A 72,089-nucleotide genomic window follows, 5' to 3' on the forward strand; every position below is an offset into this window, starting at 1 on the left:
AAATGGTATATTCGTTTGTCGTTTTCCGAGTCCGAATAGTTAAGTTACAATCGAAACTAGAAATAAGGGGGAAATTACAAGTATGCCCCTCAGTTTATTATAAAAAGGGATCTGATTTCTTTTATTTCATTTTCCTCTTCTTCTCTAAGAAACCCCAAACGACAGCCACTTCTCCACCCTAGGGTTTCGACCCATTTCCGTCAAGTTTGTGCGCGAACGAAGCCGAGTTGAACCTCGACGAAGAAGGCAAAGTTGTCGGCCACAACGAGGGCTACAACTTCACCACCTTTGGGTTGTTCATTCTTGTTCGTTTTCTCCATCCTCCATCAAAACCAGCCGGGTAGCTCGAGTAAACCTCCACATCTTCCGTCCGAGGGCTTCATCAAGTTAGGAGATAGGTCTATGCTTCATTTTAGAGGAGAAGGAAAACGTCATTGTCGGATACCTTGCAAACCCTCGCTCGTTTCGCATCCAAGTCAGCCCAACCTCGACTCTTGAGCCATCCAACCTTGAGTTGTAGTGTTAGCTTGTACCCGTGGCGTTCACAAACAAGTAAGGGACTTCCAATTCTTATTGGTAGCTTTAGATTTCTCAATGTGCATTTAGGGTTTTGAAACAAAACTTATTGTTTGCATTTAAATCGTAGAAATTGGTGTTTGATTTTAAATTCATGGTAGAAGTAGGTGTTTTGTTTATATTTTATCGAATTTTGATAACAAAATCGTGGGTGGGTCGAATGGTTCGAAGAGGAAGAAGAAATCGAAAAAGAGATTGAAAAAATCCAAAAATCGCGAGTGAGGTTCAGGCTGTAGGTGGGAAGGGTCGGTGCCACCGGCACCTACCGAAGGCATTCTGTCGGTCCCACCGACAGAATGAAGCTTCTGGCACCGACGAAGTTAAACAGCGCGAGAAATTTTACACTGTCGGCAGGACCGTCGGTCCCACCGACACCTGCCGATGTGTATTATGTCGGTTCCACCGACAGAATTCTGGTTCTGCCACCGACAGACACAGTTTTAATCAGAACAGTGTTCTGACTCTTGGCTTGACCTCCTCACACCTTATACACTATTTTCCACCCTTTATTTCATTAAAAACATTTAAGTCTTTAATGTCCTCTTTAATTTTTACTTTCCATTTACTTTAAGTTCTTTAATGAAATTAAGGTTTTACCCCCCATTTCGGAACAATGGGAATGGTTTTAAGATCCAAATCTCAAAGGATCAAAATCCGAATTTTGGTTTCAAGAACAAAACGTAATTTTCGACGTTTTCGACAAGTTTTCAAAATGAAATAACTTTCGCGTTCCTTTGAATTAGATTACAAAAACTATATGATGTCGAATCTCATGATCGAGACTTTCATTTCGAAAAACCCGTTTTTAATTTCGAGAACTTTGAAAAATTGAGTTTCCAACACTTAGCCAAATTTTCCACCCTTGTTTTTGAATAAACTTCGATGGTTTTCAATGGAAAGACCAAAAGAATGACTTTGAAAGATTGAAAATGATTGGTTGATTTGAAAGGATGAAAAATGAGAATGTTGAGAGAATGGGAAAAGGGAATGAACGGTAAAATGTCAGAATCACACCCGAGGGGTGATGTCTGCCTTTTACATTGTATGTTGTGTGTAGGTTGGTGAAAGGATATCCAGGTTATTAATGAAAGGGTTGCATGTTTATTTCCGATTATGTTAGTGCTTTGCGCTGAGTACTGTTATTTATTTTAGGCCGATTGGCCACGATTGCATGGTAGGAACTGGATATCCGTTCTCAACCCTGTTCTGTTAATTTCTTTTTGTTTTAAATGAAAAATCATATATGTACGTAGCTATTTTGTGAGCTGTTAAAGGGTTTGTGAATGCCTGAAGGGATAGTGTGTCACATCATCCGGAGGGGTACACTATCCTGGGATGTACGGTAGGGACCACCAAACTCATACGTGGTATGGGACGCGTATGAGAGTGGAGTCACAACTGGAATCCGGGTCCATTCCTTTCTTATCTTTACCAGTGAACGTGTTTTGTAAAGGTGGTCGTATACGAGTGGAGTGTCATTTGGGAATCACATGCACGCCTGATAGGCATAGACGAAGATGATTAGTCAGTGATCACTAACAATCTAGTAGTAGTCGAACGTTCTGACACATCGAAAAGAGACCCATTGCTTACGGTCACGTCAAACGGCCAGCCTGAGCCGGATAAATGGTCACCAGTGTGGTAAGCGCAGCGACCGGCCACAAAATCAGGAACTAAAAGCCAGAGAGAAATTGTAACATCATGTCCCGACTGGGAGCGATCCAGTCGTGAATCCCAACTCTTTAATTCCAATACTCCACCATTTGTATTATGTATCTGTTGTTATATTTCGAATTACAAACTGAGAAGCATGTCTATTATTTTAATGTTGTCAACATTATTTGCATAAAATGGAAAATGTATAATGAGTATGGATAATTGATGTTATGTGTAATTTTTAAAACTGTTTAGTTGCTCATCCCTGGCTATATGTACCAGTTGATCGTATTTTATCTTGTAAAACCTTGCATGTATTAAAATGTTCAGTATGCTTTATTCGATCATGCTTAGGAAGGGTTATTAGTAGGAATTGGCTGTGGACTTACTGGGTAACCATTGTTACTCACCCTTTCCTTCCTATTTTTTAGTTTCAGCAGCACTTGCAGCTGTCGAGGCAGGCGAGGTAGAGCAGTAATTGAGGAGTATCTGGTCGATCAGATCGACGATCAGATTTTATTGCCTGGGTGAGCACTAGGGCTACATCCCTTAGTGTTGTCAGTTTCATCCAGGATGTATGTAGTTTTTGGATTGAGAGTTTAGGCCTATGTTAGAGTGAGAGTGTTTTGGTAAGCTTGTATATTGATAAATCTTCCGCACTCTGATCTACTTACATGTTAGATGTAATTAGTCTTCCGCTGTTATTTTTTCCTGTATCTACATTTTTATATACAGGTTTTGTTATAAATTTGTTTATCAGGTTTGAGTTCCGTAAAACGCTAACATAAATAGAGGAGACCATGCCGAAATTTCGAGGTGCCACCTAGTACCTTGGGATTTGGCTTTGGGATTTGTGTTAGCGTTTGGCGGGGCGTCACAAGAGCCAAAGTTTTGTCTTATATGACTAAAAGTTTCGGAATGGACTATTTTTTTTTTTTTTGTGAAGATGATCGCTATGGTGAGGAGATCATCCTTACAAATAATCAGCCCATTCTGAAACTTCTAGTCCCATCAAAAGTGATTTATTAATTAACATTAGAAATTGACAATCTATGATTCTTCAACTTGTAAACTGGGTTTAAAAGATTTAGAATGTGTTGATTTTGTGTGAAGATGATCTCCTCACCATAGAGACCATCCTCACAAAAAATCATCTTATTCTGAAACTTTTAATCCATATAAGACAAAACACTTTGACTATCTTATTGGTTCTTAAACCCAACCTCATAAATTATATATATTGACAATCAAATTCTATTAGTAACCCCTCAAAAAAGGTTCTATAAGTATGAAAAACATTTACTCTTTGATTAGTGTCAATCAAAATGAACACTAATCTTATGCATTTGATCATTGTTTTGATTGTTTTTATTTTTTATTTTTATATAATTTGTTAAAAATGTGAGATCAATTTTAGTATATGACCATTCTGATCATCAATTTGTTTCGTTGATCTGGATGTTGATTATTTTATTATATTTATTAGAATGTGGCATGTGCAAACACATGTTTAAAAATGAGTTAACTATAACTTGAAACATTAACGAAGGGCTTTTTAAATATTTCATAGTAAAAATGATTTTTTTTTGTAATTTTAAAAACTAATTAACGTGATTTTTGGGATGTGTATTTTTAATTTTGTTGATTTTTAATTGAAATGACTTTGATTATATTAAACTTAAATGTTAAGGAATGTGGTATTTTTGAATCCAAATCTTGGTGTTCAACCACTTCTACTTCGCCTTATTGCATTATAATAAAGATTAATTTTAAATATAAAATATTATTTTTTTTAACATTAATTTGCGAATAAAGATTCGCACCTAAAACATAAATTATTACTTTATTTACATATAAGGTATAGCTATGTGATTTTCAAGTCTGAATATCACCATTACGTGAATTTGGAGTCGTTACCATTCTTTTTAGAAAATGGTGTGAATGGTCACCCAAAAATTAATTTTGAAAAAATTGATTTTTTGGCATCATAGTAACTTTCGTACATATTCAGCATCAATCTACCTAAGATCTAGATAAATGATTCGATTAAAGATCGAAGAAAGTATTAGACACCTATTTTTCTATCAAAATGTGGTGATCTTAGAAATATAATCATATTTTAGATAAATAAAAGAAAATAAAAAATTTGAATAAACGACGATTTTGTGTCCTTAAATGTTAGGGACTTTCATGTCGACTCAGACCATGAGGATTACCTCATTGAAAAAGATAATTATTACACATGTCTTGCCTTGAAAACACAATTTTGAAAAGTATTGACTTTTGATTATGGGTTCACTCTCATAGAATGAAGAGGGCCTAACTTATTCTAGTAAATAAAATGAGAGCCCTCATCATTCTAGTAAATAGAACAAGGGCCCTCCCCATTCTATGAGAGTGGGCCTAACTATCAATGGCCTCAAAATAGTTTGAGTGATATGTGCAAGTTGTAAGTAAGGATTAAAGGTGATAAAATTTGATTTTAAAAAGGGATTTAACCCCTACACCTTCGATAGGGCTGAAGTTTGATCTATTAGAGGTAGGGGAGTGTGTTCATTATATCCTAAGGAGTTTCTAAACCAAAATTAAAAAAGAGAGGGGAGGGGTAAAAAAGAAAAATGGAGAAGGGAGAGAAGGGGAATTACTTAATTTTAAAATCTTATCTTACACCCACCTTGAAACTTTGGCCTCTTTTTTTTTTTTTTTTTTTTTAAGTCCTTAGTGAAATGTATTAGGTTAGTCATTTTTAAGAGAAGGAAGGGAGAGAGAGAGAGAGAGGAAGTAGAGAGCTGAATAATGATTTGATTATAGTTTTTAGGCTTTAAGCGAGATTTTTTAAATATGAGATTTTTTAGAGGGAGATATTTTTTATTTATAGGTGTTAAGGGTTATTTTTAGGTTAGAATGGTCAAAATTAGAAAACAAGAAAAAAATTCATGAAATTTATACATGAAGTATTTGAAATTTTGATGTTAAGGAAGGGTAAATATGGTAAAAGGGGGTAAGAAAATTGCTTTTGATCCCAAACCCATGGATAAAATCTAAATGGATTGATTAGGCAACTCATGCTTAGATTAAATGATAGTAAAGTTAGGGGGTGTAGGTATGGTTGTAATACCCAAGCTTTGATTCATATCTCTAGAAAAATCAAATAGTAGAATTTTTTAGAAAATTTTAAAAATAGGACTTAAAATAAAAATTTTAGATTTTTTTATTCATTTTTAATGAAATCTGACCTCACCATTAGATTCAAAATGGTCGAAAAACATAATTTAGCCTGTAAGCACGCTTAAATTCGAGTTCGAAAAAAAATTGTAAAATCCTCAATTTTTTGGTCAAACTAGATTAAAAAATAAATTTTTGTTAGAGTAAGAATTTTTAAAATTTGATTACACTATTGGGTTCACAATGAAAAATTATAGAAAATTGAGTATTTACTCGTTATTTTTTGAGTCAAAAAAGTTAAATTATAGTAAAAAACGGAAACAACGTCGATTTTTGAATTGAAGTAGGCTGAAAAAGTAAATTTTTGATAGAACAAGAATTTGTAGAATCTTATCGCGTTGTTAGATCCACAATGAAACATTATAGAAAATGAAGTATTCATTCGTCATTCAAGGAGTCTGAAAAATCAGTTATCATCAAGTGAAACAACTTCAAAAATGTCAATTTCGTCTCACGAACTTTATATAAAGAATTTTTAATCCTTGGTTACTATTCATTATCTCCTAAATTCATCAAAATCAAACCAGATATTTTTTAAAAATCATTGGTTTCAACCAACTTTAAACTTAAGATCCATCGCGATCGGGTCTTCGTCGACATTTGAAGAAGAAGGGAAAAATGTCAATAACATCGAACTCTATAAATTCTGCTCATTTTTTTTATTTTTATTTTCTCTTTCTTCGTATTTCATCAAAATTAATTAATATATAATACGGGGATTTCGACTTTTTAACTTTCGATTTCATCCGCTTAGAGTCCAACTTGTTTTTCATTGTAGAAGGGAAAAATGACAATGTCGTTAAGATCTTCGAAACTATCAAGGTCGATTAAAAAATCAGCTATCTCCATGTCAGATTTGTCTTGATTTTAGCATTGATCACCTCAATTTTCGGATACATTCTTCAATTTTAACGCATAGTGAGTGGTATGGGCTTATGATTCTTATTGGTATTTGTAGATTTCGAAAAATGCATTTAGAATTTTTATAAATCTTTTGATTTAATTTCAAACGTAGAATTTTTGTTATTTATTTTAAATTCACATGAAATAAATGTGTTTGATTTATTTAATTGTGTTTTGTAACAAATTATACGTGGGTGGGACATTTCACCGGATTCTTTCCACCAGTTTGGTCATGTACATTGCTCGGACCCCGTTTTGATAAATTTTTTATAATTTTTCAATTAAAATGATAAAAATAAATTTTAAAATTTTAAAAATGATTTAATATTCAATGAATTTATATTGAGTGGATGAATATCAAAAAATGAATGTTATGTTCAAAAAATGAATGTTATATTTAAAAAATTGAAAAATACAAAAACGAAAAAAATAGGAAAAGATGATGAAATGGTAAAATTTTAAAATCATACCTGATAAGTAATGTCTGCATTTTACATTATGTTCATCAACATGAACATATATCCAGGGTTAATTTCTTTTTGTTGTCATGAGGTGATTTGCATGTTTATTTACGATTATAGGTTGTGTACTGTTATTTATTTTAGTTCGTTAGGTTACAATTGCATGATAGGAAACTGGATATTCATTATATATATAACTATTTTGTGAACTGTTAAAGAATTTGTAAATACCTGAAGGGATAATCTATCATATCATCTGGAGTGATATATTATCTTAGATGTACGGTAAGGACAACCAAGCTCATACGTGGTATGAGACATGTGTGAAAGTGAAGTCAAAATTGGAATACATGTTTATTTATTTATATATTTATTAGTGAATTTATAATGTAAAAATGGTCGTACATGAATGAGGCTGTATAATGGGAATCACATGCACGCTTAATAGGCATAGACGGAAATGATTAGTTAGTGATTATTAACAATTTAGAGTAGTTGAACGTTTTGATACATCGAAAAGAGACCCATTGCTTATGGTCATGTCAACTGACTAGCATGAATCAGATAAATTATCAATTAAGTATGGTACATTGTATCGATCGATCACAAAATCAGGAACTAAAAGTCAGTAAAATATTGTAACATCATATCCCGATTAAGAACGATTTAATCGTGAATTCTAACTCTTTAGCTTTACTATTCCACCATTGTGTATTATGTATCTGTTGTCTTATGTTGAATTATAAAATAAAAAACATGTTTACTATTTTAATTTTGTTAATTAGATTTGTATAAGAAAATGTTATAGTGAGTATTAGTAATTGATGTAATGTGAGTTTTAAAAAGTTTAGTTGCTCATCCCTAGGGATATGTACCAGTTAATTGCAGATTATTCTATAAAACTTTGCATGCATTGAAATGATTCAAAATGTTTACTCATTCGTGTTAGGAGAGGTTATTAGTAGGAATTGTTTATTATCTACAGGGTAACCATTGTTATTCACCATTTATTTCTCATTTTTTTAATTTCAGGTTCTACTTGACGAGGCCACTGTAGAGTAGTGTTAACAAATAAGGATTACCTGATTGGTTATATAGATGACCATAGCTCATTACCTGGTGAGCACTAGGGTTATACCCCCTAATACATCAGTTTATCTAGGTGGTATTATAGATTTTAGGTTGAGTGTTAAGATTTTTGTTAGAGTAGGGAGTTTTAGTAGAATCCTATATATTGTTTATCCTTTCGCATTTTGATATATTTTACGTAGCTAGATGTATATAGATTTTTACTATTATTCTATTTTGTATGTATATACAAGATATTATGTATATTTATTATCAGGTGAAGCAAGTTAAGTGCTTTGAAATGCCAAGATAATAGAAGAAATCATGCCAAAATTTATAGGTACTACTTAGTACCTCAAGATTTGACATAGGACTTTGTGTTAATGTTTCGGGATGCCACATTGGTTGAGAGAATGAATAATGCAAGATATTAGGTAGGCAGATTTTAAGAGGATGAATTCGGTGATGACATGTGGCAAATGATATGAAAATAAATGGGTTAAGCGAGCTGATTAAGGATAATGGGTGTAGGGATGACTTATAATGAAAATTAAAAAAAAAATAATGGTGTTTGGTAATGACATGTGGTGTATGATGATATATGTAGTGTGTAATTTTTGAGGGTAATGTTGAAGTTGGATTTGGGAGGTTAATTGTGGTGGTGATATGTGTCAAAATAATTTTTTTGAACACGAGCTTTTGAGGGTTTATGGACTTTGACCTAGTCAATGAACCTTGATTGGACTATTATGATAGTGTTAGACTTAGGGTTAGGTAAAAACTTGATTTAAGATAAGGTTAAAAGAAGGTTGAAAGTAGCCTAGGAGTGGTGGATTCTATATGGGCTTAGGACTTGATTTTAAGTTTAAAGTTAGAATGATGATGGGTTGAGGGGATGATCGGGTTTAGATGATAAATAAGTTTTATTATGAGTCCATTGGATTATTAGAAGTCCTATGGTCTTTATTTGAATACAAAAATTGAATTTTTGAATATTTGGACTTTAAACCTGTTGACGTTTTTATTTATTTATAAAAATAAACTTTTTGTAGATCTTTATCAAGTGAGGGCGATTAAAATCGGGATGTCTACATAAGGCATTCACATCATTTTATAAAAAATTTAAGAATTTTATAATAAACAATGATACTACCCGACTCAACAATTTTTTCCAAGAATGATTGACAAACGATAATTTCCTATTGAGTCATGCCTGCGACTGTGTTACACACTGCGCTATCAAGGACGTGCGCACAGAACTGCTTTTTAGCTTCTATCTCGAGGAAAAGCATCTACAATTCTACGCATTCTTCCACGTCAGCATAGTGTAAAAACCAGTCAAATACCACGTCGTCAGTGGATGTGCAAGGTCGTCACTCCAGCATTTCCTTTTCCCAGTCGCAGCTTCTCACTCGCAGAATCCAAACTTTTCCCAATCACAGTTTTTCATTGGTAGAAAACTGCAGCCTTATCAAACAGACCCTTAAAAAAAAAACTCAAACCCAGGATCGAAACTCAAAACCATCAAACCTCCTCTCTCTCTCTCTCTCTCTCTTTCTGCTTCATCTCTAACTCCAAGGCATGCTCTCTTTATTTCTGAAATCTGAACAAATACGAGACAATTAAATCGATCTCGATGTCTTCTTCTTTAGTTTCTTAGAAACCCTAGGGTTTCAGAACACAATCTTTTTTGATTTCCACTCTCAGATGGAAGATAAAACCCTCAAACATTTTGAACCGATTTAGATTTCGATTTCGATTTCGATTTTGAGGAGAGACTAACACCATTGCAACTTTGAATTTTTCGATCTGAGAATGGATTCGCGAGATTCAACGTCATCCACGGCTTCAAGTAGAGATGGTTCTTCTGGGGACGAAGATGGGATTCTGTCTGTCACAGCTGGGCTTGCTAAGAACGCTGCTTTGCTGTTTCAATCGCGAAGATCCTCTGAATGTGTCGATGTGTTGAATCAGCTGTTGCAGAAGAAAGAAGATGATCCAAAGGTAAGGTTTTTGTTCTTTTAATCTTTCTTATTTTTCTTTATTCGCCAAATCACTTGTATGTTTTTGAATTTGTTGATGTTGGGCGGATCCAGTTCTGATCGATCTGTGCATGAAGGAACCGAACTTATAATTTTGATGGATTGGTTCATAATCAGTTTTGAATTTTGAATTTTGAATTTTGACTGCACTCGACTAAATACCTAATTTTGGTGCATAATTGGTTTTGAACTTTTTTTTTTTTTAAAGAGGACAAGGAGTCCTCAAAGAAGAGTACAAGCAAACTTATCAAAAATAACAAAGGCATGCATGCATAGAAAGCTCCTTCCCTTGTAAGATATACTCATTCCTCTCCTTCCAAAGAGCCCAACAAATGTCTGTAGGTAAGAGCCTCTAGGTAAGAGCCTCCAAATAATTCTTTCTCTTCCTTGAAAAGAAGTGGTCTGTCAATTTTCAAGCAACAACCTAACCGAAAGAGGGGAGCACTACGAGAAATTAAAGAAGGAAAGGAAATGAGACCACACAAAATGGGCCACCTCTCAATGAATGAGGAGATGGTCCACAAATTCCTCACTCAACTTACAAAGAAAGCAGTGACTCTTGACCACCACTCCCCTCTCCTTGACATGATCAACAGTTAACAACTTATCTAAGGCGGCTAGCCACAAGAAGAAAGACACTTTTGAAGGTAAAGAGGGGAACCAATTAACCAAACCCCAAGGACCAAAGGAGCATCTCCGGTAGAAGAATCAAGGAAGGAAAAGAAAGAACTCATTCTAAAGACGCCATCCCTATTACCCGCCCAAGCCCAAGCATCTTCTAAGAGAGAGGAAGAAGGGACTTATCAAAGAAAAGAGAGAGGAAGGGGCAAACGAAGACACTTAATCAATCAAAAAGGTAGCCAGTGGAATCTCCCAATCATTAAATCTTATTTTGAATCCAAAGTCCCAGCACACCTCCTGGCCCGAACTACTCAGAAAGGAAGAGATAGACATCCTTTTCTTAAGGGACAACTCAAAGAGGGTAGGGAAGCTATCCTTAAGGGGCAAATTACCGCACCAAGTATCCTTCCAAAAACGAATCTTATATCCTCTCTCCCACCACAAATCTAATATTTTTCATAAACTCCTATTCCAACTTTTGAATCCCTTTCCAAACACCACACCAATAAGACTTAGTGCTCAACAAGCTTCTCCATCTTGATTGAGCCTCCCCATTCTTGGCTTTTATGATCCTCCTCCAAAGAGCTTCCTTTTCTTTTCCGAATCTCCACTACGACTTCCCCAACAACGCTTGATTTGTAACCTTAACCCTTCTAATACCTAACCACCTAACTTTTTAGGACGACAAACACACTTCTACTTGACAATATGTAACTTTTTGCCTCCATTATGCCCATTCCAAAGAAAGTCTCTTATCAACTTGTCTAATAGCAACTCGACCTTAATCGGGGCTCTAAACATCGGAAGAAAATAAATTGGAACACTGGAGAGAGTGCTTGTAGATGACAAACCCACTTCCACTTCATATCTTGTTTTCCAAGAACCCAAACTCTTACGAACTTGCTCCACTATGGGATCCCAAATGCTAGACGACCTATATGAAGCACTTAGAGGTAACCTCAATTGGTTTTGAACTTTTGATCGTTTGTTAGACCTTTTGATATACCAATCAAGCAATGGCGTTATATGACATGAAAAGGTAATTGGAATCTGTCTTTCTTAAACAAACTGTTTTTAGATATGCACCTAATGAATTTTTTAGGTCTTAGTTTGTTTAGTTCATAGTTTTAATCAAGGGAATTGTGCAAAATCATATGTAAAGAAAAATGTGGATTAATAGATAATCTAACTATCTTTTTCTTCTTTGTTCCTCTATCTCTCATGGTTGAGGTATCAAATTCAATCAAATATATGTAGATCAACAAGCAATATGAAAAATAGAAAGAATTATGGAAAGAAATTGAGGTATTTTTACCTAATGCTTGCCATACCTTCGGGTGTGTAACAACTTTTCTTCTCCTCCATACGTATACAGGTCTCCTATGTGTAAGATCCTGAAAAGTTGGTTGACATACTATAATTCAACTTTGAGTTCTTAGGTTCGTGTCCAAACTTTACCCAAGGAAAAAAAGAAGAAATTTATACCCTTATCAAGAGAATTGGAACCATTTGGTGCATTATCAAAAGGGTGGCAAGTAAAACCTCAACCCAAAAAATGGTTGCGTTTATGCAAATCCCAAAGTGGCTTCTTGATTGAACCTATTCCTTTTATTGAAGATGAGTAATTATATATTTTTTTATGTGCAAATTTCATTCGAAAGGTAGAGATAATGCAAAAAGAGGATATAGAATATTGAAGAAGATAAGACACTCTCCCTGCAAGTCCAGGAGACCTACTGAGGCAAGACTCAACACACTAGGGAAAAAAGAACCAAATAAAATACACCTAGAGAGCTACAAAATGGTGCAAGTGGGGGCACACATGTCCATTCTCTTCAAAACAATGAGGATCCTCACTTCAATAGAAAACCTCAAATAAAATCCATTTGGATTGTTGGTATAACTTGGACCACAAGAAGATGTTAGCTTTGATCACTAAGATTATATCTTTTAAACTCTCTTTGGATCCTTAAAAGGTTTTTTTTGTTCCTTTACTTCCTAAAACTCCAACATATGGCAGAAAGTAAGCAACCTCCAAAGAATATTTGATGGGGACATCAAATATTGAAGAGTAAGTTTTAGTTTTCTATTTTAGGGCTTTACTTTTATGTTTTTTGGGCTTATTTTGATGTTTTATTAGCCCATGGTCTTAGTATAATATTTAAGGGCAGTTTAGTAACTTTAATTTGTCTTTTATTTAGGTTTATTAGGGTTTGAAAATTAGGAGAGAGAAAGTTACAAAAATAAGGTTATTTATTTTGTATTTTAGTTTGACTAGGATTCTTGATTTATTTTCTTTATATAGGTTGTATTAGAGTTTTTTTTTTTTATAATGAACAACGAAGATTTTTATGAATAAAGAATGTGTTTCTTTTCTGGAGTGAAGTGAGTTCTCCACCATTCTTGGTGTGATTCCAAGGTTTTATCTTTCTATTCGTTTCTCTTGTTTCTTTTAATCTTTAATTTTCTTTTATATTCTTTTGCTTTTTCTTGATTTTCTTTTATTTCCTTATTCTTTATTTTCTTGATTCTTGATTCTTGAAACTTATAAGCCTCAACTCTTAATCCTTTCCCCATTTTCTTTAACTCTTATTTAATTGATCTCTTTTCCAAATCTTTAACCCTTAATCCTTTCCTTACCCTACAAATCTTTAACCCTTTTCATCTGTCCTATTGAAATTGTCGTAATTGCGAAAAAAATATATTTTACTTTTGAGTTTGCCCAATCCTAACCCAAATCCATATTTTCCCCGTCCTACATCAATATTGTTCTCTATAAACCAGGGAAAAATACGACTTACCACTAAGCAATACCAAGATTGCTAGGGGTGAGTCCAACATAAGTTGAAAAGAGAGAAAAAAATGAGATCAAACGGCGGAGTTTGTTTTGTAATAAACGAAGATGTGATGGTCTTTTAACCATTAGCTGTACACATGACAAAAAATCCATAATGATTTGCCTTAGGAGCAATTAAATGATCATCTATTAAGATTTTGTCTAAAGTTGCAGACCAACAAAGAAAGCCATTGTTGATGGGATTTTTGATTCCCTAGATGAGGATCTTGGGAATCTAGGGTTGTTGGAGTGGTTTAGCATGGCATAAAGGGTCCTGACTAAGAAGACACCATCTTCACTCATCCTCTACTCTTGATTACCTTATTCCTAGGTGAATAGAGGATCATCTGAAATGGATTCCAGCAGTCTCATTGAGGTCTGCACTACGTAGTCATTCATATTTATTTTGAAGCCAATGCTCCAACATAGGACATGGCATGACTAAAATATAAAGTTCTAAACTACGTGATTTTCCCTTTAGATAATAGGAATACGAATATAAAAAAGTCATCTCCTATCCATAGGGCCTCTCAAAATTGAGCTCTGTATATGGCTAACACCTCAAACTCTGAGTTCTTTAGGTCCATTCTGGATACCTCTTTAGACTCCTCACCTACTCTCATCGAAATCTCCCACTCCCAAAATTTCCAATAATAAGTCTCCTCTAAAAGATTTCCTGAAAGTCATGTAACAAGAAGGGCTCTGTTCATCACTTGAAGCCTGTTTATGCATAATCCATCTTTTGATTTGGGAGCACAAACCTTTTTTATTTCATGAGTTGATATTTGTAGGACTCCTTGCTATCTTCCCACATAACCAAAAGCAAAATAAAAATCCTAAAGAGCTTTTTAGTACTTTTCCCCATGGATGTTGGTGAGGAAACCAATGATACGAAGTGAGCCGTGATGCTCGCAATACAATATTTCAAAATAATCAACTTACCCTTTTAAACAATATCTAGTCTTCTTAGAAGAAAGAATTGTATTACCTTTTCAAAAACTGAGTCCCAAATGAGTTTAGTTCTTGTATCATCCACTTAAGGTAGATCACCATCACTTGGTTGCTTTATTGGAAGCAACTTCAACACTTCGACTACAAGATTTGAAGTTCAAGTCATGGTATCAACCTTCTCAACTAATAATGAAGCACTTCAATGAAACTTAAACTATATGTTCTCATTTAGGTTTAGCCTTCATATTAAAGGTTGTTTCAAAACAACTTAAGAGACTATGCAAGAAAAAGAGCTAATTATAGGAGGCATCCAATTATATTAAAGTATCATCAACTGTTTGAAGATGAGAGAACTTTGATCTGCCATACCGCACTATAAACCCTCTGTTTGCTAGATAAACCGTTGTTGCTAGATAAACCGTTGTGGATATCATTATTTCAAGGGCTCCCTTCACAATTAGGTAAAAGAATGGGCAGAGAGTAGTTCTTTGTTTTACACCACTAGATCTTACACCATAGTGGGAGCCAACACTCATCTTCTAATCACGAGAGGGAATAACTTCCATAATAGTTTGCTCATTCTCTTTCAATGACTTGTATCAAGAGCCAAGGTGTTCTCTCCTATGGAAGGATACTATATATCCTCATTTATTGAGCACTCATTTTTGGATTGCATTTATGAATCTCAAGATAGAGTGACCACGTGACACTTTCCCGTTGGGGGTTTTTTTCTTTCTGGTTGAGTTAAAATCCTTTTGTACAACTTTTGGGAAAAAAGATTTGTTAAACCTTCTTTATCATATTTGAGTTACATGTGTCACTCCGTGGTCAAATTTAGGGTTTTAAGAACCCTTTTTAAGCTTCAAAATAAAAAAGGGATGCTCACAAGAACCTTTGGTTTAGGCCTAGAGCCAAACATTGAAGTCAACATCCAATGGGCCTTATTTTGTATGATGACATTATCTCTTGATCTGGGGTGTGTACCCCATTCCATTATGGAATGGTCTTTTCATGGACTCCCTTCTTTTCTTAGAGATGGATATCTTTCTAATTAGATCTCCCTTTTCTTTTTCTTTTATGTAAAAGACTACATAATTATTTTATAGCTCAATCACTAGGTTGGTCACCATCCAGTGTAAGAGATTGGGATTGCCCCCACTTTTATACACATACATATAGAAAAGGGTGTACCACATGATGGGGTGCACCCCTTCAAGGGGTTACTGTGTACGTTTGGTGCTTCGATTTTTAGTGCACACCCCACATATTTGTTCATGGTTATTTTTTGTGGTTTTCATAGTGGGACCCATCATGTTATGGGGTACCACACTAATACAAGTGACATTCATTTTTTGGGTCAATTTTCACAAGCGGGTCCACTTCCCATTTTAGTTATTTAGTTAGAACAATGGTTCAGTGTTCACTAGTAACTTGCAAATTGATAATAATGAATTTTTACTCTATTGATATGCAAACCTAGCGGTGACTCTGTCAACCATGTCCTTCATTGCAACATAGCTTGGGAGATTCAAGGCACATTTTTCTTCCAATTTGAGATTTATCGAACTAAACCAAGCTTTGTTGGAGGCCTTTAGTAGTTGGACCACAATGGATCTATCTTCTAGGAGGACTTTTCGGAGATCCTATTCACGATCATTTGGAGTATTTTGAAGGAAATGAACAAATGGTTGTTTGTGGATAAATAAGAATGTTATTCATGATATTATTGTTGGTGTTAAAAGGATTTCCACGTGGTCTTATGTTCTTAGAGAGATTAACAGGCTAGATTTTGAGGATTTTATGTTTAGATGCGACCTTGATATTGCTAGAGTGGATGATGCTCATATTTTTTTCTCTTCATCCTTTGTTAGTAGGCCACCTCGACATATAAGGATGCTCTTTTAGACAACTTCTCAATTAGACTTGTAAGAAAACACAATTATGTTCTCTATTTCACATTAGAGTACTGATTTTCTAACTAGAAAGTCTTCACTCGGTCAATACTCGGCTGACGTGGCTCGGGCACCGAATCGTAGATCTTTTCCTCAGAATACACAATTGCACATCCCCATAAAAGACGTGCAGTTGTGTATCTCAAGGAAAATGATCTATGGTTCTGTATCCACGCCATGTCAACTGAGTATTGACCGAGTGAAGACTTTCTAGTTAGAAAATAATTATTGTTCACATTATCATGGAGGTAGCCAATCTTTATTTTTTTCCTTTATTTATTTATTTATTTTGAAAATGTTAGTTATGAGTCACTTTTGTTGGAATTGATAATTTTTACTAATCCGGAAAGGGAAAAAATTATCGTTAGTTTTGGCATGTTAGATTAACATCCTTTATAATGGTGTATATATTTATTGTAAGAATAGTAGTTATGGAAAAAATATATATATATATATATATATTTTTGATAGATAAGATAGAAAGATACGAAAATAGGCCGGTCGAGATAACCCACCCCAAGCAAAACAAGAATGGAGAAAGAAAAAGAAACAACTAAGTACAATCAATATTGCAAATGATATCCCAACGGATCAAAACGTCCTCAAAGGAAAACCCTTTGAACTTTTTGAAAATTTTGCTCCAAAAGAATAACAGCCCAATGATCGAAATAATCAACACTTGAGTTGTTTGCAATTTCCCTTGAAAGGTGCTAGCATTTCTATCTTTCCAAATACCCCATAAGACCGCAAACGGTGTTAAACTCTAAATCAACTTCTTCGTGTGCCGAAAACTCAAACCCAAGTGAAGCCATTCCCCAATGACGCTTTTAACTGAATACGGGGTACACCAAACCACCCCAAACAGAGATAAAAAAGGAGCACACCTCCTTTGCAACCTCACAATGCATGGGCAAATGGTTAGTAGATTCCTCGTTTGCCAAACACATGCAACACCCATTCAGCCCACAAAAACCTCTTTTCCTTGGAAGATCTTGAGTCTGAATCCTTTCCCACACAACTGTCCAAATGAAAAAAGCTACCTTTGAAGGCACCCTTGGGCCCCAAGCCGCTATATGAGGAAAAAATGGGTCCCCCCTTCTGTTGAAGTCTTTATAGAAATCTCTAACCGAGAATAGTCCTTTGCTATTAGGGGCCCAGGATCTTGCATCTTCCTCATGTATACCACTCGACACACTCTCAAGATAGCCCATCAGCTCCGAGACCTCCGTCAACTCCTAATCGTTCAACGCCCTTCTTAGACCCAAGTCCCAAGATGCATCACTCGAAAGCTTGCCACAAGAAGGTTCTTCTTAAAAGATAACACATATAACACTTGAAATATCTCCTTCAAAGAGCTTCCCTTGCCCCAAGTGTCTTCCCAAAACTTAACTCTATCCCCCTTTCCTACCTAGAAAGTGACCATTTTTTTGAATTGAGGCAAAACTTTTAAAATACTATTCCACACCCCGCAATTATACGGATTTTTGGCTTCACCACTAACCCAACCCATCGGATCCTTCCCAAATTTAGCCGCAATTACCTTTTGCCACAACACTTCCGGTTCCACTCCGAATCTCTAAAGCCACTTCCCTAGCAAAACCCCATTAAGATTTCCTAGTTCCTTGAAGCCAAGCCCCTCCCAAACTTGTGACAGAACAAATGTTCTTCCAACTAACCAAGTGAAGCTTGCTTTTCCCTTTCTTATCTTGCCACAAGAAATCTCTAAACAACTTGTCCAACCTCAACTCCACACTTTTGGAATAGAAAATAAAGAAAGGTATACATTGGGATGCTTGACAACACACTCTTTATCAAGGTTAACTTTCCACCCTTGGATAGATAATTCACTTGCCATGAACTCAATCTTCTATAGTTCTTCTTTATCACCGACTCCCAAATATTCTTACTCTTGTAATGAGCTCCCAAGGGTAAACCTAAGTAAGAGTAGGGAAGAACCCCTGCTTGACACCCTAAAGTTTCCGCCATGGAGTCCACATCTATCACTTGGCCCACCGGAAAGACTTTACTCTTACAAAGGTTTATTGGCATACTAGTAACAACCTCAAAACAACAAAGCCAGTCATCAAGAAACCTCACCTGCGCCACATCCGCATAAAAAAGAAAAAATTCAATGTGTCATCTGCAAATTGCAATTAGGTCACAAGCGGGCCCTCTGCATTAGGACGGAAACCCCTTAAATCTCTATTCACCACAGCTTTTCCGACCAATCTCCCCAAAGCCTCTACTACCACTAGGAACAAAAAGGGGGAAAGGAGATCTCTTTGTCGCAAACCCCAAGAACTCCTAAAGAAACCTTCTGGGGATCCATTCACAAGAATAGAAAAGGATGTAGATGAAACACACCTCATCACCTCGAACCCCATACGACCCAACATATACCTCAATCAACTCCAATTGACATGATCATAAGCTTTCTCCAAATCTATCTTGTAAACTAACTCCAGAACTCGCAATTTTAGTCTCAAATCAAGACACTAGCTATAAGAACTCCATCCAAATTTTTTCTACCACTAACAAAAGCCCCTTGACTTATACTAATGACCTTGCTTAACACCTCTTTCATCCTTGTCTCAAGCGCCCTAGAAATGATTTTGTACGTAGCTCCCACAGAGCTTATTGGTCTAAGATCTGAGATGTCTTCTACCCCAGCCTTTTTCAGGATTAAAGTTATAAATGAGCAATTCAATCTGGCGTCCTTCGCTCCATTCTCGAAGAGATCAAATAAAACTTCCATCAACTCCCCCCTTAACCATCACCCAATTATTTTGAAAAAACCTAGAGTGAAACCATCTGGCTGGGGAGCTTTATTTGAACAAAGTCTAGAAACCGATACGCAAACTTCTTTTTCCTCAAAAGGTCTCTCTAACCACAATCTTTGCCCTTTGGAAATGCTATTAAAATGCAGCCATCCAATTTCGGTCTAACTAAATGTGATTCCGAATATAATTTGGCGTAGAAATCAGCCACCCCTTTCCTAACCTTTTCTTCCCCTTCCACTCAACTTCCCCCAATTCTAATCTTAGAGATGTTATTGGACTTCCTATGAGCATTAGCTATACGGTGAAAATACTTGGTATTGCCGCCCCCTTACATAAGGCCATCATGTCCTCGATTTTTGTCTCCCACACAATTCTTCCATGTTTACTCTTTTGTTGTACTCTTCCTGAATCATACCTCTTCTATTTCTAGCCTCCACGGAAAACGGACCCACTTCCTCCTTCCTATCCAACTCTAACAAAAGTTCCTTCTTTTTCACTTCCACCCTCCCAAAAACCTCCCTATTCCACTCTTTAAGCTTCTCATTTATGAATTTTAACTTCAATTGGAACACCACCCCTGGCCTAACTTCATAGCTCGTGCTCAACCACCAACTCTCAACTAGCTCAAAAAAATTCTCTTGCAATATCCACATGTTCTCAAATCTGAACGAACTAGGGCATATAACACATGGACCCACCTGCAGAAGAATCGGTCAATGGTCCAATGCTCGATTTGGCACAGACTCTTGAGAAAGACTTGAGAAATACTCTTCCCGATTTGACGACACCAAAAATCTGTCAAGTTTATTCAAGACCGGCACCACTTGATTGTTGGACCAAGTAAATTGCCTCCCAATCAATGGTAAATCCACCAACTCTTTATATTGAACGAACTCCCCAAATCTCCTCATATTCATTGTCAATCTAGAGCCCCCGAACTTCTCAAGAGAGAAATGAATTACATTAAAATCTCCCCTTATACACCATGGCTTTCACCAATACACATTCACATTGTTCAACTCTTCCCAAAATTGAGCTATCTCTATCCTTGGTAAGACCATAAACCCTTGAAAATACCCACTCAAAATCGCTATCCGATAGCTTACAAAGTATGGAAGCCGAGAAAGCTTCTAACAAAGTATTCTCCACTACGACGCATCTCTTATCCCACATCACAATGATACCTCCAGCAGACTCGAGCGCTGGCACAAAGGTCTACCCCACGAACCTACTGCCCCAAAGATCTCTAATCACCGATTGGTCTACCACCTCCAATTTAGATTCTTGAAGAGTAATGATTTGAGGCCTCGTTCTACTCACCACAGATTTTATCACCGATCTCTTCTTGATGTCATCCAATCCCCTTACTTTCCAAGACATAAGTTTAAACATCATTAAACACCAACTTGCTTCCCCCCTGAACCTTACATGTGGAGGCCTTAAGCCTATCAACTTTCTGCCTCTTCCCCAAATCCTACGAGTCTTCCACAATACACATTTTCTTCCTCTTAACAACTTTTACGTTAAACCCCAACTCCTCAAGGCCATCAGCCTCATCTGTAACGAAGCTTAAGCTGGGAGGGGGGAACAATACAATCGCCAGAAAACTCTTAAGATATCTGCTGCCTTGGACCTCTTCTTTCTTAACTCAGACATTCTATTTTCGACCACCGAGTCCCTACGCTTTGACACTTCTAATAAAATTCCAATTCCGAAACCGAACTGTTTACATTAACTCCCACTGAGAATCCCAGCTCCAAAATTCTTTGAGAATTCCTTATATAAATTTCATTATCAGTCGTTCTTGCCTCCGCCTTCCCAGCCACATCCACAAAAGCCTTTTTGTGCTGTCTCATGGTCTCACACGACTGTCCACGGAGGAGACTGAGGCTTAAAACCTATAGTTAGCAATACCACACCTAAGGATACTTTGAAGGGACTTCTCAATGAGCCTGAAAACCAAACCACTTCGATGAGGGGACCTCCATCGCTAGATAGCAAATGAGCTTTTACCAGAACGAACGGATGCGAGCACCTCTCCAAAGTTTCTATGAGAGCTCCTAAAGAAGAAACTCCCTCCAAGTAGTACTCCTCTCTACTGCACAACTCGAGCCCATCAACCATTATTTCCAAACCCCTGTTATCCAACCCAATGGATCTATCACCCCCAATATCGAACCCATTGGGCCGCATGCACGTAGAGCCCCCCTCACCAATGTAGAGCCCCCTGTTGCACGCACGTAGATCCCCCTTATTGTCCTTGACATCTGTGTTTGTATGCATGTTTATGTTGATTCATTGGATAGAGTTTTTTAAAATATGACTTATAATTATCTTAATGATGCACATGTTGCAGATTCTTCATAACATTGCTGTTGCGGAATATTTTCGTGATGGTTGTTCAGATCCAAGGAAGCTGATTGGCGTTCTCAATAAGGTTAAGGTATATCATGAATTTGGAACTGGTGGTTTACATTGTGTGTTTCTAGTATGCTATGTGGTCGTAGAGATTCATCTTATATCTGGCTGCATGTGTGGGGGTTGTATTTACATATCTTGCCAAATTATTTTCTCTTAGATTAACTTTAGCTCACTTACAGGATGAAATAAATTTATATTTGTATTTTTTTTTCCATGAAACATCTCTGAACATCCTTTCACATCCATTATCTCAATTTTTCTTCTTCTTGATTGATAGAATATGATCTTATTGTTCTTATATATATATATCAACTTAGCTAAGTGGTAAGACGTGTGGAATGTTGTTCCCATGCCCTAGGTTCAAACCCCCTTGAACCAAACTTCATTTGCTAACAACTAAACCTATAATCATCAAATATATATGGTTGGGATCAGGAGACAACCTTATTTTGACAATTTCCTTTGACAACCAGTGTCCTATATGGGTAAGAAGTTTTGGAATGGGTTGACTTTTTGTGAGGATGATTTCCTCACCATAGAGATCACCCTCACAAAAAATCAGGCCCATTCTGAAACTTCTAACCCATATAGGACAAATGTTGTCAAAATAAGGTTGTGTCCTGATCCCGACCCTATATATATTTGAGGCATAATACATGGATACAAAAACACACATCTCAAAAAAACCGTAGTTGGGAGAGCCAATTTTTGCTGCCACTGCTTTTTCGAGATACTCAATTAGGATGGTGTGATTTTGGTTTACAAAAAATGGTGTATCAATGTATCCTGAGTGATATATACATATTTATATAGTCTTACTCACCTTGTTCATTCATGTATGATGGTTTAGAAGAGAAGTGAAGACCTTGCTCATAGTGCCGGAAAGCAGGTGGAGATTGGTAGCGACATTGGAAATAGTGTCATTTCAGGATCGAAAGGGAGTAGCCCATCTCCGCATCAGTTCTCTGCTGCCAATAGTACAAATATTGCCTATACAGATGTATTTGACACTTCCGTTACAACGCTAAACATTGTAGGTTCTCTTGATCTGAACACAGTTAGTTTAAAAGCTTTTGTAATTGGTTATCTGTTCAAAAAAATTGTAGTCTGTTAATTGGCTGTCAGTTTGATGTATTTTTGCTCTAACCATGGCTGTACAGGCAGTTCTCTTGTTCCATCTTCATGAATATGCAAATGCTTTAGCACTTTTGGAACCGTTATATCAAAATATAGAACCCATGGACGAGGTATAATAATTTTTAGCAACATTTTGTTTTGTGCATGGAGGTGGTTATGCTATGTTAACAGTTAATAGTTTGTTGCAGATTTCAGCTCTCAATACATGTCTTCTGTTACTGGATGTTGCATTAGCCTCCAATGATGCAATGAGAGCCTCTGTAAGTTTGAGTTTCAATGATGTAGTTCTTTGCTTCTATTGAAAGATTTGTTTTAGGCTATCAGTGAGCTTCTTTTACATCATGTGTAAACTTTATGCTCTTACATTGGTCTTCAACAGTTTCTTCTAGTTTTTATATAAATTTTATTTCTATTTATCATCTTATATACCCAGTGGGATTTGGAACCATGTCATATGATTAAAATTATTGGCCTTATCATTAGGTCACAGGTATTCAGTACTTATTTAAGTATTAACCTTCATTAAAACCTCTATAATTCCTTTAATCAATTAAACAAACTTTTTCCCATTATTTATGCATCAAATGAAATGATTTTGGGTATTTAATATTTGTTTCTAAATGTTTTGAAACATTTTGAATGTGTATTGATTTGAGAAAATGTGATATATTATTTCTATAATTCATTTGATCACTTAAAATTTGTAATTCTCATATCATCGATGCATACAATGCAATGTTTTGAAGTACCTATGTTTTTTTCCCCAGAATGTCTCTGAACATTTTTAATGCTGACTTTCATTTTAAACACTTAGAAAATAGTTTCTATTTACTTATGTAGAAAAGTTAGATATTAAAGAAAGTGAATATTTCAGGACTTCTGAATATTGGTTTCGGAGCTTTTGAATGTTGGTTCCGTTTTTTCCAAAAACTAAATGTAACAGATTTTAAACCTTGGTCCTACTACTTATACATCTCAACATCGTCATTTTCACTGTGCTCATTTTATTGAAGTGTTTTATGGTTGCTCAACATTTGGCTACATAAAGTGATGCGGGTCTTATAATTTTCTTTTGAAACTTTCTTTTTTGTTTGAATGTTACACGTCAATAGCATGATACTCTAGATGTGCATCTCCACTTCTGTTCAATGTTTTTAGAATAACTGATGAATAGACTGAACATTTTTCATGTTGGTTGGACCTTGGTTCGATGTGGTTAGAAAAATATAATGTGACTTTACTAAATTAACTTATAATATTTTAAAAAAAGTTAAACATCTATCATTAAGGTTGACTATTAAAGAAGTTTTAAGTAATAAAAATTACAATCTTTCTTAAAAATCTTGTCTTATCTTTTTTTTTTTTTTGGTGAATCCAAAATAATTATCTTGAAAAGGAAATATTTCAAAAATTGTATTTTAAAATGGTTCACAAAAATTGACTGTTCATTCAGATCAATGGTTGATCCATAGTTTTGTAAAACAGATTGTTCTTTCAAAGATCCGATTTTATATGAACCTGTTGATGATGCAAAATGAATTGGTCCACATGTATGCTTTTGTGGCTGGTCATGAGTGAGGAAGCAAAAGCACAATTATCATGGGGGGACAAAATTGAAATAGGCTTAGAGGCCAAGAGATTATCGTGACCTCACAATCACCCATTAACCATCTTTTATCTAAGAAATATATTACATTGCGGATCATTGGATGGGAAGGGTATTTGAATCATTTCATGCCCCTTTGCCTATAAATAATGTATCAGGGAAACAAGGTAAAATGGGGGAGCGTATCTTTTCTAAACCTAACCTTCTCCCACACATGGAGGGATTTCTTATCTCTCTCATTCTCTTCTCACCCTCTTCTTCTCTTGGAGTTGAATCTTCTTCTTCTTTCCCTCCGAGACCCCCAAATAGTAATTTTCTTGGTTTAGGCTGGGTGTCAGATCCATTTCACCCTACACTTTCCATTTTATCCCCTAAAGCCTTATCAACTTATGCATTTGGGCAACTCTGCTAGGTACTGTGGTTTGCAACAACGGATTGAGAATTCTAGTGATAAGAGAAATAGTCAAAGAAGCAATAACTCTCCCAATCCCACTATTTCTCGACCTCTTTGTCTTTCTCATTAGGGATACTAGTTCGTGCAACACATATTTGACTTTGTACCTCTCAACTGTAAGGGAACCTTCATGCATAGACGTCAATCTTTTACCAAGGTTTCTAAAGCTCCATAGTGACGAGTGATGACAACCCCTTTATCCCTAATTGATTTTTCCATTGTAGCAATAAGTATGAATATCCTTTTTATTTTATTTTTTAAATTTATCTTTCATTGAAGCACACCCAACAGAGCAGCCACAGTGAGTACAGAAATATTGCCAACCATGATGATGCCGGATGATGCAAACTTAACCTATGATGATGATTCTGAGATAAACAATATTACCAAGAATAATGAAATTCATTGAACAAACTAATTCTACTAGAGATTATTAAAGAGAAACTAATAAATAATTAAAAATGATTCTTGGGTTAAGTTACAACCCTACAGAGCTATTCCAAAATATTAAAATGAGGGATCCTGAGGAAGATAGGTCTTCCAAACTAACTTAGGGTCTCAATCTAATACCTCTGAAGTCACACCAAGAAAGTAATCCTACCTTAGAATCACATCAAGAAGAGACACAGCTTCACACCACACATCCAATTATCTTTGACGCACTCTTAGCCACAACTGTTTGCATTCAAAGGAGTGAGTCTTCTCTCAGATGCTTATTGTCTTGCTATCGCACTCTTAGCCATAGCTCCTTGCATTCTTAGGTACTTGTTTTCTCTGACTCTTTTTGGCTCCTTAGTGTGCTCTCATCCATATGTACTTGATGCACCTTTTCAAACGCTTGTCACCATCTTGGCACCCCTCTAGCCAGAGTTGTTTACCTTCTCAGGTTTCAATTTTACCTTCGAGCGATTCGGGCAAAAATTGTATTCCTATGCGCTTTGGTCTTTTCAAATGTTTATCGGCTCTCTAAGATACACTTGATCGCCAATGTCTCATTTTTCTTGCTTACTTTGCATGCTTATTCTCTATTGAGATTATTTCTGCCTTGCTCCTTAAATTACACAAACTATCGTTATTTTGTTTGAGAGTAATGCATTGAAAAAAAATGGAACCATCACCAAATGATAAATTTCCTAGGGATTGTCCGTCATTGATGTCCCCACAACCTCTAATGGTGTAGGGGGCTAATGTAGATGGTACAAAATGAATTGATCCATGTGGACTAGTCATGAGTGATGTGGCAAAAACATAATCCTCATGGGGGGACAAAGATGACAGCTTTTTATTTTATTTTATGAGTAAAGATGGCATAGCTTTGGAGGCCAAGAGATTATCGTGACTTACACGATTGCCCATTCGATGCCTTTTATATAAGAAATACATAATTTTGTTGGTTAGATGAGAAAGAGACATTTCTGTCATTTCATACCCTCTTTGCCTATAAATAAGCTATTATGGCAACTAAAGAAAAAGGGGAGTTCATCTTTTCTAACCCTAACTCCCACACATGGGGGCTCTTGGAGTCGAGTCTTCTTTCACTTTGATTGCCAAAATGACCTCTGAATGATGGCGAGATGTAAGATTCACCTCACCCTATCCTCTCCATTTTATCACCCAAAACCTTATCTGCAAGTACAGAACCCAAAACCTTAGCTCAGGAATTTACCGACCCTCTCTCTCCTTGACGATGTCTTACTGTTTCTGATCTTTGCTCTCTCTTGAGCTGCCCCTCATCCTTTTTCCCCGAAGTGGTTCCACGGGACTCTGGTAAATTGAACTTACTCACTTCAAAGTCTAATGCAATATTTTGCATTTTCTGCGTTGGGGCATCATGTTTAATCTTGATCCTTGCCCACTTACATATTTTTCTTGTGGTCTGGTATGATTTATTTCATACTTTCAAAAATTCATAAACTTTGGTCTAATAATTTTTGTAGGCAGTTGCAAACTTAGTAGTACCAATACAATCACATGGATAAATGTATCAGAGTGACGTAACAAAACATTTAACGTAGGTGTCTTGTAACATTGAACATTGGCTTTTTTGGTTCTCATAGTGGGATTACCAAGTTTTCTTGAATGACCAATTTAACTCTATAAATTCATTATTCTCAATATTTATTAGTTCTGCCACTACTGGTGTGATTCCTTTTTGCTCGTTCACAGATGTACGATTTTGTTAATGTCTTGATACATTTTTTTTGACACAACTACTATCTAGTTTCATCTATTATGCTTTCTATTTCGTTTTATTTTGGCAATATCATAGTGGTGTTATTGTGATTCTTTGGTGTTCAGGATGTAATTCAGTATCTTGAAAAAGCTTTCGGTGCTGGTTATATGCTTGGTCAAGGTGAAAACATTAGCAATGCTCAACATCAATCTTCCAACCCACCAGTTAAAATTTCATCGGCACCAATCAACTCGACTGCCCTAGACACATCTACTTTAGATTCTACTGCCAATGCGAATTCGTCGGAAAATCCTCTCTCAAGAACCTTATCCGATGAGGTTCTCGACTACGAAACCCTTCTGTCAACACTGGACCTTGGTGGGCGGAACCTATCAAGACCTGGTGGTCTCCTGTCTTCAAATGATCTATTGAGAACCTCAGCTGATCGACCCGCTCCTGCTGTTGATCTGAAGCTGAAGCTGCATCTCTACAAGGTGCGATTTCTACTTCTCACTAGAAATCTGAAGGTGTCAAAGCGTGAAGTTAAGCTAGCTATGAACATTGCTCGTGGTAGAGATTCTTCCAAAGTCTTGCTCTTGAAGTCCCAGCTAGAATATGTACGAGGGAATCACCCGAAAGCCCTAAAAATCTTGATGACATTAAGTAATCAGACGGAATCAGGGATGCCAATTATATTCAACAACAATCTTGGGTGCATCTATCATCAGCTTGGGAAACACCACACATCAACTTTTTTCTTTTCGAAGGCACTAAGGAGTAGCTTGTCTCTTCGATCTGAGAAGCCTCTGAAGCTCTCCACTTTCTCTCAGGACAAATCCCCCCTCATCATGTACAACTGTGGCTTGCAGTACTTGACTTGTGGGAAACCAATAGTGGCTGCTCGTTGTTTTCAGAAGGCCTGCACAGTTTTCTATAATCGGCCTCTCCTCTGGCTACGAATCGCCGAATGCTGTTTATTGGCCCTAGAACAAGGCCATCTCAAGCCCTCTGGGGCTCCTACCGATGAAGAAATTAGGGTTCATGTTGTTGGTACCGGGAAATGGAGGCAACTAGTTGTTGATGGGAACTCAGGAAGTAGGAATGTGGATTTCTTTGGGCTTGATGAAGGGTCATTGGGAGGCGATGGACAAACCAAGCTCTCAATTTCCTTTGCTCGGCAATGTCTGCTCAATGTCTTGCAGCTATGGAACAGTGTTGAGTTCAAGTCTTCAAATCAAAAGAACTTACTAGGTGTGGATTCTAATTCATCTAACATAGCAGTATTAACTTCTCAGATTAGTGAAAATGGAGATACAAAAGATCCGAAGGTAGGAATGAGCCCAAATACCATCTTACAGAACTCGGTCTCCGCTTACGAGGTTATTTGCAGAAGAGAGAACCACATGATCAAACAAGCTGTTCTGGCTGACCTGGCATATATAGAGTTGATTTTGGAAAATCCTTTAAAAGCACTCTCGGCAGCTGAGTGTCTTCTGAAGATTCCAGAATGTTCTAGAATATACACCTTTTTAGGTCATGTCTATGCAGCTGAAGCCCTTTGCCACCTGAATCAACCAAAACAGGCTGCTGAGCATTTGTTAGTTTACATGTTGGACGGGAAAAATATTGAATTGCCATACAGTGAAGAAGACAGAGAGAAATGGAGTGTTGATGAGGGTGGAGATGTTGAGGTCAATGGTGGTTCAATGGATGCCAAAACCCCACCCTTGGAAGAGTCTCCAGGTAATGTATACATCAAGCCAGAAGAGGCGCGTGGGACCCTATATGTAAATCTTTCTGCCATGTCCGCAATGCAAGGTGACCTTGAGCAGGCTAACCTATTCGCAATGAAAGCTTTATCTTCAATACCCAACAATCGAAAAGCCATTCTCACTTCTGTTTATGTGGACCTATTATTTGGGAAGTCACAAGATGCTATTGGCAAGTTGAAGCAATGTAGTGCCGTTAGATTCCTTCCTACTACTTCAACATTGAACAGCTCTTCTTGATGGTTGTGTTGGTGGCTTTGATTCAGAAAGTGTCCAGCCGCCCAAGCTGTTAGACCAGGAATGTTAAGAGAGTATCTGTAACATATATGCGATGTGTCTCTCCTTAGAATAAGCTTTTTTCATGATTAGGGTTTGGTGGCATGACACTATTGTTTTGGTTACAGTGGATGCTCACCGATTTACATTCAAGATGTAGTAGTTCTTATTGAGATTACAGTGTTTAGTGGCTAATACAGTCCCAAGAGAGATTATGAGCTCTCTTGTGAGAAAAAAGGTTCATTCATTCTGCAAAGTAAATGCAAAGTTGATTTCTGTTCAGAAGTCTTTTTTGTTACCTTCTCATTTTCTGCTTCTGGACGTAGTAACCGTAGATGAGCAGGTGCAGCTGCAACAGGAGCAACTTCACTCATCTGGACTTGCATGAAACATCAGGTTCGGAGTGTTTTTATTTTTTATTTTTTGTGGTATTTTATAAACATCCCGCTGTTAAATTGGTGATATTAGGTTTACCCCCTTGCAAAATGCAAAATTACCTTTACCCCCCTGACCATTAGTCAACATCGCTTTTTAACTGAAATTTTGATCTAGTAATTTAAGTATTTGAAGAGCATTTTGAAAAAAAAAAAAAAAAAATTTCACCATTAAATCATCTAGAAAATGCGACCTTGACTTACAAGGGGGTAACCTAATCTTGCATTTTGCAAGGGTTAAACCTAATATCACCAATTTAACAGGGAGGTATTTCTAAAATTCCTTTTTTAAATGATGATTGGGTTCACTTCTGGCATGCTCTAGATCAAAATGCAGTTGAGCCCTTTGAGCTACATCATTCATTCAGCAAAATAAATGCGAAGTTGATTTCCATTCAAGAGCATTTTTACAAGATGAATGGTTGCAGCAGTAGCAGTAGTTTCTCTCATCCTAAGGTACAGGAGACATGTGGTTTGGGATCATTTATAATTTTTTTCACAGCTGGCAGGTTTTAAACCAAATGCAATTAGGATGTTTGAGTCGGTCCTTGAGTGAGCAGTCTCGACTTGGTTCAACAGGGAATACCAGTCCAAGAGAAAATCTTAGCTCGTCAGTTTTTTCAGCCGTAGTTGGTTCACTGGTCCCGGTAGCTGTTGTGAACTGGCCTGGGTTCGACTATTGAGTACATCCAGATCTGACTTCATTTCTAAAACAGACTACACCAAATAGTAGGGTAAATGGGTCCAGATATGAACAAATGGGTGTGTAAATGGAAATATGGTTATATCCACCGAAGTCATGATCCCATTGAAATTGCAAATTTAGGATTATTTTAAAGGCTCCTGGATACCCAGAAAGGGCTACGCTATGTGGGTTATCCACTAAAGTCGTGATCCCATTGAAATAGTAAATTTAGGATTATTTTCAAGGCTCCCGGATACCCAGAAAAAGGCTAGGCTAGTCCAATGGGCTTTGTGACATGACCCATAAAGTCAGTGATTGGGCTTTTCTAAATAAATGGGATGGTTTTGGGCTTAGTGTTATCAAAAGTAAGCTTAAGTATGGATGGGCTGGTTTGGTTTGGATTTAATGTCCTGCTTTGAATGGGCTGGTTCCGGAAGCCATACATTAAATCCATTTGAAGAGTTTTTCTAACCTGAGTAGAAACCCATTTGAAGAGCGCTGGAGACGAAGTAATGGAAATGAGTGTGGTGGTTATAAACAAAAGAATGTTTTCGGTTTCTTGTAGTTAGATATATGCAATGGTTATGAGCTTGCTCATTGGAAGGTTGTTTTAATCGTATGGCTATAGATTGGGTGTCAAACTGGGGAAAAAAAAAATCTTCCCCATCAAGCTTCGGGATTTTTTTATTTTTGATGACAAAAGCTCTTGGATTATTCTTTACATCTGAAATGCATGTTGGTCTATTAAGCTTGAAGTGCAACAAAACCAAAATAATAGAATTCCAAAAAATCAGATATAACCCCACAAGGGTTGGTGAGATGGCCAGGATCACTGTCTCAAGAAGCGGAGGTCCAGTTTGAACCTGTGAAGGGATAAATTCTCCGACCTATGAAGTAATGCCACGTGTCACTAAGAAATAGTAGAATTCACTAAGAACATTCTTCCGATCGTAAGTGAGTTGTTGCTTGGTAATTCATTGAGAATGTGAGCCTCTAATCCTTGGGATTTTGGGATATGGGTGACTGAATTAGAATGGATTCTTGGAAAGAGAATCCCACACGATTCTTATACCAAAATAGAAGGAGATAAGGTTGGAAATGTGCAAAATATAAATTCCTACTCTATAAATAGAAGAGGATCATTACATTTAAGGTATGCAATTTCTCTACATTGAAGCTCTATTGAAATTTCATTGGAACTGACTTAGGCATCAGAGGCTTTGTGGAATAGGGGATAGGGATGATATTGAGGAATTACAGGTCATCCGATCTTAATAAGATAGATCTCGAAGTAATAACAAAAATCACCTCTACAATTGGCGTCGTCTGTGGGAAACAAAAAAACACACGATGTACACATGGCAAACACAAGGAACAATGGTCGAAGAGTTGCAACAGGAGTTGAAGCAGATGGGGCAGCAGAAGCTGTAGGTGTCGTAGCAACAAAGGGTTAGGCAACCTGGGTACTCGTGGAGGGTTGTTTACCTGCAACCTAGAGAACACAAGGGAACTAGAACCCCATGGAGGACGTCCAGACCTTGTCGACACAAGTGATGATAAAATTGCAATAAAATATAAAACGACAAATAGAAGAGATTAGAGCCCTCAAGAGGGAGAACGAGTAGCTATGACAACAAAAATCAAAGGGATAAAAGAATAAAGGGGGCAATGACGATGATTCCGGGTGTTGAACTAGAAATCATGACCCCGAGGTTCGATCAGAAGGGAATCAAGTTAGCCAAGGCTGGAATGTACCACCCAACCCACTAACGTTGGGGGAGGTGGAAGACTTAGGCAGTGTTTGTTTGCGCTATTTTTCTGCGTTTATTGCTGAAAAAAATTAAATTCAGCACTTTTTGTCAAAATAGCGAGTTTGTTTACTCTATATTTTCAGCGCTTATTATTGAAAATAAGTGAAAAAAATTCAGCACTATTTTGATGCTGAAAAAAAGTGTTGATGCGGTAAGCACTTTACTTTTTTCGACACGGACAAGTATGCCTTTCGTTTTTTTGAGCATGGACAAGTATGCCCTTATTCTTAAAAGGATATTACCTCTTATATCCCATGGATAAGTATATAAGCACCTCACAAATTAATAAACCCACACCATGGCTAAATTATTTTGTCTTATATGGGTTAAAAGTTTTGGAATGAGTTGATTTTTGGTGAGGATGATCTCCTCATTAGTATATAAACACCCCACAAATTAATAAACCCACACCATGGCTAAATTAATTTGTCATATATGGGTTAAAAGTTTTGGAATAAGTTGATTTTTGATGAGGATGATCTCTACAATGAGGAGATCATCCTCACAAAAAAATCAGCACATCCTAAAACTTCTAACCAACCTTATCAAAACAAGTTCAAGAATCATAAATCGTCCATTTTTTTTTTCTTTTGAAAGCTATTTTTGACGAGTTAGAAGTTTTAAAATGGATTGATTTTTGGTGAGGATGATCTTTAGACCATATAGACCATCCTCACTAAAAATTTGCTCATTTCAAAAACTTTAACCCATATAAAATTTTTTTGGTTATGGTGTGGGTTGCCCTTATTAATTCATATGGTGTTTTTATAATTATACATCCTTCATTTCCATCGAAAATTATTTATCCAAAATTAAGTTATTTTAATATTGATTTCAAATTTTGGTGACTTGTAAGACATTATTATTTTTAATTTAAAATTTGTGGGCTTTTATAAATATAAATTATTATTTATAAATTGAAGATTTGAGTATTATTTATTATTTAAAAATGAATTGTATTTTAATTTTATAAGAAATAATATATTTTATTGTGTTTGATAAGAAATAGGCATTTGAAACATGCAAACAATGTATAATATGATTGTAAGGGTAACAAAGACAATTTACCAACTTCAGCAATGTGTAATAAATATGATTCAACATTTAAACAAACAACTTTTTGAGCACTTAAATTCAGCGCTTATAAGTTTCAGTGCTTAATGCTATTCAACACTTATTTTTTTCAATTTAACAAACAACACCTTACTGAGATGAAGGGAAGATGGTGTGGTCAGAGGGGGCAAGTAGGACCTCGCTTGCTCAGTGGTTAGGGATTTGAGAATTTCACCATTCATAGAGGCGATCTAGAATTCGAGTTACCGAGGAAGTTTTACATGCCCAAGGTCGATTCTTTCGAAGGAACTAAGGACCCTGTAGAGCACGTCATGCACTACAAGAACCTGATGATTCTTTATTAGGGTAATGACCCGCTTACTTGCAAGATGTTCCCATCCACTCTAAAGTTGGGAGCTATCACCTGGTTCCAAGGTTTGCCACAAGGTTTAGTTGAAAACTTTCAATAGTTGGAGGAGCTCTTCGTAGTTCAGTATATTCACAACAGGCGCATGAAGGTCAATGTCAATGTGCTATTGTACTTAAGGTAGGAAGAGAGGGAAAGCATCCATGCTTTCACGGCTCAGTTTTGCACTCATCTGTTGTTGATCGAGAACCCTGATGATGGCATGGTTATCCAGGCTTATGTCAATGCGGCCGTACCAGGAACAAGGTTGCATGAGTAGCTTCTCACTAACTCTTTAGAAAGGTCGGAGGATCTGTACGTTATGATTGAAAATACATCACTCTGGAGGAAACTTTGAAGAGCAGGGCTTGAGAGGTAGGTCCAATAGTACATATTGTTATCCCGACCAAAATAGGATTTGAAAATAAAGATGAAGGAAGAAAAATGGGCGGATATGAAAAAGGCAAGGAAGGTTATAGGTCGGAGTTCATGGAACTTAAGAAGGGTCCTGGCGCCTTTGACGAAGAGATCCTCAGAAATATTGAAGTGTATAAAGAAGACCCGAATTTTGTACCACCACCTCCGAATTATCGAGGGAAGGGGGAAAAATTGTATTGTGAGTACCATAAGGTGGAAGTTCATCTGACTGATGATAGTTGGAGATTGAAACATGATAGACTAAGGGAAGCTCAGATGATATGTGACGACGACAACGGGGGAGTCTAGGAGACAAGATCCTCCACCCTTGCCTTCGAGGGAACCGCTAGCATATGAGTAGGGCTGTCAATAGATAGGTATCCGATCAGATAGTGCTATATCTGAATTCGAATATGAAAAAAAATAATACTATCTGAATTCGAATTCGAATCCGATCGGATATCCCTAACAAACATTCGAATTTGAATCCGAAAAATATATCGGATATCCGATTCGATAAAAAATCTTACAAAATACCATCATCCTCAATCTGTCGGAGTTCGCACAGTCGAAACCCATAGATTTCATCCGAAAAATCACTCCGACTGGTTCAAATCCGAGAGAGAGAGAGAGAGAGAGAGAGAGAGAGAGAGAGAGAGAGAGAGAGAGAGAGAGAGAGAATATGTACCTTGATGCTTGCCGGCCGGAGAAGACGTGTTGGAGTTCATACAGTTGAAACCCACATATTTTCTTCGAAAAATCACTCCGACTGGTTTAGATTGGAGAGAAAGAGAGAATAGGTACCTGATGCTCGCCGACCGGAGAAGACGGTGGTTACGAAGTTTGATCGGAACCCACCGTTATGTGCCTGGTTACGTCGTTTGGTTCTTCATGTTTTATTTTTAAGGTGGTTGAGAGAAGATAAAGTTTTAAAAATAAAATTTTGTTGTATGACATGAATACATAACACCATATATATACATATATAAAAGTTTTGTTGTAAAACATAAATACATAATATATATATTATTATCAGAGCGGATATTATCGAATCGGATATCGCAATATCCGAATTCGTATATGAAACTCATTCGAATGTTAAAATGACATTCGAATCCGAATCTGATATCCGAAAATTTCGGATAATATCTGATTTTTCGAATTCAAATTCGGATTTCGACTATCCATTGACACCTTTACATATGAGGATAGAGGTTGGAGAGTGGTCAACACAATCGTCGGAGAATTTGGTTATGATAAGGTAGTCGGAATTTGGCATCGTACTAAGGTTAGGAAGTCACAAAATAAGAGGGAGGTTTACCAAGTTATAAAGGGGGCAACTGTGTCTCGGGTACCCGATTCAATCTAGGGAAGTAAAACAACATTATTTACTCAAGATGACTTGAAAGATGTAAGCAGCCCATACAACGACGCCCTGGTTGTTAAGTTGGCAGTAGGGACAATTGGTTTGAAGAAGATCCTCATCGACGTTGGGAATACAATAAACATTTTGTTTCTCGGTAGTTGAGTGGATAGGAGTGCTCGGAAGATTAGAATAGGTGGAGCTCAGTGTGTATGGGTTCAACGAAAAGACCATAATACCAGCTGGGGAAATCACCCTACTCGTAGTAGTAGAGTCAAAGGTGGTAATGACCAGGTTCGTGGTAGTAGAGGCCAGCTCAGCGTATAACACCATACTGGAGAGGAGGTGGATACATTCAATGAAGGCTGTGCCTTTAACTTATCATTAGGTATACACTTCTTGATCAGTGAAGTGCCTATGAAGATCAGGGGAGACCAGGTAGTAGCTCGGAACTGTTTCACCAATGCACTAAAGGAAGGAGAAGGGGAATCATGAGAATTGAATTGAAGAACTGAAACCCTACCCACCTAAGGGTAATGATCAATAACAATTATAGGAGTCGTTGGCAGAACAGATGTTAGCGATAGAATAGGTGGAGAAGCTTGACTTAGGGAAAAAGGTATACACTGGACCTTTGTAGGGTCAAATATGAAAGAGGAAAAAAATAGAAAGATGGTGGGAGTTCTTGAGAAAAAATAAGGATGTCTTTGCATGGTCAGTGGGAGATATGCCGTGTATAGATCTACAGATCACAAGTCATCATTAGCACGTGGACCTTGGGTTCTGACCTGTTTAACATGAATCTCAGAGGTTAGCATTAAGGCTGAGGCAAGCGGTTAATGAGGAGGTGGCGAAGTTACTGGAGGCTAGATTCATTCAAGAAGTGTAGTACATACCTTGGATCGCAAACATAGTGGCAGTACCAAAGAAGGATGGTTGGGTGTGGGTTTGTATTGATTTCACTAATCTCAACAAGGCATATCCAAAGGATGGATTTCCTCTTTCAAGGATAGATCAGTTAGTGGATGCCACAACTAGGCACGAAAGACTTTCTTTCATGGATAGATATTCAGGATATAGCCAAGTCCAGTTTGCTCTTGAGGATCAAGAGAAGACTGCCTTTATCACGGAGCAATGACTTTTCTGTTCTAAGGTGATGTCGTTAGGTTTGAAGAATGCAGGGGCTACGTATCAGAGATTGGTTACCAAGATGTTTGAAGATAAGTTTAATGACACCATAAAAGTATACATAGACGATATGCTCGTAAAAAGTAAGCGGTCGGAGGTCCATATGGATCATCTGGAGGAGACATTCTCTCGATTAAGGGAGTATATGATGCGTCTCAATCTGAAGAAGTGCACGTTCAGGGTTTTGTTAGGAAAGTATTGGAATAATGAAGGATAAATTAGAGTTTGGGTTTGTCTCAAATTAGAAAATCTGGGTTCATACCAACAATCTCATGGGTAGTTACAAAACCTGTTCATAACAGTAATGTAGACAGAAAATTGTTAAGAGTTACAATATATTTTCTAAGAGTTATGCACTTCTTCAAAGAGGTGCATTAAATGTTAATAGGTGTTTCTTTCCAACAGTCATGTTCCTCCATGAACAAGTGTTTAACTGCCATGTTTCTTCTATTTATAGTCCATCTTTAATTGCATTTTTACAGAATTTTTTTTTGATTATTCTTCATACTAATTTCATAAAGAGAGATTGCGTGCAAATCATAGTTGTTTCGTTGTTCTTGTGGTTTGAAGTGTTACTATTGCAAGGAGATCGTTATATCTTGGGAGACAATTGCGAGAAACTATGAGCATCAGTGCAGGGTGAATATTGTTTTAAGGAGATAGAATTAAGCTTTAGTCTCGATCACATTCAATTTTTTTTTTTTAATTTTTTCGTATACATCACTGTAAGTGTTTTCTAATTTTATTTTAATTTAGTCTCCATTGGGTATTATTTACTTGTTTCTTCAATAGAGAAGGTAAACTGTCATTTTAAACAAGAAACCTTAAAATGATATGGGACTTCTGTAAATATGTGGATATGAGTACTGTAAAATATTTAATATGTATAAGCATGAATTTTTGAAAATTTTCTTCGAATTATACTCGAACCATTCTCGTATTGCATCTTTACTATTCTTTGACTTTTTGACTAAATTTTTAAATGAACTACTAAATGCATAATCCAAATTGTAATCAAATTAATCTCGTGACACATTTTTTTCGTACAACAATTTTCTAACTATGTCTGTGCCTTAGGATTGCACTAAAGCATAGCAAGATTTGATCCTAACATCAAAAACCAAGCGAGAGAAACCATAGGGTTGAGGAGGGAAACTGTCCCAGCCCAATTTTTTAACAACTGCTATTGGCACCCCAACTTTTACTTATTGCACCCTATTAAAAAGAAAAATAAGGTGACTAGGGTGAGAATAACCAATTATTTCACTTTAGAAGAGAACGTTAAATTTTTTTTCCTTTGGTGATATGAAGTTGAAGAGCATCAATATAAAGGAAACAAACATGTTCTTTATCTCTTTCTCTCTCTCATTCATGAATGAACTTTTCTTCTATTTCTTTCTCTTGCTACATGTTGAAGAGAAAGCTATGAACTCTGTTAAAAGCTTTCACCATTTTAAGAACGTCTTTCTGTAACATGTTTAAGGAGATTTAGACCCTAATTGTAAATCAAAGACATTATCAGTTTATTTTATTAGGTTTCTAGTTTTATAAGTTTAGCTACTTAAGGGTTTTTTTTTTCTATTGTTGTTATTAAATTTTTAGGTTTGATGTTTCTAAGTTTATGGTTATCAAAAATTTTTGTTTACTTACTCATCGCATTGAGCTAATCCTACTATTTGCCGTTGTCAATGTTGAGAGAGCTTTTTCTAGGATGCATATTGTAAAGAATTGACTACGTAATTGAATGAAAGATAAGTGGATGCATAATTATTTGATTACGTAACTGAGAAAAATATTTTAACCCTTTCAAAACACAAAAACAAAGTTGATTTTGTTGTTGTTTAGAAAAGCTTTTTGTATATTTTTTTGGTTATTGGGTTTCAATAACGCTGAAGTGACTGTAGAAAATAAATTTCAACAGATCTACCTCAAGATTTGTGAAATATGATCGTAAATTATTTTATTGATTTTTGATAAAAAGGAGATACAGATCTTAGTGTTTCTTTTAATTAACAGTTAAGTACAAAAATAGTGATGGTCATGTTTGTAGCTTTTCTTATCTCCGGGCTTCGCGTTTTATCGACTGAGAAGATTGCTTGGGTAATGGCTTTGTTTTGTGCTTAATCTTTGTAGAAGCTTTTGTAGATTTTCTTCTCTTCGGACTTCGCGCTTTATTGGTTGCAAATGTTTCTTTGACTTCCGGAGAATGACTTTATGCTTGATCTTCTTTTTAGTCGGAGTCTAAATCTTTGAAGAACTTTACTTTGTCTCTAGAGGAGTGTTTGAGAACTTCTTCTTCTCCAGAGGGAGAACTTCTGTCTTCTGAGAGAAAGTGATCCAGATCTCCTCTCAATGAGAGAGGCTCTTGTATTTATAGACTTAAAGATAATTTAGCTTTCCAATTATACCCTAACTCTAAGAGGTTTAATTGATTTGTTTAAAGGCTAAATTTGTCCAAATCCAATTTTCAAGGATTCTATGGATTATTATTGGGCCAAACTCATTTATTTGGGTATAAGGCCCAATATTTAATATGGATCACTTGGATTTGTTGGATCATGAGCTTTATTTGCAAAAACCTAGATCCAATCCATATGAGGCCCGTCCCGATTAATGGACCCCCAATTTGAATGTGAAGTCCATTTATATCTTTAGGGACTTCATTTTTTATTTACAAAATTTGTAAAAGCCTCCTCAAAATTTTGGTGCCTACAGTGACCTCACATCGCACACTCTGACGTGAAAGTGTTTGGGAGCCATAGATGCTTTCCTCGAGATACGAGTGAAAAAGCATTTATGATTCCCATCCACTTTCATGTCAAGATGTGCAGTATGAGGTCTAATATTGAGGTCACTCCAACATGACTCTTGGGTTTTTAATTCCCTTTCCAATTAATGTCCAATTAATGCTTTATTTACAAAGATTTTCTAAATAAGTACCAATGTTTTCAAGAATACCAAAAGTGTTACATGTGTTGAATTAGCTACCATATAGGGTTGACAAATTGTTCTCAACGCGTCAATATTATGTGGGTATTTGATAACGATTTTACATGCAAATTTTTGCGACTTTAAAGCACTTTTTTAATTGTGATTGACGTTTGGTAACAAAAATGTATGTCGCAAACTTGTTTTTTTTTGTAAAAGTAAATATTAAAAATGGTTGTAGGTTGCTTTTACAAATTGCATTTATGGGAAGCTCACATTGAATAAACAACTTACTTAAATTGATCGAAATGAACCTTAGGTCATGTTTGATTGCACATGGAAAATAGGGTAGAAAATCAATTTCCATAGAAAATGACATTTTTCAAGTGTTTGATTGCACATGGGAATGAAAATTCATTTTTCACCCCAATTAAAAAGTCCACCAAAACATGGATTTCACTTTCCCACCTATATAGGTGGGAAAGTGAAATCCAACCATATTTTCCACCCCCAATTTTTTCCCATTCATATCTTCTTCTTTCTTACTACTACCATCACCATTACACTAATCTCATCGTCATCGTCATCATCGTCGCCGTCTCCGGCTCTATCATCACCATCTCCGACTACCTTTTCTCTCTCTCTCTTCTTCTCCTTCTTTTCCATCTCTTACCTCCTCCACCACCACCACTACCACGTCTTCCCCCCATCTTCCTCATCATCTTCTTCCTCACTTACCTCGACCGCCGTCACAATCACCATCACGTTCTCCCTTCTTCTTCTTTACTTACCTTCACCGTCACCATCGTCGTAGCCACATCCTACCCCCTCCCTCTTCCTCCTCATCTTCCCTTCTTCTTTTTTCTCATATATTTTTTCATGATTTTATCCAAGTAAAATCAAAAAATGGAATTTGATTTTCCAACCCTACTTATTTTCCACCACTATTTTTCCATGGATTTCAAATTCCATGGAAAGTCACTTTCCATGCAATCAAACATACCCTTATAATTTTTAGATTTATAAATTTATATCTCTATCTAATTTTACCCTCTTTTTCTTCAACAGAACCCTACACATCATTTTCTCACGTAGTCCTAACCCTCACACATCCCTAACCTTCAACTACCCCAACAGCCATTATAGCCATTTCCATTGCCGTTGGGAGCTTCGAACGATGCCAAATGCTAAGTTTAACTCCAATCTATTCTATAGGTAAGTAAAATTTCTTTTTTGGGTACAATATTGATGTGAGTCCTTTGTGAATCTTGCTTAAACCATTCGATCTAACCATCCCTAGTTGTAATATTGTCACAAAGGCCTTGTACTAACCTTGCCACCGTGTAAACTCCGCACAAATCTATTTTTGATTAAACCACCATGTAATTTCGATCAAAGTTTTATTCTCTATTTATTCAAACCACCTTGTAACTTTGATGTGAGGTTCAATTTGACCATCCCTAGTAATTTTCTTCCTTTTTTTTATTTTTTAGATAATTTTATTGGTTTATGAGGAATTCAACAGAACTTGTAGAAAGAAAAATTGGTTATAATTGATTGCATGGAACTTAAAAGATTTAGGCCTTGATAATATGTTTAGATTTTGTACTCAATGTTTCATTTTTCAAGTGCTTCTGTTTGCTATAATGAATTTATGCTCAATTTCGAGAGATCTACTGTTATTTTTAATTTTGGTTGATTATCTCAAACCATTAAACCCTAGGGTGTGGATCCATGATTTTTCTTGCATTTGGATATATTAGCATTTTTTAAAATGATTTAAGAAAGTAATATTTGTTAAGTAGTTTTTAATTTGGATCTTGTTAACGACATACGATTTTTTTGGATTTATATATTTTCATGTGATTGATTTTTAAATAAGATTTAATGGGTTTTTTGAAATCCTTTTTTATCATTGTCAGATGGAGGATACAAATTCCAAGGGTGAGAAAATAGATTGGACATCCAAACAACATGAAGTATGGGTCGAAATATGTTACCAATTAGTTAAAAAGAGAAGGAGAGCACATAAAGTTCTTGACAAGATTGCATATGGAATTCTAGTGAGGGAGTTTAAAAAAATTGATGTTTACTATGATATATGACAAATGAAAAATAAATGGGATAAATAGAAAGGCATTTGGGGACTTTAGAATAAGATTTGTTCGAATACTAGCGTAACTTATGATCATGACACGGTGTCACGGCCGTATTCTTTCGAAACGAGGTCGTGCGGCCCAAGGAGGTCAAATCCACTTGCAAGCCTGTAAAATGATCGTACACCACACACACGTAGCTAGCAAACAAGTAAATGAGGCAACACGAGGCAAAGCCCACAGGCAATTTTGTTGATATAATATTGGTTACACGTTGTAATGCGTTACAAAAGTAATAGATGCGTTACAAGCAATAGATGATCCTATGACACGCGAAACTTCCATGGAGTTGGGCTTCAAGGCTTTAACAATGTGGGTGTAGGTCGGGGATTGGGATATCACTGACACCCTTCCTACAAAGAGTACGCTAAGTGTTTCCCAGGTTTCCAGAAGGAAACATCAAAAGTGGAGGCCGGTCATACTTCCTTATTACAGAAATGGCATTAAGCTAACAAGTGTGCCCTGACACGGGGTTGACATGTACCCTAAGCTAACAGATATGCCCTGGTATGGGGGCTGACATGGCTTCATAACGAGCCTTACATAGTATTACATGGGGGCTCCCGGGTGACTCCGGGGCGAGCTACACCTAAACTCTAGGTGTCAGAGTACATGGCTGTTACAGTCTCCCCCACCTATTTTGCAGACGCCCTCGTCGTATTGTCCCTGACAAACTCTTCAATCTTCTTCTTGAATGGCTGTAGGTTCTTTGCTCTTTCCCAGGTGGCTTCACATTCTGGCATGTTCTTCTATGTGACGAAGTACTCCAAGTGCTGTTGCTTGCTTGAACTGCTGCTGACTTGACGTTCGACGAGAACTTTGTCGACAACATGTTCCGGCTGGATTGTTGAACGAGAAGGTGAACGTGTTGAAATGCTGTGTGCTGGATTTGCATGGAATGACTTGAGACAACTGGCATGGAAGATAGGGTGGATGTTGCGTAACCAGTGCGATAACTTCAGCTTGTAGGAGACCTTGCCGACTCGAGAGAGGATGAACATTGGACTTTCATAACGCTGTAGTAGTCCCCTGTGTGCTCGCTGTACTCGGTTGAACCTTCTCAACTGATCTATCTTGAGTAGAACTAAGTCACCAACTTTGAAACGATCTGGTCGACGATGTCCATCAGCCCATTTCTTCATCTGCTTCGACGCTTTTTCAAGGTAAGATCTGGCAATTTCATTGTTGTCCTGCCAAAACTTAGCAAACTTGTACGCCCTTGGACACTGTCCCTGATATCCTGAAATAATAGTATGGGGACTTAAAGGTTGTTGGCCAGTAAAAAGTTCAAAAGGACTCTTGTTGGAGGAAGAGTTCTTCTGAAGGTTGAAACAGAACTGTGCGACATCATGGAGATTCGCCCAGTCCTTCTGGTTGGTAGTGACAAAATGCCTGAGATACTCCTCCAACATGGCATTAAATCTTTCAGTCTGCCCATCTGTTTGAGGATGTCCGTTGGTCGAAAAGTCAAGCTAGACCCAAGAAATCTGAACAATTCGGTCTAGAATCTCCTTGTAAATCTTGAATCTCTATCGCTAATGATGTTCTTGGGCACACCCCAATACTTGATGACATGCTTAAGGAACAAGTGCGCTGTTTCTTCTGCTGAGCAATATGTCGAGGTCGGTATAAATATAACATATTTGGAGAAACGGTCCACAACCATAAGGATGGACCCATACTCTGCAACCTTCAGCAAACCTGAGACAAAGTCCATAGAAATACTTTCCCAAGGCCTTTGGAGAACTGGAAGTAGTTCCAGTAGCCCAATTGGTTTGTCGCGCTCGATCTTGTCTTGCTGGCAAATGAGGCAGGTCCTCACATAATCTAACACATTTCGAATGTTCGGCCAGTAGTATCCTCGTTCCAAGAGAGCTAATGTGCGGCGCTAGCCCGGATGGCCAGCCCATGGAGTGTCGTGACACTCTCTTATCAGTTCTCGTCTTAGCCCGTCTGCACGTGAAACAAACATGCGGCTTTTGGTAGTATATAACAACCCATCCCGAAGCCAGAAACAGCGTGTTTTCCCCTTCTGCACCATATCCAATATGGCCTTCACCTGGGGATCATTGTTCAAACCATCATGAATTCTCTGTTGTAAAGTGTTGATAACTTGAGAAACTTGTCGCTGAAGTGCTGCTAGCTCTGCTTTGTGACTCAGGGCATCGGTTATGCTATTGTTCTTTCCTGGCTTGTAACCAAGGTCAAGTCAAACTCTGCGAGGAACTCTTGCCAACGAGCCTGTTTTGGTGTCAACTTCTTCTAAGTTTGGAAATGGCTCACGACCACATTATCGGTTTTCACATGAACTTGTGATCCCAACAAATAATGTCTCCAAACTCTCAAATAGTGGACGACGGCTAACAACTCTTTTTCCTGTGCAGTATAATGTCTCTCAGCATCATTGAACTTCCGACTTTTATAACCAAGCGGATGTCCATCTTGTAACAACACTCCTCTAATAGCAAAGTCAGATGCATCTGTCTGAACTTCAAACGGTTTGGTGATGTCGGGTAGAGCTAAGACAGGGTCTTGCATAACAGCAAGCTTGAGGTCTTCAAACGTCTCATGATACTTGTTCGACCAGGACCAAGTGTGATCTTTCTTCAACAGGTCTGTGAGAGGTGTGATCCTTTTGGAATAACTTTGGACGAAACGTCGATAATAGTTCACAAGACCGAGGAATGACCTGAGTTCTGTGACAGTAGAAGGGATTTTCCATTCATCAATAGCTCGCACTTTCTCCATGTCTATCCGAATCTGTCCATTACCCGCAACGTGGCCAAGAAACATAATCTGCTCTTGAACGAATGAACACTTCTCTAGCTTGACATACAATTGATTGTTGCAAAACACTTGGAATACCTTGCGTAAATGTTGAATGTGCTATTCTAAGGTAGAACTGTATACTACGATATCATCAAGATATACCACAACAAACTTGTCGAGGTACTGTCTGAAGAGGTCATTCATCAAGGTGCAGAATGTCGCAGGTGTGTTCGTAAGGCCGAAGGGCATGACTAAGAACTCATAAGCACCATACCTGGTAGAACAGGTAGTTTTTGGCTCATCTCTATCTGCAACCCATACTTGATAGTACCCTGATCTCAAATCCAACTTGAAAAAATACTTGGCTGTCCCAAGTTGATCAAACAAATCTACAATCAGTAGAATCAGATACTTATTATTGACGGTAACCTTGTTCAGTGCTCGGTAGTCTACACAAAGTCGCAATGACCCATCATGTTTCTTCTGGAATAAAATAGGTGCCCCATAAGGTGCCTTCGAAGGTCTGATAAATCCAAACTCTAGAAGTCCATCAAGTTGCTTGCGTAGCTCAGCTAGTTCCGGAGGACTCATCGTGTATGGCCCCTTTACAGGAGGCTTGGCACCAGGTACTAGTTCAATCTGATGATCAATTGGCCTACGTGACGGTAGGGCCTTTGGGAGCTCTTCTGGCATCACATCATCAAATTCTGTTAAGACTTACTTGATCAATGGGGAAGTTGAACTATGATCCTGATCATCAGGTTCAACTCGTAAGGTAGCAAGATACGTTTGCTCACCTTTCTTCAACTGAAGGGCTGAGATCATTTTTCCCTCTTTTTTACCTATAGAGAGAGGAATGAAGCTTGAACTTTCACCTAGTAAGCTCAAAGTATTGGCGAATGGCATCGGAACGGCCCTGTTCTGTCGTAAAAAGTCCATCCCAATGATGACTCGGAACTCATCGAGTGGAACTGTGAGTAGATCTAGCTTACCCCTCCATGTGCCTATCTTGACGGCCATGGACTTGGCCGACCCTTGTATAGGAGTGGCCTCGGAGTTAACAATTTTCATACGTCTTGAATCCTTTTCGAGCTGGATATTGAGGTGCTTCGCCTTTGTAGGGGCAATAAAGCTATGCGTAGCTCCCGTATCAACCATTGCCTGGGTGGTCTTACCACCAATTTTCACATCAACATACATGAGACCCTTACGCTGACGGATCTTCTGAGTCTTAGAGGTCTGTTTCATTGCATTCAATAGATGCATAGCTTCCATGTGAGAAGATTCATCATCATCTTTCTCACTTGAACTCTCATGACTAGGTGAAAGCGCCTTCGATCCACGGGGTGCGCGGATCCACTTTTGACCCTTGAGATTTGGGAGTCGCCACCTAGTTATTATGGTCTAAGAACCTATCAATGACTCTAAACGGATAAAGAACTAATCTAGAACAGAAAAAAAAACTAAATTCGGGGATCATGTTACGGGGTTGGAAGGTGTTAGGCACCAACCCTGCCCGGCCAAAGCCGATCTCTACTAATTTCCCAAATAAGTTATATTGCTAAAAGAAAATTAGATAATAAAAAAAAGTAAGAAATTATACCTTTCCGATAGCAAAGACCTTGTTCCCTCAGATCCGATAAAAACTGCTCCTTGTACCGTATTCCTTGCTTCGTTCTGTCTCCGGATTTGATTTCTGATCTCCGAGGTAAGGTATCTCTTTTTTATCTGGATTCTTCAAGTTTATTATGGGTTTTGGGGTGTTTTTGAAGGGTTTTTAGGTATTTTTAAGGCTAAAATTGAAGAAGGGATGTTAGGTAAGGAGTTGGGACTCCAAAACTAGGGTTTATGGGAGGTTATGGGGGTTTTTGACCTACTTCTCTTAGGGTTTATGATTTGATACTAAAATAGGGTGTGAGGACCTCTATTTATATATTTTTTAAGGGTTGATTTAGATAGAATTAGTGTTTGATTATAATTCTTTTAGTTAGAGTTGTATTTTAGTTAGAATTGTTTTAGGTAGAGTTGTGTTTTAATTAGAATTATTTTAGGTGGAGTTGTGTTTTAGTTAGAACTCTATTAGATAGAGTTATTATTTAATTAGAATTCTATTATGATTTTGACTTTTGGTCTTATTTGATTGACTTTTAATATTTTGACTTTAGTCTTAATTGATTGACTTTTAATATCTTGACTTCAGTCTTGCTTAATTGACTTTAATTTTGACTTTAGTCTCACTTGATTGACTTTAATACCTTGACCTTAGTCTTGCTTGATTGACTTTAATTTTTTGGAGAACCCTTCTTTATTATATCTTTAATTCTTTGGACCCCCAAATGGAGGGGTCCTTAAAGAAATATATCACGAACCCTCAACAATTTTCCATGAGAGCTCGATTGATCGATTTTTTTAATTCAAAATTTTAAATTAATTTCATTAATATTTCACTTTAATTATTTAATGTTTTATTTATTAATTTTGAAATTTTTAATTATGAAAATTGTGAAATTATCGTTTTACCCCCGGAAAGGACTTTTCACGTTTTAAGTCAGTTTTTTATGTTCCAGGATGTTTTAGAATCGATTTTTCGTAAGGTATTCAATGCAAATATTGGTTTGTATCATTTATGAAGTTTTTTTTTGTGTGAAATGATCGTGAACTTTATGATGGGCATTTTTGTAATTTTGTTAAATTCTGTTAAAATTGACGAAATGATTTATTTGGTTTCGATTTGTTATTTTATGTGTTTGAATGAGTTTTCCTAATCGTAACGTAGGCTCTAGGGTTGTTTTGATATTAGGGGTATTTTGGTAATTTGATCATTTTTAGTGATTTTTATCGTTAAGCTTATTTTTAGTCTGTAAGATGATGATTTATATGTTTTGGGGGTCGTATTTTTCTAGCGTAGCGTGTTTTCTAAGGCTTTGTTAGTGCGAGATACCTCATCTGGATTTCTGAAATATTTCTGATAACAAAATAAAGCAATGGAAATAACATTCATCATTGGGAATCATTGCGATCGGGTTGACGAGTTGATTAATCAGGCGAATGCAAAAATGGGGTGTCTACAGATGCCCCTCTTTGGCCGAGGGTTGAAACAAACTAGATAGAAAATCTATTTTGGTAGATAGTGCGATATCTGAATGCCAAAGCTAGTGATAGATCATTTTGCATCCTTATTTAGCAATTCGTCGAGGTATTCGGATCATTGAGGATAAAACTCTCCCCGAACTAAAATGTCAGGTCCTTGAGCTCGAGCTCTCACTTGCAATGTCAGATCCTTGAATTTTAAAAAATTCTCCTTGAGTAATGAAACAAATGTACAAATGTGTGCATTGTGTGAAAGTGAGTAGAATCTGAGTAAAACAAAACTCGAGAAAATTTGAATGATATTTGAGAAAAATCTGAGCAAAAGTTGGGAGAAAGTTAAATGTCCTACTTTACCTACTATAGGTGAAAGAGTAATGAATTTATAGTTTTTGAGAGTCTTACTCTACCTACTCAGAATGAAAAAGTACTGCACTAATTTTTTTTGGGAAGTTCTACTCTACCTACCCGGAGTGAAAGAGTAATGAACTATTTATTTATTTATTTGGAAAGTTCTACTTTACTTACTCGAAGTGAAATAATAATGAACTAAACTTTTTGAGAATCCTACTCTACCTGTCTAGGGTGAAAGAATAATGAACTAATTTGTTTTGGGAAGTTCTACTCTACCTACTCGGAGTGAAAGAGTAATTAACTAATTTTTTTGAGAGTCCTACTCTACCTGCTCAGGGTGAAAGAGTAATGAACTAATTTTTTTGAGAGTCCTACTCTACCTGCCCAGGGTGATAGAGTAATGAACTAATTTTTTTGAGAAGTTCTACTCTACTTACTCGGAGTGAAAGAGTAATGAACTAATTTTTTTGAGAGTCCTACTCTACCTGCCCAGGGTGAAAGAGTAATGAACTAATTTTTTTGAGAAGTTCTACTCTACCTACTCGGAGTGAAAGAATAATGAACTAATTTTTTTTGGGAGTCCTACTCTACCTGCCTAGGGTGAAAGAGCAATGAACTAATTGTTTTGGGAAGTTCTACTCTACCTACTCGGAGTGAAAGAGTAATGAACTAATTTTTTTTTTGGGAGTCCTACTCTACCTGCTCAGGGTGAAAGAGCAATGAACTAATTTTTTTGGGAAGTTCTACTCTACCTACTCGGAGTGAAAGAGTAATGAACTAAGCTTTTTGAGGTTCTTACTCTACCTGCCCAGGGTGAAAGAGTAATGAACTAATTTTTTTGGGAAGTTCTACTCTACCTACTCGGAGTGAAAGAGTAATGAACTAAGCTTTTTGAGAGTCCTACTCTACCTACTCGGAGTGAAAGAGTAATGAACTAAGCTTTTTGAGAGTCCTACTCTACCTACCGAGGGTGAAAGAGTAATGAACTAATTTTCGAGGAACAAACAGGCGATTAACCTTGCATTTTTTTTTTGGTAAATAAAAAACTGGATTTTATAAAGGTCCGGTAAACAATTTAACTTCTTTGAATCTTAGGAGTTTTCGAAATTGTTATCAAGAGGGTAACCTTTAATTTAAAGTTAACCTTATCCTTTGGGGTTGGAGTTGACCAGGTTTCAGAACCAAAATGCGCCTAGTTTGACAGGGAACATTGCACTGGGGATAATTGAACATAATTTGAAAACAAATGCCCCTAGTGTAAGGGGGGAAACTGTACTCTTTAGAAAAATGAAGTGCCCTTGTTATGAAAATTTGAAATCCTTGATTACCGTAAGCGCAATAAAGGTTTAACTTTTAATTTTGACATTTTTCATTGAAGATTTTGAGTCAGGCTCAAAGAAATTGGAACAAAATATTTCTTTATGAAATTCATCATAGAATTTATTCTTTCTCCCCGTCGGTTCGCTTAGGGACATGAAACTCTTCAGATCAATCATACACAAGATACTTGTATCCCCTGAGTCTATATTTGATTCAAACTGAAACTTGATCATTCAGACTTCTGATGTTTCTGCTCGGACTGTCTTTTCAGCTTTTCAACTCAACTGAGATTTTTTTTTGATTGCTCTAAGTTTTGCCTAGATTGCCTTTTCAAGTTTTCAATCTAGCGAGCATGCTCTAGCTTTTGTCTAGATCGCCTTTTTAGGTTTTCTTTCTAGCGAGCTTACAATTTTTTTTCTTTTTTCTTTGCTCTGATTGTTGCCAAGGTCGTCCTTTCAGATTTTCAATCTTGCGAGCTTGCCTTAATTTTTTCCTAAGTCGCCCTTTTCGGGTTTTCAACTTAGCAGACTTTTTTTTCTTCTTCTTCCCTTCTGAACTTCTGGAGTTACTGTCTGATCATGATTTACTACCTTCCTTGAATTTTTTCACACAGTACTTAGGAGGACTTTTATAGGTAGGCTTAGGACTAGGCATAAAAAAAAGGAATTTTGAAGATCAAAAATCCAAATACCCCTTGTGTGGCATTTCTTTTTAAATTATTTTCTTTTTTCCTTGAATTTTCTTCCCCACTCTGACAATATTTCTTTTTCTTTTGAATTTTTTTTCTTTTTAGATTTTTTCTTTGTCGGGGAATCTATTTTTTTATTTTGATGTGGTCGAGCGTGAAGTAACTTCTCAGGTTGCCTACGTACCCCAGAATTTTGGGATCAGACCAAGACGTAGTTCGAGTTTTTCCCTCCCCTAGGTTAGGTAATCGGGCTGAGAAAGAAAAATGCATCATTTTTTTTTGAAAATGCTGCAAAGGGCTGAGAAATGAGATATTGAACTGGGTAGCAAGAAAATTGATTCGACCAAAGATGGCCTCCTTAAATGTAGTACCGTTTGATCTGGTCAAGGTTGGTTGACTCTGATAGTTCAATTCCATCATGACCTTGAAGTCTAACGGCTTTTCCAGACAGTATTTCCTTAATAAATTAATCTCTCCAATTGGGTTCAAACTTCTTCCCATAATCAAGGAAGAGTACTTAATATTCTCTGAAGTCTGAAGGTTAAATCCTTAACTTGTTACTGGCGAACTTTAACCTTCTTGTCAAGTATGCGAGCGATTCTTCTTTGATAAGTTTGCACGTGGTGCAAAACTTTAAATTATTTCTCTTCAACCAAGTTTAGCTCTTCGTACCCAATAACAAGCCTAGTCTGTTTTTAGCAATTGACTTTCCATCAAGACCTTGAGATACAGGATGTCCCTTTCAATTGGTAAGACTGTTTCCATATCATATACTAGAGAGTAGTGAATAGTTTTAGTGGAATACTGTATTTGAAGTACGACACCCCTATAGTGTGAATGGTAGCTTTTCTGACCAATTTTGGTGCGATTGACACATTTTCACGATGATTATCTTGAGACACTTACTAGCTGCTTCAACCGTTCTATTAATCTGAGGACGGTAGGGAGATGATGCCGGATCTTGAATTTTGAACACGGAGAAATGACCTAAGCTTTGAAGTACGACCCATCATCAAAGATCAGCTCAAAAAGTACCTCCATATTGACTGAGAATATGCTCTTGAATGAGCTTTACAACTCGAGATGTCGTGAGAATAGCACTGATATATTTTCTAACATCTTCTATAATTTCATTGATATAGACGAGTATCTATTCTGTGTTGAACAACACCCAAGCTTGCACCTCAAGTCTTTTGAAATTTCTGAGTAATTCATTACCCCCTCGTGTTCCTTTGGAGATAGGATAATACTAATCCAAATTTCTTGAGAATTATTTTTTGTTCTGAGGTCAATGACCTTTGATTTCTCGATTAAAGGTTGAGCCTAACTCTTATCTTTTTATTCAGGAGAGGAATCTATCCTTGAAGTCAGACAATTAATTAATTCGTTAATACGCTCGAGGTATTCAAAATTTTTTTTTATTCAATTAAATTTAGATGGGGCGATTGACACCACTGCAGACTCGACAAACTAACTTGACTAGAACAAAATAAGAAATAAAAAGACAGACTTAATTACTGAATTGATAGAAAGAACTGGACTCAAGACTCATAAAGAACTAAAGACAATTACCCACAATGGGTTTGATTACAGACTGAGAACTCGAGAAACTATTTCCAAACGGTTGGACTGAGTCTTTTTCTTCAGATTCTTTGCATTCTTCGGACTTATTTCTTCTCTTTTGGCCAAGACTGCGTTTGGTGGTGAAAACCTCATTAGGAACCGTCACTCTAGTTAGAGGAGGGCTAGGAGGTTTATGATTAATTGATCGGATGAGAAGGATTGGGTCAAACGAGAGTTGAGTATTGGATACCATGTTCAAATTCTAAGGAGATTGGTAAATGGGTAGAGGGTTGGTAGTAACATTTGGCTGCTCAGGAGCAGGGATAATAACTTTTTTGGCGTCAATGAGGTCTTGAACTGTATGACGAAGAGCAACGCAACGATCAGTAAGATGACCAGAATTTCGGTGAAACTCACAAAATAGGTTGGGATTGTGAGAAGTGGGGAGCGGATTTGGTAAAGGTCGAGGTTGGAGAGGTGCAATGAGCCCTTTACTTAATAGTTTCTGAAAGACAATGCTCAAAGGCATACCAAGATTGATAAATTTCCTACGCGGTCGAGGTTGATTAGGGTTAACTTGGTTACTAGACAGGATAGTAGATTGGACGGGTGTAGTAGACGTATTAGCTACATAGGCGTGATCAGTACTAGACTTGGAATTGGTGAAAGGCTTTTTGAACTTGTTGTCCGAAGGATTGGAAAGGATTCCGGAAGTGAAAGCATCTTCCAATTGGCTACCAGCTTGCAATAGAGACTCGAATGTAGGAAGGTCTTGGGAGACTAGATGTCGGGCATACCCTTGTGAGAGATTTTTTAAGATAATAGCCACTTGTTCTTTCTCTGAAGGTCTATCCCACATTTGTGCAGCCTTGGCCCTCCAACGACCGATGAAGTCAGTAAATGTTTTCCCGTTCTTCTGTTTAGTTGACTTCAAGTCCCTTCTTGAAGTTTCAATTTTGGTACTGTATTTGTACTGATGCCAGAAAGCCTTTGACATATTCTCCCATGTACTTACTGTAGCTGGATCTTGAGACATCAACCATCGTAGAGCTGATCCTGATAGAGTTCTTTGAAACAGTAATGTCATATGTTCGTTGCTAAGCCCCATAATACGCTTGTTGGTAACATACACCTTAAGATGTGTTTTCGCACACCCTGTCCCACTGAACTTGTCCATTTCAGGCATCACAAACTTCTCTGGCAAATAGATTCTAGGGATGCGGTTCAGAGCTTCAATGCCTGTTGTAATTTCATCAATACCCTTTATACTTTTCGTAGCTGACTCCAATTGAGACATTCTGTTGGCTAACACTAGATTCTCATCAGCATACTCTTCGTCTCCATCGAGTTCGAAGATTTCATGGGCACGTCTCGCTGTATTTTCTTCTATCCTTTTTCCTTTAGGATCATCAATGGGATTGCCAGTTGATTCGAAATCTGTTCTAAAACTGCCACTTTGCCCTTTATACTGTTAATATCATTGGCAAAGGCTGCCAAAATCTTACGGATTTCTATGAGCTCAGATGCTGAAGTCATTTCTGCCTGTTGACTTGGTACCAACGTTCGTTCTAACCGACTGGATTTACGACTCCAACTAGGAGGTGGATGCTTGAGTTTGGGTGCAATGATAACCCTGAAAATCCCATCAAAGGTGATTACTAGTTATGGATCCTAGAATAGACTTTTAATAAATAAAGGTTTCTCTTGATAGCATGGGTTAAGTTAACTCCTAGATTCAAACTCTCTAACCAATGAAATATTTCGATCAAGAAATATTACATGAATATGATTTATTGATCTTGTTAAGTATGAAATATTCAGTCCATTGAATTAAATTGGCCGATGCAAGGTGATTGGGACTATGTACCCATTTGAGTTTGGGTCGGTTCGACCCAATGGATTTGAATATTCCACTTGCATCACTTCATCCAATTGGTTCAGTCGATCCATATGTTGATCCATAAGATCCATTTACCAATTGGCCTAATTGATTTAACTTGATATTGACCAGTATGTCTCATCAATTAAGTTTATTGGGTTGGACCAATATTGCGGGTTTGATTGGAGCGGTGTGGACCGGTCTACCCACTTACCTTTTGATTAGATTAAATAGAGTAACCCGGGAACACCCATAGTCAGTTCGGGTCATGACCTATAGGGAGGTTTCTAGACTCTAAGCTTACTATGTGCAATGCATTTTATCCGGCCACCTTTGCCTAAATATACCTATATACCTCTCGATACGTGGTGACTTGGTTTGATATACCATATAAGTGATAATTTAAAATCTCAATTCACTTCTCTGAAGTAAAAAATAGCCAGTTTGATCTCCAGTTGAGAGGTGGCGCACGATGCTGAGCAAGGGCCCACTTAAATACCTCTTGTCTAGAATAGACGTAGTCTATCCCCCTCGTACAGTAGGGTACATCGGGGTAAGATCTCGTTTAGGCATCGGTTTTGACCAAGAAGTGCAATTAATATACTTAGATTATCTTTTATGTACCTATAGGTACGAGTCAAGAGTTGTAGCTTTCATAAATGGTTTGGCATTCCCACGAGGGGACCGACCACGTACTAGTACTACGTTGGCAATCGGGACATGTGACTGTGTGGCTCACAATAGGTAAAAGGCTCAGGTCGCTCTAGCCTGGGTGCATCAATATACTTCTCAGAATCACCTGATTAGACGGTATCGAAGCCCCAGTTTGATATACCCTAAGGTACGTGACTGGAGTTGTGGTTTTCATGGATGACGTCGCATCTCCGAAGAGATCGGGCCACGCACTAGTGCCACCTTGGCTATATAGGATGTGCAAGCGTGCAAAACAATAAACGTGCATGTGGTGTGTGCAAAATAGGGTGGGGTGTGCCCAGGGTTTTTTTCAAATAAATGGGCCCACGGGCCTGATCAAAACCATTACAACATACGGTTATCAAATGAATATTGATCAAGAAAATAATATAAAACCCATCACATTGAAATTAAGATGAAAGCAAACACATCACAAATATATCTATAGAGATCATGGCACATTATATGGGCATATAACACAAAGAATAATGAATTTGATCCAACATTGAAAATGCCCACAAATTTATTATTTATGGTCCAATCAAGGGTTACTTTGGGCGATCCAAACAAAATCAAGACTTTAACGAATATTGCCTCGATGATAGAATGATAATTGTTGAGGTAAGGAGTGATGAACACATTTTTTTTTTTTTTTTGAAAAACATGCATGGCAAATCTTTTGAGAACATAGGCTAGCATGACCAATTCATAAGGTTTCAAATTTTACTAAGGGTCCTTAGGCCACGTGGTTCATCATGTCGGCAATCCAATGTCACAACCTTAAAGATTTTGATGAGAAATTTTCTATCCAAAAATAAAATTCACATTTATTTTTTAGCTTTGATCCAAGGTTTTTGAAAATGAGCGATTACGAAATCCTGAATCTAAAAATAAAAATTAATTATTTTTCTTGAAAATTTTCTTTTGAAAGTTCTTTAAGTTTTGGCTTCCACAAGCCTATGACATTGAACGGTAATTTTATGTGGCACACAGTGAACTCAACTATCCTTAGTAAGTATGAAATCTTACTAGATTAGTGAGATTAGCCTTGCTTAAGGGTTATTTATATTTGTAGTCAAACAACTATTCTTAAAAGTGGTTTCCGTCACTTAGCAAAGTTTGGGGTGAGATCCACATTGATAAAATAAAAACTAATATAAAGAATTGCGCCCCACATGCATGACTGATTTGTGAAAAAAAAAAAACAAACAGAAAGTCCAGCCAATATTTGTTGAGGAACGCCTTTCAAAAAATTAATCCTTTTTTTTTTTTTCAAAAATGTGGGTCCCACCAAAAATTTGTTTGAGTAAAATAACTTTTAAAAGTAATGAAATTTTTTGATAAATGCCATATGTAAATTTGTAAAAAAAAAATTTAATCTTTTCCCATCCATCACAAACCTTATAGGTTTGGCCCACGTGAGACCTCAAAAACATCACCATCGCCCTCTTTCTTTCTTTGAATTTTTCGTTTTTTTGTTTTTTTTTTATAGCCACAAATCAAAATTAAAGAAGAAACAAAAAATGCATTTTCAAACTAAGGCGTTATTTCCAACTTTCTTCTCTTCTTTAAAAGACTTTATTGCGTTGTTCTGTTAATGGCTTCGTGAACATCATGTAAGATAATGCTACCATCTTTCTTGCCGTTGTAATCATGGCTGTGGTTGCAGCACCAAAGAGGGCAATTAGGGACAAAACGGATACTTGGCCGACTAATGTGGCCATTGCTTCGAACACTAGTACCCCATATACATAAGGATGCTGATAACATGCAGTCCAGGCCTTGAACAGCTCTCCAGTCAAAAGCATGGGTGGAATCAAGAAAGGCAATCAGTTGAACAAAACAACATCTCCATCTGTGTTGTTTCAGGATTCATGGTAAAGATTGCTTCTAGTAAATTACCAAGAAAGGAATCCATGACTAAAGCACCCGATATCATCACGACACCTATCATGCTGAAGTTAGGAGATGTGTGAGCGTACGCTAAGGTGAAAAGGATGAGGCCTACGACAAGGAGTAGAGCCGAAAGGTATTCGTGGATTGGGTATATCCGTCGTAGACCAGGAATGAAGGCTCCCATTACCATTATAGGCAAGACCTTGATGGATTTGAACATGAGCTGTGCCGGGTAATTAAGAAAAGTGAGAGACCCTTTGGTTAGACCATGGGAACCCATGAGAACGGCAGAGAGCTTCACATAAGTTTTCCAAGGATTCACCATTTGTTTGGTGGAGAAGAGAGAGAGAGAGAGAGAGAGAGAGGTTGAAGAAGATGTCTCTGTTGAAGACGATGTAACTGTGTGGAACCATTTAAGAAGATGATGTGGGATTAAAAAAAATCGATTCTTGCTTGTTACACACCAGCCCAATGTTGTTGTAAACAGAACACTTAAAAAACAAATTTTGTTTTGTTTTTTTTTTTTTTTTAAATGTTAGATTTTTAAAGGATCGGTTTTTATATGTTACACACCAACTCTATTAGCCCATTGTTGTTGTTAACAGATTATTATTATTTTCTTTTAAGAAGATAAAAAAAATAAAAATGTTGTTGAAGGATACATCGCCCACCCTTAAACAAAAATTTTACTTTTATTATAAAAAAAAAACGATGCTTAAAGATAGAATCCAAAAAATAAAAAAAATATAAAATTCCAACGTTGATTAATCAGCACTCCATCCTCAATTAAACTTCATGATTTCTTTAATTACTTTGGGTCATTCTAAATAACTCCCGATTGAGCCATAATAATAATACGAACATGCAAGGGCGGAATATTCATAATCCAAACACACGATCAATCATTGAACAGAAAGGAAGATAGAAAAACAAATAAATAAATAAATAAACAGATAAACTAACCACTAAAAAAAAAATCTAAATCGTTTTAGCAATGCTCCCATACTTGGGGCTTTTCAAGTTTGATCCTCAATGATCCCTAGTGGAGTCGCCACTGAAAGCGCCCTCAATCCGCGGGATGCACGGATTCGCTTTTGACCCTTGAGGTTTGGGAGTCGCCACCTAGTTATTATGGTCTAGGAACCGATCAATGACTCTAAACGGATAAAGAACTAATCTAGAACAGAAAAAAAAATTGAATTTGGGGATCATGTTACGAGGTTGGAAGGTGTTAGGCACCAACCCCGCCCGGCCAAAGTCGGTCTCTACTAATTTTTCAAATAAGTTACATTGCTAAAAGAAAACTAGATAATAAAAAAAAGTAAGAAATTATACATTTTCGATAGCAAAGACCTTGTTCCCTCAGATCCGACAAAAACTGTTCCTTGTACCGTATTCCTTGCTTCGTTCTGTCTCCGGATTTGATTTCTGATCTCCGAGGCATGGTATCTCTTTTTTTATCTGGATTCTTCGAGTTTGTTATGGATTTTAGGATGTTTTTGAAGGGCTTTTAGGTGTTTTTAAGGCTAAAATTGAAGAAGGGATGTTATGTAAGGAGTTGGGACTCAAAAACTAGGATTTATGGGAGGCTATGGGGACTTTTTGACCTACTTCTCTTAGGGTTTATGATTTGATACGAAAATAGGGTATGAGGACCTCTATTTATAGATATTTTAAGGGTTGATTTAGATAGAATTAGTGTTTCATTATAATTCTTTTAGTTAGAGTTGTATTTTAGTTAGAATTGTTTTAGGTAGAGTTGTGTTTTAATTGGAATTGTTTTATGTGGAGTTGTGTTTTAGTTAGAACTCTATTAGATAGAATTATTATTTAATTAGAACTCTATTATGATTTTGACTTTTGATCTTATTTGATTAACTTTTAATATTTTGACTTTAGTCTTAATTGATTGACTTTTAATATCTTGACTTCAGTCTTGCTTAATTGACTTTAATTTTGACTTTAGTCTCACTTGATTGACTTTAATACCTTGACCTTAGTCTTGCTTGATTGACTTTAATTTTTTGGAGAACCCTTCTCTATTATATCTTTAATTCTTTGGACCCCCAAATGGAGGGGTCCTTAAAGAAATATCTCATGAACCCTCAACAATTTTCTATGAGAGTCCGATTGATCGATTTTTTTAGTTCAAAATTTTAAATTAATTTCATTAATGTTTTACTTTAATTATTTAATATTTTATTTATTAATTTTAAAATTTTTAATTATGAAAATTGTGAAATTACCGTTTTACCCCCGGAGAGGACTTTTCACGTTTTAAGTCAGTTTTTATGTTTCAGGATGTTTTAGAATCGATTTTTCGTAAGGTATTCAATGAAAATATTGGTTTGTGTCATTTATGAAGTTTTTTGTGTGAAATGATCGTGAACTTTATGAGGGGCATTTTTGTAATTTTGTTAAATTCTGTTAAAATTGGCGAAATGATTTATTTGATTTCGATTTGTTATTTTATGTGTTTGAATGAGTTTTCCTAATCGTAACGTAGGCTCTAGGGTTGTTTTGATATTAAGGGTATTTTGGTAATTTGGTCATTTTATAGTGATTTTTATCGTGAAGTTTCTTTTTGGTCTGCAAGATGATGATTTATATGTTTTGGGGGTCGTATTTTCCTAGCGTAGCGTGATTTCTAAGGCTTTGTCAGTTCGAGATACCTCATCCGGATTTTTGAAACATTTCTGGTAACAAAATAAAGCAATGGAAATAACATTCATCATTGGGAATCATTGCGATCGGGTTGACGAGTTGATTAATTAGGCGAATGCAAAAATGGGGTGTCTATATTAGGGTCACTCTGGGAAGTTAACAATGCGTTCAACTTGCTTTTCTGCGGGCACTTGAACGTCATATGAGGACCACCACACAAGTAACACAGAATCTTGTTGCGATGAGTGTTAGACTGGGTACCTGTGTTCTTCAAAGGGGAGGAATCCCGTTGAGATCTCTTACTTGGACTGTGTCTAGATCCTCCATTTTTACTTTTGGAAGACCCATTGGTGCGTTCACGCTGCGGAGAGTACCCTTTCAACTAACTGGATACCTTCTTTCTACTCTTATCCACGGGAGAATAGTCCGTCAACCGCTCAACTGCGGCAATAACAGTCGTGAGGTCTTGCACACGTTGCCTCTGTAGTTCGGTCTAAACCCTAGGCTTAAGTCTTTCTGTAAACGAAAACAGCTTATCTTTCTTTGACATGTCATGGATATCAAGCATCAAGGCGAAAAACTGCTTGACATAGTCGTGCATGGTACCTGTCTGTTGGAGTTGCCTCAACTTTCTGCGGGCAATGAACTCCACATTCTCGGGTAAGAACTGATTCTTCAGCTCCCTTTTGAGGTCTTCCCATGTATTGATGGAGCATTGGCCACTCTCCATCTCGGTGTACTTTGTTTGTCACCATAGCTTAGCGTCACCTGCAAGATACATAGAAGCTGTTGTTACTTTTACCTTTTATGAATCCGGTCGAGTTGCACGGAAGTACTGTTCCATATCAAAAAGGAAATTTTCGAGCTTTTTTGCATCGCGTGTACTACTGAAGGCGCGTGGCTCGGGGACTCGCAAGCGTGAGGGAGAAACATCACTACCAGTAGGCCGCTCGTTACCAACGACTTTTACTAGGAGACCTACCTTAATATTGAGCTCCGTAATCTGTTCCTGTAAATTGGTTATGGTTCCTAGGATATCTTCCTCGAGGTTAGTCACTCTGGCTCTGAATGTTTCGGATCTTTCCTCCAGCGTGTTCTGGCGATCATCTAATTGCCCAATACCATCAACGAGACCGGATAGCATGGCTACCTTCTCTTCTAATACCTTAATGCATTCCTTGTTTGTACGTGGTGCTGGTGTGTTTGGAGCGGATTGGTTCGCGGTACTAGTAGTTCCTCTTGCTATCATTCGCGTGAACTAAATGTAATCTCGGGGGAATAGCAGGGGGAATACCAACTGTGCTCAAACAACTGTAACTTTGATACCAACTGTTACGACTGTATTCTTTTGAAGCAAGGTCGTGCGGCGTAAGGGGGTCAAATCCACTTGCAAGCCTGTAAAATGATCGTACACCACACACAGGTAGCATCAAACAAGTAAATGAGGCAACACGAAGCAAAGCCTGTAGGCAACTTTGTTGATATAATATTGATTACACGGGGTATCGCGTTACAAAAGCAATAGATGCGTTACAAGCAATAGATGATCCTATGACACGCGGGACTTCCACGGAGCTGGGCTTCAAGGCTTCAACAACGTGGGTGTAGGCCCGGGATTGGGATAGCATTGACACCCTTCCTACAAAGAGTACGCTAAGTCTTTCCCAGGTTTTCAGAAGGAAACATCAAAAGTGCAGGCCGGTCATACTCCCTTATTACAAAAATGCCACTAAGCTAACAAGTGTGCCTTGGCACGGGGCTGACATGTACCCTAAGCTAACAGATATGCCCTGGTACGGGGGCTGACATGACTTCATAACGAACCTTACATAGTATTTCATGTGGGCTCCCGGGTGATTCCGGGGCGAGCTACACCTAAACTCTACGTGTCAGAGTACATGGCCATTACACACGGGCACGTTAGATGAAATCGAGGAGTGGTGGGATGGGTGGTTAGAGGTATATAATGTTAAATTTTTTTTTTGTTTTTTTGTTTTATATAAAGAATTTTGTGTCTTTATATAATTTAGGGTTAATATTTTTTATACCATCACCCAAAAGATGCAGTATTCTTAACGAAACCTATATAATTTGCGGAGGAATTGGATTTTATCTTTAGAGGAACATATGCTAATGGTGGGTAGTGTAAGGAATTCAACCCAAAATTCCCAACCCGTGAGAAACAAAAATAGAGAAAAACACACGTTGAAAAGAAAGCAATCACACGCACAAGACAATATTTACGTGTTTCGACAATTTGCCTACGTCTACAGAGTTGCAGAGATTTCACTATTTTCGAGAAGAATTACAAAGTGCGGCTCAAGTCTCAAAGACGACAACCAAAACCTTAAAAAATCTTAATTACCAAAAAACGGCTTCTATATACTGCGCACAGGATACACAATGGGTTACAAAACGGGCCCAAAAAATATCCCACCAAAATACCACGCAAACATTATTCGGGTCGGGTCGTCAACCGGATCAAACATAACTAGGCTCCACAAAGTCCAACATGTAGATGTAGTTAGTTGCATTTGGTATAATGCTACTTTCTAGTAGATCAAGAGCTCACGAGGAAGACCTTGATTGGGATAATCTAGATTATGTCATTCAAACCTAGCCTCCAGAGTCTCAAACACCTATGGACCTGACTTTTGATGATGACGACGAGTTTGAGGCTGATGCTATTCCTACTGTACCCATACCCACAAACTTATTCGTCGTAGAAGTGGAGTTACTCTAAAACCTAAAGGTTGTAGATAGAAGATGACTACTGCTATACAATTAGGTCAGATACTTCACACCCAAACATCAACTACTAGTATGTCTGTTAAAACATCCAGTATTCAAGATTGCATTGATCTTTTGGACCAACTAACCAATGTAATTCCGAATAGTGAGCTCTATCGTTTTGCATTGAAGATGTTTATGAAGAAAAAATAATTTAAGCAAGTCTTTTGTGGGTTAAGATCAATAGATATTTACCGTGAGTGGTTGGAGAGCGAAATGGTTGATTTTTTAGTTGGGAAATAGTTCTCTTTTGTCCATGGACATGTATGTATAACTTTTAATGTGGTTTTTGTGGCACCTTACCTACATAGTATGGTATACTTTGATTACATCTTACACCTATATGATGCAATATATTATGATTACATTTTGCACCAATAAGGTGCATTATACTTTATGTTGGATGTATATTTTTATTTATACTTTTTATGTTTAATTGACATTATTGTTTATGTTTTTTGTTGTATGTAGTAATGATGGGATTATTATATATTTTTTTTGTTGTATGTTGTGGACATTATTATTTGTGTTTTTTATGTTGCATATAGGTCACATGGATTTAGAAGGTGATACCATTGCATTATGAATTCAATTGAGAAAACAAATTCCCTCGATCCAAGTGTTATGAATTTAGTCACGCCGAAAGAGATCATGGGTTTTTTCTTTTATTATGATAATTTCTTATGTAGGGAGTTGTGTAGTAATGGTCGGTATACAAGGTTTAATTTTGTGTGTGGTACATTCAATATAATCCCATGACGTGCCACCAACTATTTAAAATAGAAATACACATCTTTATTAATCTATGTAATATTTTGGAGGAATGAGGTCTACTAAAGATGGAATGTTATCATTCAAGACCACGTTGCAATGTTCTTATTGATATTATGATACAATCAAGGACAAAGAATACTTACAAATCGATTTGATCATTCATTTTAAACGATTTCTAATTATTTCGACTTAGTTCTATTGGGCATAATCAACTTGTCAATGTCTTTAATTGTACATCCTAACCTCAATAGAATCTCACTGCACATTTGTAATAATCATCATTTTTTATCATATTTTAAGGTATTTTCTTATTATTATATTGTAAAAATATTTAATTTAATTAATATCTATAAATTAATGTATTAAAATATACGTAAAATTGCATTGAAACGATAGACAAGAGACACATTAGTACCTTTGTCCCAATTGAAGAATAAATACGATATCGAGCACACAAGGGCCTCACGCAAAATATTATGGCTAGATGTTCGTTTGACATATTGTTTACTCATGTGGTGGTTGGTTGGGAAGGGTCAGTTAATGATTCACGTGTTTTTCTTGATATTTTGAATAGTCCTGATTTAAAATTTTCATATCCTCCACCATGTCTGTATGTGAAATATTCTCAATTGTATATGTTTATTTATAATATTAAAGTAAAAAAATTATACTATTTTTTAGATAATAGGTAAATATTATTTGATAGATGCTGAGTACCCACTCATGAATGATTATCTAGTACCTTATCAAGATCCGATACCATTTACAAGAGTATATGATATCGCGATCAAGTGGTTGATGCATTCTGGTGTATTATGGGTGCATTTTTACACATTAAGGGCATTCTGATCATTTTACCATAATACAACAAAATCTAGCAGTTGTATTAAACGACAATTACTAGATTCTGATAAACAACACTGTAGTTTTACAGGAGTCTATCAAACAAGCTTTTCAAAGTTTCAATTTTTTAAAATTATTTTTTACAATAAAAATTGACAGTGTTATTAAACGAGGCCTATGTCATAGCTTTGTCAATACTTGTAATGTTTTCAAAATAACATATTTTCCTATTTACAAATGAAAATTCACATAATTTCCCTTTTCTTAATATTATTATTGAAAAATGTGTGGTAAAGCAATCACCGACATTATCAATTGACTATATTTGTCTCTACAAGGAAATCATGGCCCCATCCCTCACAGCAACCCTATTTTTTTCCTCTAATTTTGTATCAAATATGATTAAGATGGATCTTTTTAACCGGGACAATAATTGGTCTTCAAAACTGACCAAATATAACAGTGACAAACTATAATTCCTTTTAGGGATCGATCCACACAACTTCTAGAGTTAATTAGGAACTTTATATGGATTACGAGAACACCATACATAATAATTATAACTTTAGAAATCCAAGTTTTTAAAAATCAGAAGTTCTAGAATTCAATTTATATTTCAATTCCATCCCTAGTCTCCCCACCCATCCACCCCCAACATAATAAGTATAACTCTAGAAATCCAATCCAACCCATTCAAATAGACAAAAAATCACAAAAAAAAAAAAAAAAAAAAAAAAACTTGGTAGTACTAAACATATCAAACATAGAAGGCCATAATTAGTAACTGAATTACAATTAATAACCATAATCGCATAGAATTCAACAAAATCACACCACCACTATAATCCCCACCACCACAACCTATGCAACCAAATCTAACCACATTTTACATAACAAAGGAGAAAAACTAGTGTTCTAGACACACTTGAAGCCAGGGGGGATTGACTTTTGACATGTACTAATCAACAAGCTAAGGGTCACAGACCAATTCAAGTTGATACCAAGTACATTGGCTTTAATGGCAGTGCAGAGGCACACCGCAGCTTCTAAGTCGGCCAAACCTTCAAGTACTGCGCAACACTTGCTTGATGGTGGCGTCCCGACCACCGTGCCCGCTACACCACCGAGCAAGTCCACGCAGGCACCAAGCTTCAATGTATCCCTTGGGCAGAAAGGGTTTGCTGGGGGACCCTTAGGGGGTGGTACAATGGGAGGAGAGGGAGTGGGTTTGGGCTTGGGCTTGGGCTTGGGCTTTGGCTTGATCTTGCATGGCACACAAGCACTAGTAATGGTTGCAAAGAAAAGGAGAGAGATCAGAACTACAGCAGAGATCTTGTTAGCCATATTTGCAATTGTTCTAAGGCTCATGAATGGCCTATTAAGGTGGATGTGGAGCTCCTTTTAAAGGTTTTTTGTGAGGTGGCAAATGTGTTTTGATTGAATGGTAGAGATAGAATATGGTGATAAGTGTAGCACTAGCAGTGAGTTTTGTTTGTTGTGGAAGAAGCTTTGTAATCTGTTCTATAGTTCATGTTTGATCACGTTGTGAGAGATTCCGTGAAAAAAGGTAATATTGTCACACCAACATTTTTTATCACACCAAGCTATAAAATCTAATATGATGTGTGGATGGGAGTTGTAGATGCTTTTCATCGAGATTAGAAACATGATCTTGTGAATGGACTGAGCATCTTCTAATCCATCTTATTTTATCAAAAAAAATTATAATTATTTTGAATTTAAATATATATTAATAAATAATTATAAATTGAATTAAATACTTTATCTTATTGGAGATGAGCGCATTAGTGAAGGATGAGAAGAGGATGAAAATAGGGTCTTAGAACCATGTACTTAGTGAGAAAAGTTCTTCAAACTCTCAAAGGATTTATTATGATAGCTATCGAGCAAGAAATAATTATTAATTTTCTCTTTTTTATCAAATTGCCATGCATCGCAGCTGTGCTCTTCTTCCCCTCCTTTATTTTTTTCCTATTAATAATGTTTATGTCATTATTGGTGTTAAATGTATAATTTCATTTGTTGGTGTGTCATACAAATAAGTTGGTGTGAAAATATAATCTCTCTTATATGCTTGGGAGGGACATTGGTAAATCAGTAAATCTTGAGTTAGATTCTTTCTTGCGATCTGAATAATGGATGCCAGCTTGGGAATAACATGCACTTGCCTTTTGGGTTTGTCTGTCTTGTATGTTGTTTGTATATTACAACCATGATACAGTGCAACAAGCAACACCAAATTATTTGTTTCGTCCCATCTCTATTATCATCAACTTTGTTCATTTTTTTTTTGTTTTTCATTTTGTTTTTCTTTGATCATCATGTTGGAAGCACATGGGTATGTTAGCCCAAGGCCACAGGTAAAAATCAGTGGTTCTAAAATCCATGTTGAAAGTTTCCTATATTTGGTGGCTAGAAACTATCAATCATTCTCATTTTTAGTGTGTAGTAGGTCCACCAAAAGTCGGTGAACCTGAAAGTGTGTACCTCATGTAGCATTTTTGGGTGCAGGGTATTTCATTGTTATTGTCATTTTTCTCTCATAAAATATCTCATATTGATTTGTATTTTTTTGAATTTTCTAAGCACAAATGAGACCCAAGTGTTGAGTAGGTGCGGGACACTACGTGATTAAGTAAGTTTAATGTACCTTGACATCGAATTTACCTTTTTTTTTTCTGTTTTTTTCTCGTTAGTGGGAATGTGTAAAACTCATAAAAATATTTTAAGGTATGGAGTGCCTTCAAAGAATTATAAATTAATCTACACCTATGTAAATATATATTAGACAAAATTATATGGTTAAAATTTTTTTTTATTATATGGTTAAAAAATTATAAACAACATTCTAGACAAAGTTTTTTCTTATATGGCTAAAAAATTTCAGAATGGGCTGACTTTTTGTGAGGATGATCTATATACCATAAAGATCATCCTCACAAAAAACCAATCCATTCCAAAACTTATAACTCCATGAAAAGTGTTTACAAACTAACGGGTGAAAAAATGATGGTTGAAGATTCTTCAACTTATAACCTAGGGTTAGAAATTTTAGAATGAGCTGATTTTTTGTGACGATGATTTTGTCATCATGGAGATCATCCTCACAAAAAAATCAGACCATTCCAAAATTTGTAGCTCATATAAGACAAAATGGTTCGTTTAGAATTATATACATATAGGAGAACGCTCAAGGGACATAAATAAAAACAAATGTAAAAATAATAATTTTTCAAAATATGGGTTAGAAGATTCAGATTAAGCTGATTTTTTGTGAGGATGATCTCTTTGATGAGAAGATCATCCTCACAAAAGATCAGCCCAATTTAAGCCTTCTAACCCCATAAAAAGTGATTTAGAATGTGGACCATCAATTTTTAATAAATAATTTGTAAATCACCTTTGATGGATTTAGAAGTTTCGGATTGGGTTGATTTTTTGTGATGATGATCTTCTTGTCATAGAGATCATGCTCACAAAAACCAGCTCAATCTGAAACTTCTAACCCATATTTTGAAAATTGATTGTTTTTACATTTGTTTTTTACTTATGTCCCGCCATATATATATATGGACAGTGTTCCGTAGACAACATTTTGTCCTATATAGAATTTTTTTTCAAACTAGACTGCATTTTTGTGAGAGTGATATTTATGGCAAGGAGATCATCCTCACAAAAAATCAGTTGATTCTAAAACTTCCAACGGTATGAAAAGTGATTACAAACTGTGCGGTTAGAATTTAGTGAACGGTACTAATGGACTTTGCTTCACTGATTTGAAGCCGCTCCTATCACCTCCCTTCTCGTGTAGGTGTGGTACCTGCCAAAATATTTCTAATGCTCAAGTTAGAGAAGCAGAGGAATAGTCTAAAGAACTGGTTAGACCTCTAATCTACTCAAAAGAAGCTCTTTTCTTATGTGCAAATTGTGCAATCACGGTTTCCCCTCTCATGGGTGGTAATCCCAGGGAATTCCTTGATTTTGTGGATCCACAAACGGAATGAAGATCTTCTGGATTGGTTATATTATATTGGAGAAATCTCTTTCGAGATCTCTGGGCTTGACGAGCGCATATCAGGATTACGGGCATTCTTTGAATAAGTCTGCCCTACTTGTCAGACCAGGTCTTATTTGATGTTGTGTTGTCTTTCTAGTTAGGCTAGGGAGATCTCTGCTTTGACCTGCTCTATTGTTGGGTAGCGCCCGTGTGTTGATCTGGGCATGGTACCACTTCACAGGCCAGGACACGTGTACGGCTTAGATAATTACGCGATTATTTCCCTCTACACAAACTAATAGTAAAAATGAATGATCCACGATTCTTCAATTTGTAAAATGGGGATAACAATTTCAGAATGGGCTAATTTTTTGTGAGGATGATCCTCTCACCATAGAGACCATCGGCCAATTCCAAAATTTTTAGCCCATATAAGACAAAACACATTTTTTAGAATGTTGTCTACAAAACCTGAAATATAGGGTGAGGTTTAAGAACAAAATTCTAGACAAAGAGTTTTGTCCTATATGGGCAAAAAGTTTTGAAATGGCCTTTGTGGGAATGATCTCTACAAAAAAGTCAGCCCATTCTAAAAGTTCTAACGCAAATTTATAAGTTGAAGAATCATTGGCTGTCATTTTTTTACAGTTAGTTTGTAACCACTTTTCATAGGGTTAGATGCTTTGAAATAGGCTGATTTTTTGTAAGGATGATCTACTTAGCATAGAGATCATTAATCAATTTTGAAACTTTTAAGCCATATAAGACAAAACTTTATCTAGAACGTGGTATACAATTTTATCTATCGAACATATATATATGGGACAATGTTTTGTCCTATATGGAAAAAAGGTTTCGGAATGGGCTAATTTTTTGTGAGGACGATCTCTATGATGAGGAGAACATCCTCACAAAAAATAAGTTGATTCTAAAACTTCTAACCTTATGAAAAGTGGTTACAAACTAACAGTAAAAATGAACGGTCCATGATTTTTCAACTTGTAAAATGGGGCTAAAAATTTCATAGTGGGCTGATTTTTTGTGGGGATGAACCCTTCAGCATAGAGATCATCCTCACAAAAAATAGCCCTTTTTGAAACTTTTAGCCCATATGGGATAAAACATGTTGTCTAGAACGTTGTTTAGAATGTTGTCTACGAAACCCGACCCATGTATCTATCTATATATATACATACATACATACATATGTTCAAATGTCAATTTGGTGGTTGTATAATTATTGTACCACTTATCTTCTATTGCAAAAAATGCCTTCTCTTTTGCAACTTAGAATTAACATTTTAAGAAAGTAAATATATTTTAATTAGTACATTGTTTTCTGATAATTGTAATCATGGGTCTATTATATATGTTCTATAGATGAGATATATTTTCACTTGTTCCATATCATAGTTTGGATAATTAAAATAAGAGTCCAACTCTCCCACGCTGGTCTGTGGAAGAGAACCATGCGAATAAGATTAGTAGCTGTTGGATGGTGAACACGAATCTCGATCTTCGTTGCCACATCACATCTCTTCTTTTCCACAAATTCTTAAGAAAACAAAAAACAAAAATCCAAATTGATTTATGTTTTCCCCCTCTTGAAACCCTAATAGAAGAGCAACTCATTCCCTCCTCCTCTGTAGCGATGGAGATCAATCAAATTCCATCATGAACGAACGTTGATCAAGTTCTGACGACCATAATTTAAAATCTAACATTGAAAATGAAGCTCTTAAATCAAGGTTCTCTCTCTCGTTTGGTTTCGATATACAATTTGGAACGAAAACACTATTGATTTTTTCATGGAGAAGATCTCCAAGTCTTTTTGGGATTAATTGAAGATAATGGCTTTTAAGTAGTTTTGTATAAATTAGTGTTAAGGGCCTTTGGATTTTCCAGGTTTTCTTCTATTTTATCAACTTTTTTTTATGGGATTGTACCTATGTTGGGAAAATTTTGGTTTTCTTTTTCCACTTGATTATGAAAATTGTGGGTCTCATATAAGATTTATCTGGCTTGTTACCTCATTCCTTAACTTAGATACGTTAGATTATGGAAATTTTGACTGAAAAATATCAATTATCTCTATTTTTATTTTTTACTTTTTAAATGCTTCAGTATCTAAATTGTTTCCTTTATCATTTTTCAATATTTTTTTGTCCTGGCAAGCTTGTCATTGATAATGATGCTTGTGAGCCTTCCATTGTCATCTAAGTAAAAGCTTGAAAACCTTGAACATTTTTATTAATTCTTGTTATAGTTTTTTAGAACACGCTCGAATTGTTAAACAGGGTTCATCTGTTATTAGCTTCTCTTGTTTTACTTTCCATGCTTCTATCAAGTAAGTAATTCCATGGAAATCACTAAATGAGAATTCTCTGAGGTGGATAGTGCAAATAGTCATAGAATTCTCTTTCTGTTATAGTTCAAATTTTATCAAATTTGAACCTTGTCATCATAAAGGCATACATATCCTCTAATGGGGAATGGTACATGGATGGTATAGCTATTTTGTCAAGCTAAAAAATATAAATTAACTAAATAGAAATGTTTTCTTTGGTTTATCATCTTTTTCTCAATCTAAAACTACATATCTCAGTATTCAAAATTTTCTCTCGTAAATTATCTAAACTTAATAGTATCATTTTTTTCTACTTACCCTTATAAAACTCTTTGCAAAATATTTACGAAGGAAATCTGTTGGGGATGTGTTCAATGTCCTTGTGAAGCATACAAACCTCGTAATGATTTCTAGCACTTGACTTTACTGGAGTTCTTGCCGTTTTGTTTGGGTTTCCAATGAAGTTTTTTATGGTTATGCGATATTTTTCTTGTTTTTATTCATTCTTATGGTTTGTGAAAATGAAATTGTACCAAATAAAGGTTTCCACCATACCTACCTCGAGTTTTGCTTTTGTTTTTTCTTTTTTTTTTCACAAATATCACTGTCTTCAAATTGAAGAAGTGCCCAAATTTTTTTTCTTAGGACCTGTTTGATACATTGCATTTTTGTTTTTTTCTCAAGTTTTGAGTCTTGGAATTCATTATAACCAACATAAGTCTCTTCTATAGTAACCACCATGAATTTCACGTCCTCTCTTTGTTTTTGGTCAACTTAAAGTGGAAGTTTTTATCTATGATTTTTCCCACTATGCGCACTTATTCTTAGCATGTCGCTACTCAATTTTGAGTATTTCTAACAAATGATAACTACATTTGAAATTTCTTCATGCACTTGATCACTTTTATAGTTACTAGAAACCAACGCTTGCTTCCTATCCTCTCTGATAGGTTCAATTGAGTTAATGCCCTCTAAATAACACAATTGCATTGAGCTAACCATCATTGACAGGTCGGGTTTACTCTCTAAAGTATGTATTGTATAGGCAAACCGACATTGCAACGTGGTAAACGCTAAGATCTAGACACACAATTCTAGAGTGACAACCATGGTTTGTGCCAGACAAGTACATTGGGTGTGGTATTGAAGATCCAAAGGTGCTTTTTCTTTGGATTTAGGAATACTATATTCAACACTTTGATAGACTTCCCATAAGCCTAGAAGCAGAGCAACAAAGTGTGATCTAATGTCTCTAAGCAACCATTGAAAACCGAGCCTCAAAGGTATCAGAACAATTTTTCGAGAACTTGAACTATGATATTGTATGTGCTTCAAAGTTCAATCATCTCCTAACATTTGTTTTGTTTAAAATGGTAGGGACTAGAACTAGAAATATGCAGAGGGGATAGAGTTGGACTCCTCTAAAACATTACCATGATTTTTCAATTTAAGAGAACAAAGATCTTAACAAAGGGTGGAAAAACAATATATATATTCTATGTCACAGAAGTGTTTGGTATCTTCGTAGACCTAATACTGCAAATTCAACCCTCTGATAGATTGAACCAACTGTATTGCGGGTGAAGCAAAACTTAAGTTTCTCTTTAAACCTCAACAAGATGACAACAAGTTTCCTCTTGAGGATCCTCTTTAAAGCTTTCACAATCCAAAACTTCAGACTAATTAGATCTTACTTTTATTATCTTCATATATATTCGAAGAAACTGTCAAAAATATCACATGTTCCACTTAACATAATGAAAGGGATATCTCCCCCCTCTGGTGCTGAGGGGAATGTTGTTCCCTTATACAAAATAGAAGAAACTCATACATATTAAATTACTGTAGTGTTTGGTATTTGTATCTCTTTCAACTCTGTAATTAAATAGTATATAGAAATATTACACTTGTAAATGGATCTTCATAATACTCGTTTATGAGAGAGTAGTATATGAAGTACTTTTTTTATCATGTTGTTATTATCAATAAACCTACTTTTTTTTTGTTCCTTTGATCCACTTTTATATAAGCCTTCACAATCTTATTACCCTATTTTCACCAATAACTTACTCTAAAATCAAGGTTAAAAATACTATATGTCATCACTTTAATAAATTCTGAATGGATACAAATGTTTTATTTGCTTTATTAGTAGTTTTTAATATTCATTCAAAGTTTTCCAGGTTCTCTTAAGGTTTTAATGTTAAAAAAATCGTAATGTTAAAGAATCAATAATTGAACTTATCAAATTCGTAAGGTGGTATATGATCCTTTATCTCACCTTGGCAAGGTCACAATGATTTCAATTGTATTCTCTAGTACATAGGTATCAAAACTAGAGAGAAAAAAGACATTTACTGCAACATACAAGAGTAAAAAAAAGATAGCATAGATGTCATATCTTTCATAACTGAGCTATTACCTATAGGTTGAGAAAATAACAAATAGGTATCAGGATTTGTTAAGAACTAGCTTCAAATTATGCCTCTTATCATATATCTGTCTGATATAATTTCCACCAGTGACTTGGCACTTAGAGAGTCACAAGTCCATGTGTTCTATAATATGCTACATCACTCCTTTGCACTGCATCAAGGGAGCTACAACTTTCAACATTACCAACAAAAATCATAGTTCATAAATGAGTTTATGAACCATTTACAATAAGTGACTACTAAGAAAAAAAAAATAGTAGATGATAAGAACATAAAATAAGAATAATAGAAATCCACATTGAACTGGCAATGCTTGTTTCACATATCCCTAGTTAGAGGTTCCATGGAATTCTACTTCTATCAAGCTCAATGGAATACTTGAAATAGACACCACTCAAATAGATCTTCAAGTCGATACAAGATTGGAAAACTAAACCTTCTAGAATTCTAAGTACTGCACATGAAAATCTGTAAGGCATACCTCAACCTCCATAGGCTTTGAATTTTATGCTAGCTTCATCATTTTGTTCTAACCATACTAACATCTATACAAATGCTCATATGTATTTGCAAACATGGTTTCCTAAGTACTCCTCCTTTGATCAATAACAGATAAAGGAG

The 72,089-nt window shown here is 36.4% G+C and overlaps 2 protein-coding genes and 1 pseudogene across 4 annotated transcripts; 1 reads left to right on the plus strand and 2 right to left on the minus strand.

The window, feature by feature from the left end:
• Window positions 1-9,340: 9,340 nt before the first annotated feature.
• On the plus strand, window positions 9,341-29,205 carry LOC147389092 (uncharacterized). 3 transcript variants are annotated; one of them, XM_086419863.1, is made up of 6 exons: window positions 9,341-9,893; window positions 21,428-21,514; window positions 22,346-22,525; window positions 22,653-22,739; window positions 22,818-22,889; window positions 26,988-29,205. In XM_086419863.1, exons 1-6 carry the CDS (start codon window positions 9,705-9,707, stop codon window positions 28,869-28,871), a joined length of 2,499 nt encoding a protein of 832 aa, XP_086275989.1. In that variant the 5' UTR covers window positions 9,341-9,704; the 3' UTR covers window positions 28,872-29,205. The 3 variants fall into 3 exon arrangements, with proteins under 3 accessions (XP_086275989.1, XP_086275990.1, XP_086275988.1); XM_086419864.1 differs by having other exon boundaries at window positions 21,428-21,508; window positions 22,343-22,525; XM_086419862.1 differs by having other exon boundaries at window positions 9,343-9,893; window positions 22,343-22,525.
• A 26,064-nt stretch (window positions 29,206-55,269) lies between these two features.
• On the minus strand, window positions 55,270-58,991 carry LOC147389093 (UDP-galactose/UDP-glucose transporter 4 pseudogene; annotated as a pseudogene).
• A 4,434-nt stretch (window positions 58,992-63,425) lies between these two features.
• On the minus strand, window positions 63,426-64,012 carry LOC147389094 (cortical cell-delineating protein-like). Its single transcript, XM_086419730.1, has 2 exons — window positions 63,670-64,012; window positions 63,426-63,529 (listed from the first exon to the last, which is right to left on the minus strand). Exons 1-2 carry the CDS (start codon window positions 64,010-64,012, stop codon window positions 63,426-63,428), a joined length of 447 nt encoding a protein of 148 aa, XP_086275856.1.
• Window positions 64,013-72,089: the final 8,077 nt, after the last annotated feature.

The sequence above is a fragment of the Akebia trifoliata genome, chromosome 12, assembly GCF_017979445.1.
Source record: "Akebia trifoliata isolate Shusen 1 chromosome 12, ASM1797944v1, whole genome shotgun sequence".
Classification (NCBI taxonomy): Eukaryota; Viridiplantae; Streptophyta; class Magnoliopsida; order Ranunculales; family Lardizabalaceae; genus Akebia; species Akebia trifoliata.

Coding starts and splice junctions, on each gene's coding strand:
- LOC147389092 (XM_086419862.1), top strand. CDS start 9,705: ATGGATTCGCGAGATTCAACGTCATCCACGGCTTCAAGTAGAGATGGT. Junction 21,515..22,342: donor GCGTTCTCAATAAGGTTAAG/GTATATCATGAA, acceptor ATGATGGTTTAG/AAGAGAAGTGAAGACCTTGC. Junction 22,526..22,652: donor CCGTTACAACGCTAAACATT/GTAGGTTCTCTT, acceptor ATGGCTGTACAG/GCAGTTCTCTTGTTCCATCT.
- LOC147389094 (XM_086419730.1), bottom strand. CDS start 64,012: ATGGCTAACAAGATCTCTGCTGTAGTTCTGATCTCTCTCCTTTTCTTT. Junction 63,530..63,669: donor CATTAAAGCCAATGTACTTG/GTATCAACTTGA, acceptor TTGGTTGCATAG/GTTGTGGTGGTGGGGATTAT.